Source organism: Cetorhinus maximus, chromosome 21 (genome assembly GCF_964194155.1).
Source record: "Cetorhinus maximus chromosome 21, sCetMax3.hap1.1, whole genome shotgun sequence".
In the NCBI taxonomy this organism is placed as follows: Eukaryota; Metazoa; Chordata; class Chondrichthyes; order Lamniformes; family Cetorhinidae; genus Cetorhinus; species Cetorhinus maximus.
In genome coordinates this window covers 33,190,321-33,262,409 of record NC_135899.1, presented here as the reverse complement: position 1 = coordinate 33,262,409, position 72,089 = coordinate 33,190,321, and the positions used below count along the sequence as shown (strand labels likewise).

At 45.2% G+C, this 72,089-nt stretch overlaps 1 protein-coding gene across 1 annotated transcript; it reads right to left on the bottom strand.

The window, feature by feature from the left end:
- Positions 1-12,846: 12,846 nt before the first annotated feature.
- LOC144695269 (H-2 class II histocompatibility antigen, A-U alpha chain-like) lies at positions 12,847-65,279 on the bottom strand. The gene is made up of 5 exons (XM_078566184.1): positions 65,107-65,279; positions 53,095-53,343; positions 28,710-28,991; positions 19,568-19,715; positions 12,847-13,177 (listed from the first exon to the last, which is right to left on the bottom strand). Exons 1-4 carry the CDS (start codon positions 65,171-65,173, stop codon positions 19,570-19,572), a joined length of 744 nt encoding a protein of 247 aa, XP_078422310.1. The 5' UTR covers positions 65,174-65,279; the 3' UTR covers positions 12,847-13,177; positions 19,568-19,569.
- Positions 65,280-72,089: the final 6,810 nt, after the last annotated feature.

Genomic DNA, 72,089 nt, shown 5'->3' with positions numbered 1-72,089 from the left:
TGTGTATATGTGTGTATGTTGGGATTTAAAGGGGTAGATAAATACACATCCAAATTACAAACTTAACCAGTTTTTGGCAACTTGCTTTCAAAAATAAGTTGTGTTTCATAATAAATCAATCATTCTGAGTTTATTGAAAGAAGCCTGTTAAAGTCTCTTTTATTCTGGTGCTAACAATAGCAAAAGTAAACAATTGACCATTTTGGTGAGTGAATTAAATATTTACGCTTATGGTGCGACCTGAGGAGTAGCGGGGCTAGAGAAACTGCACACTCCTCCCATCCCAGTTGTAACACATCTTTCACTCTCACTCCACCACCATCTACTCTCCCCCTGTCACCCACCAACTTCCTCCCATCATCACTGACCCACCCAATATCACCATTCTTCTCCCCTCTGTTGCCCTTGAACCTCCCCCCTAGTACCCATGCACCTATCACCACCCACCTCCACATGCATTCCCTCCCCACATAACTGACACTGGTTACAGTGCCCATGCCCACCCTGGCCCTGATCTCTCCCTTTATCTGAGCCATCTGTGTAGTCCGTTGCTGTGACCCCTTCTTCAGCTACCCGACTATCACCTTGGACCTGCGACCCCACCACATCCCACTCCCTACCCTGTGACAGGTTGCTCCTCTGCCCAGCACCCTCAGTTCAGACCCAGGACTCCACTATCAACAGCATCCACCCCACTCTCTAGGACACATTCTGTCCAACCATCATCAACTGTAAGCCCCCTTTCCCCCACCCAACCACAAGACTCACAGACCCAACAAGAAAGGTCCTTCCCTCCATCCAACGTTGCTGCACCCTCGCATTCCTTCACTGCCTGACTTCCTTTCCTGGACATTCTTCCCCCCTTCCCTGACTCTCCTCCCCTCCTTCTCAGGACAGTCTCCCCCCCTTCCCAGAACAGTCTCCCCCACTTTCCTCAACAGTCTTTCCACCCTTTTACTAATTGTCCCTGTCTGGGGAAGGGTGGGAGACTGTCTCATCCCCTTTCCCAGACAGTCTCCACCTCTTTCCTGGACAGTTTTCCAGCATTCCCCGGACAGGGACAGCCTCTCCACTTTCCCAGACGGTCTCCCACCCTTTCCCAGACATTCTTCCCCCCTTACCCAGTCTTCCACCCTTCTCTGGATATCTCCTGCCCTTTCCTTACATCCCTTCCCCTGGCCAGCATCCCACCCTTTGCATACCCAGCTTTTATTCCATCCTTCCACCCTACATCCCCACTTCTACCCTTCACCTGCTAACCCTGTCCAACCTTCACTCCACCCTTTCCTGCTGGCCCTGGCTCCCATTTCCAGCCTTGGCACAGCTTTTGTTACCGGAATGAGTGAAGTTATGAGCGTTCCCCAGGAAGGCAAAAGCAAAGTCGTGGAAAACATGAAACTTTCCTGGTGCACACCACTTATATAGTCATAAAATTTCTCACTGGCAGGGAACTTAGTTTGGAGGGGCAACTTAATTCTGGTGAGGTGGCCTTTTAATGAGCATGCATGACATGGTAAGGTATGCAAAAGGACTTCCTGACATTGTTTAACTGGAAGCTCGATCTGCCTTTAAGCTATCTTTAAAACCCCGGGAACAGAATTCCTGCAGTTCATCCCAACACCAGGAAACTGATTTTTGGGCTCATGGCAAATTAAGTTCCCTGTGTCAGCCACGCTTCCAGCTACTGTTGGGACTGGAAAATTCCAACCTATATCTCAGTGACTGAGTGGTTAACCTATGGAACAACAGGCCCCCTTGGGAGACAGTGGAAACAGCCAGCACTGGTTCATTAAAATGCAAATTAGGTAGGTTTCTTTCAGAAAGAATTTGGGGATCCAGTATATCAGCAATTTGAGACATGGCATATGGTAAATGTAGAATACTTGGAAGATGTGACTTTGTACCTATGAATCCCAAAGCTTCCACCACTGGGGTTTTCTTCATCGTATGCCCGAGTCTGGTGTTGACTACTTGATGGAGATTGATTGCTAATGTTAGGCAACAACTCCATTTTGTGGTATTATGTGACTAACAGTATGATAGGAGGTAAACTCCTAGCCCCACAAGCAAAGCTTAGGCCTCCACTGCCACAAACTCCATTTATTTTCTGATCACAAGACCCTTTAAAACCCATGCCTGACTGACTTACCTGAGTATCTGAGGATTTTTACCAACATTCATTCGGTTTCCCACTGGTTTTGGTGGATGCACAAATGAGGTCTCACAGTTAAAATCTGATGGGCTTCAAGTTACCAAGGTTAAGAGGTGAGAGGTTTTGGTACTTGTTGTGATATGATGTAACTCTTTCAGAGTCAAACAATTAAACTAAATTAACAAAGTGAGGGATAAAGTAAACACAGCCCCTAAGTTAGGTTAGCTGTAAAACCGAAGACAAAGTTTAAAGAAAACTTACAAACATCAAAGAAAATGTGATTAAGAGGGTCAATAAAACACCCCAGCCCCCGCGGTGCCCACCGAGCACGGAAGGCCTCATTGTGATATGATATACATGTACCTATAGGGGTGAGTATCTTAAACACCTGTTAATCATTGCCAACTTGACAAGATGTGACGCAATAGTCCCATCACTTGTATTCAGTTTACAAGCAACAGCAGTAGGGATCAGATGTATTTAGACTCCTAGTTAACACTCTCTCTCTCTCTCTCTTATATATATATATGGTATTATCTTCAAATGAAGAACTCACATTATTGTTCCACCAGTCCTTCTGTGTGATTGGTAAGTTTACTTTGAAGAAAAGAAACTATCATGGTTGCAGCATTATTTTGAAGATTGGATGAAGAAACATGCAAGGTTCAACCTTCCTACATCCAGCAGAAGGATTTGTGTGGAAGAGAAACAACTATCAAGATTCACCGTGTGTATATGGTTTTGCAGCTCTAGGAATCCTATACACTGTACATTCTCAAACATTGTCACACTCTGAGAGAGCAGGCACTAGGTTCTAGTAAGATTGGTTAAATTTTGGGGAGTTTAATCAGTATAATGTGAATTTGAAGCAGGAACGGAAATTAAATAACTCACTTTGGGAAGTCTAACTTTAAGCAGAACTGACAGACAGGAGAGAGACTCCATGACTGCTGCTGCTCTCTCTCCAGCAGATCAGGGTAAGTTAAAATACAGAAGACTGGGCTAGGAATAAGAATCTATCAACAGCTAACAACAGAATAAGCCTGTAAAAAGTCCTTTTTCACTGTTTTATTTTATTCTTGAAGTCTGCAGTCCTTATTCACGCCTAAATTACTTTTGTGGATGGAGCTTCAGCAAACCAGGAAAAATCAGAAAAGGCTCAACAGCATCACCATTGCATCAAGCAATAACCTATGACCAGCTAACATAGTGACCATCAAAGGTTCTGCAACTCAGTGTTTCATTCAGTTTAGAAGAGTTGTCAAATCAGCCTTAATCGCGGTCAACTGCTCCAGATAGCATTGATAACCCTGTAAAAAGATAAAAGATGACCACAAAATTTCAAGTCCAGACAAACAAGTCATTAAAATGGAAATTGCTACAAGCAATGAAAGCCTCCAGACAGACAACCTCAGGTCTGTCTGACGATCATCTCAAAAATCCACATAAAATATTGTCAGCACTTGAAGATCAATTATGCATGATGAACAACTTCAGAAATGACCTCAGAGTAAACTCACCCCTAGGCAGCAGCGACCACACTATGATTGAATTTTATATCCAGTTTGAAAGGGAGAAGAGTGGGTCTAAGGCTAGTATCTTAAACTTAAATAAGGGCAACTATGTGGGGGTGAAAGCTGAGCTAGCTGAAGTGAACTAGGAGACTGGGCTAGAGGATAGATCAATAGAGAAGCAGTGGCAGACATTTAAGGGGATATTTCAGAGTATTCAGAATAAGTGCATTCCTACTATAAAGAAAAATTCTAAGGGGAGGTCCCACCATCCGTGGTCAACTATAAATGTTAAGGAAAGCATCAAACTTTAAGAAAAAGCTTGCAGCTCCGCAAAGGAGTGGCAGGACAGATGATTGGACAGAATATAAAGAACAGCAGACATTGACTAAAAGGTTAATCAGGAAAAAGAAATTAGAGTGTGAGAGGAAGCTAGCTAGAAATGTAAAAACGCATAGCTAGTTTCTATAGGTACTTAAAAAGGAAAAGAGTAAGTGAGTGTTGGTCCTCTATAGAGTGATAGTGGGGAGTTAATAGTAGATAATAAGGAAATGGTGGAAGAAATGAACAAATATTTTGCTTCTATGTTCACTATAAAGGATACAAAAAACATTCCAGTAATAGCTGCAAATCAGGAGATGAAAGGGAGAAAGGGAGAGAGGAACTTGGTGAAATTGAAATCACTAGGGAAATGGTACTGAGGAAATTGATGGAGCTGTGGGCTGGCAAGTCTCCGGGTCCTGATAGACTACATCCTAGAGTCTTAAAAGAGTTGACTAATGAGGTAGTTGATGCGCTGGTGTTAATTTTCCAAAATTTGCTAGATTCTGGAAAGGTTGCATCAGTTGGAAAGTAGAAAATATAATCCCTCTATTCAAGAACGGTTGAGGCAGAAAACAGGGAACTACAGACCAGTCAGCTTGACGTCTGTCATGGGGAAGTTATCAGAATCAATCATTAAGGAGGTTATAGCTGGGCATTTAGAAGAGCTCAAGGCAATTGGGAAGAGTCAGCATAGTTTTGTAAAAGGAAAATCATGTTAAACCAATTTATTGGAGGTTTTTGAAGGACAGTGGATAAAGGGGAGCCTGTAGATGTACTGTACTTGGATTTCCAGAAGGCATTTGATAAGGTGCCACATTAAAGATTATTGTGGAAAATAGAAGTGCATGGTGTAGCGGGTAACATATTAGCGTGGATAGAAGATTGGATGGCTGGCAGAAAGCAGAGAGTCTGCATAAATGGATGTTTTTTGATTGGCAGGATGTTATGAGTGGCTTCCCACAGGGATCTGTACTGGGGCCTCAACTTTTTATGATTTACATCAATGACTTAGATGATGGGAGTGAAGACATAGCAGCTAAATTTGCAAATGACACAGAGATAGGTAGGAAAGTATGTTGTGAAGAGGACATGAGGAGGTTGCAAATGGATATAGATAGGTTGAATGAGTGGGCAAAGATCTGGCAAATGGGGTTTAATGTGGAAAATATGAAGTTGGTCACTTTGGCAGGAAGTCAAAAAAAGCAGAGTATTATTAGTTAATTGGAGAACAGCTGCAGTTTCTGAGGTGCAGAGGGATCTAGGTGTTCTAGTATGAGTCACAAAAAGTTAGTATGCAGTGGCCTATTAATACAGCAAGTAATTAAGAAGACTAATGCAATGCTATCCTTTATTATGAGGGGGATTGAACATAAAAGTAAGGATGTTATGCTTCAGTTATACAGGGCATTGGCGAGACCACACCTTGAATACTGTGTGCAGTTTTGGTCTCCTTATTTAAGGAAGGATGTAATTGGAGGCAGTTCAAAGGAGGTTTACTAGATTGATACCTGGAATGAGTGGGTTGTCTTATGAGGAAAGGCTGGACAGACTGGGCATGTTTCTTCTGGAGTTTAGAAGAGTGAGGGGTGATTTGACTGAAGTGTACAAGATCCTGAACGGCCTTGACAAGGTGGACGTCGAAAGGATGTTTTCTCTTGTAGGTGAGTCCAGGACTAGGAGGCACTGTTTTAAAATTAGGGGTCACCTTTTTAGGACAGAGATGAGGAAAATTTTTTTCTCTCAGAGGGTTGTGTAACTTTGGAACTCTCTGCCTCAGAAGATGGTGGAGGCAGGGTCACTGAGTATTTTTAAGGCAGAGGTAGATAGATTCTTGTTAGGCAAGGGAATTAAAGGTTATCAGGGTTAGATGGGAATGTGGAAATCGAAACACAAGAAGATTAGCCGTGATCTTATTGAATAGCGGAGCAGGTACGAGGGGCTGAATGGTCTACTCCTGTTCCTATTTCTTATGTTCTTAATACATCATCTGGAATTCATGGGCGGAATCATCCCAGATTTGCATTAAGTGTGGTAACGGGCAGGTAAAATGATGTTTTACCTGCCGGCCGCGATGGCGGGTTTTCACAAAGTATCGTCCCAAAACCGCCACATTATTTACTCACTCTCGGGAAACACGCCGTTTCCATGGTGGGTGGGTTCTCATTTGCCCACACGCCATCATCTCGCCGCTTCATCACAGGGCCCTCACTCACTGCCAGTTCAAGGGACATCACCATTCACTCTCTCACACACACCGTCATCGTCCCCATCCCGTCCATGGGACCACTCACCAACCACACAGGCCAGGCATGCTTATATCTGGCCTGCCAGGCATCCTGTTTACACTTTATCTCTATTTATGCAGGACAAGCTGGCCCACAACAACAACAGGGAGAGGTAGCAGACCAGTGGAGGAATGGCTGAAATTAAGGTTCTCATGGACTTTGAAACAAAGCCATTCAGCTGGACCGGTCCTGTGCTGAGCGGTGTTCTACCAAGTGAGGGTCCAGCATTGCAACATCCATCAGACAACCATGCTGTGAGTGATGTGTCCTGTTTCATAGGCCACTGCCAGGCACTAATTATCCCCCCTTGCTTCCGCAGGCACATCTGGGAAACAATCGATGGGGTCCATGACACAGGGCCTCCAATCAAGCCCCGAAGAAACCTCTGCTCATTAATAGGGGTATAGAGTACAAGAGTAGGGAGGTATGGTGAACTTAAAGAAGACACTGGTTAGACCTCAGCTGGAGCCTTGTGTACAGTTCTGGGCACCACACTACAGGAAGGATGTGAACGCATTGGAGAGAGTGCAGAAGAGGTTTATGAGAATGGCTCCAGGGATGAGACACTTCAGTTTTCCTTGGAGAGGAGAAGGCCAAGAGGAGACTTGATAGACGTTTTCAAAATCATGAGGGGTGTGGACAGAGTAGATAGGGAGAAATGGGTCCCGCTTGTACACGGATCGAGAACTAGAAGGCACAGTTTTAGAGTGTTTTGCAAAAGAAGCAATTGCGAGGTGAGAAAAAACTCTCTCACGCAGTGAGTAGTTAGGGTTTGGAATGCACTGCCTGTAAGTGTGGTGGAGGCAAGTTCAGTTGAGGCATTCAAGAGGGCATTGGATGGTTATTTAATGCGCAGGGTTATGGGGAAAAGGCAGGAGATTGGCACTAAGTTAAAATGCTCAGAGAGCTGGTGCAGACATGCTGGGCCGAATGGCCTCCTTCTACGCTGTAACAATTCTGAGATTCTGTGAAGAGGAATCTGGAAGAACCCTCCTTGAAGTCCTGTCACAGCGCTCATCCACACCCTCCACCAGCACAGAGATATACACATTGGTGGGATCTAGCTTTAGAATAGCCTTGGGATCACAATCTGGTGAGCACATCGCACTGCCTGATCCACAGCAGGTGCTATGGATCAAGTCCCAAGTCCCTTCCCTGATGTCCGGCACTTGGAGGACTGCTGGAGGCCAGAAATTTGCTGAGTCCGAGTCAGATGATGAGCATCTGGACTTGGTCATGTCACAGTTGCTGGAGCTGCAAAGGTAAGCTCGGGAACATCAGGAAGGGATGTCCGCTACACTCCTTAGATTGCAAGGCATGATGGAGGAGTCCGTCCGCCCTCAGGCTGAAGCATGCCAATGCACCAAGGTCAACACTGGTAGGATAGCGGCCACCATGGAGACCTTGATCCAGGACATTGGTCTGGGCTGCTCGATCTTACTCCAGCTTCCCCTTCTTCTCAAGGAGTCAGCATGAGGCTCTTGGGCGCCCATAGGGAGGAGGATCAGCAGGTGCACACCTCGGGGCCGTCCATCCAGGCGGCTCTGGGAGTGTCCGGCCTATCCAAATCACCTCTTCTTGTGACCTCAGTAGCTCCAGCTCCACAGGCCAAGGAGGGTGCCACTGCCACACCACAGGACACCGAAAGCAGGCCGGGGCCCTCTGAGTATCAGCCCTCCAGAGGATGCCCACCAAGGTCAACACAGGCAGGGCGTTGCAGTCAGCAGGCTGACTCCACCTCCACTGTGGATATCCAGGTAGCACCAAGATGTAGCGGCAGGGTTAGGAAGGTTAAGAAGAATTAGTTGCACAGCCTGGGTATGGGTGATAATCACTTGTACATACTGTTCACTTGTACATACTCTTCTCTGTGACCTGTGCAGTCTTCAGACCACAGTAATGGTCCAGCCTCACACTCCCTGGAAACATTACTGATGCCTGCACCTCGGCAGTGCTTGTTATTGCTGCCAGAATTTAGTGGGCAGGTGCAACAGATTTCTCTTATACTCTTTGTGCTCTCAGCACCTTTAAGGTGGGGCTGGCCCCCATCTCTTCAGTATCTGTGACAGTGATGCTGTGTTCCTGAAGGGCTCAGGTGCTGAAGACGGATGAAGGATCAGATGCTTCTAAAGTTTCATGGCTGCGTGTCTATGATATAACCCTGATCACAGAGTGCAAGTGAGCTGCCCTTGGCCAGGCAGGAGTCAGACATTCTCAGAGATTATGTGAAGACTAATGGAGTATCGTCACTGCATCCTCCTTCTACAATCGAATGACTATTTGGTCCTCCACTGCATCCCCATGGCAGGAACATTCTCACAGAGGGTATTCACTCTGCCATAAGCAGGACTGGAATCAAACATTCACAGATGCGATGTGAGGATCTATGGTGTCTCTTCACTGCATGTCGTCATCATCCTCCACAAATCTAGCAGCTATGAAGGCCTCCCGAGTGCACCTGCCGCATCTGGCAAGTGTGAGGGCCTCATGCCCGTCATCATCGCCTTTGAAGACCTCCTCACCCTCATCCCTGTCAGTGTCCTCCAGATCGGGTGAGTTTCTGGTGGTTGCACATCAGCTGCACATTCAGCGAGTGGAACCTCTTGTGGTTGATAGATTTCAGTTGCAACAAGTGGTGAACTATGAGCGTCACATGAGTGCAGTCGATCACACCCTGCACCTGTGGGAAACCTGAGCTCTGGGCAAACACAATCACTCTCACATCCTGGCTCCCCTGGTCCCAGGTGAAATGCACAAAGTTGTGTGCCCTCGAGAAGGTGGCATCCGTGACTTTCCCACCAAGGTCACCTGTGGAGCCCTGAAAGGAGCCACTGGTGTAGAAATTGAGTGCCACAGTCACTTTCACAGCCACTGGCAGGGGATGCCCTCCATGTCCCCATGACGCCAAGTCCTGCAGCAGCTGGCAGATGTGACCGACCAGTTCCCTAGACGTGTGCATTTTTTGTCGACACTGGTTCTCGGTCATCTGCTGGAATGAAAGGCAGCGTCTATAGACCCTGGGTGTTGCAAGGCGCCGACCAAGTACAGCTCGCTGTGGCTCTTCAGAGGCGTGTGCGGGAGCCCCAAGCTACCCCTTCTTCCTGAGGGTGCTTCTCCTCCTCCTGCGCAGCCAGGAGTCTCAAGTTGTTTTCTCTCCTCCTTCGTCTTTGTGCTCTGTAGGCCGTTAGGCTTACAACTATTTCTCCAGGGTCCATGATCCTGATATACTCCTTCTTCAGGATGAGAGAGACACATGGTTAGCATGGGTGTACTAAGAGCCTATCCTGGTTAAGTGTGAAGGTCCCTTAACACATCGGAGAGTGCTGGCCACCACTTGGATAGCCAGAGTTTATTGCGCTACATGGCTGCCCGAAACCCCACCCACCTCCGCCCCACTCCACCTGACCAATTGGCGGCAGCTTTGCCCATTGGACTGCATGCTGTGCTCTCAGCTCAGACACAGGCATTCTCCTAACCCGCACTGCAAGGCTGCACTGTTAGCTTGAACCATGGGGAGACTGGTCCAAACAGGGATGATGACATTGCAAGGAGCTGTGAGCACCTCCACCAGTGACTGCTCCATGGCCAGCTTTAGCAAGGAGATTGTATAACATGTGCAGTCATCCAACTATTCTGCAGTCCACTAAAACACTCATGACTTTGCAGCCTGTGCCTGGAGGGTGGTGGGGTGGGGGGGAGGGGGGGGGGGGGGGGGGGTTGTGGAGGAGGTGGTGAAAAGCTTTGGAGCGCTTGGTGGCACTTTGATGCCTCTCAATTGCTCGAGTGGGCAGATAAACTAGAAGCCCGGCTCCAATCATATGAATGTGGTTGCGCCAATCATATGAATGTGGTTGCAGAGGAAGAATGGTCACTTTATACAGGTTTCCATAATGCGTGGTTGCTTCCCTCGCCCACTCTACCACGCACCCCGAATGCTTGCGCGCTATATTCAAAGGCAGGGCAGCCCTTGCCCCCCCTCAAGTCACCTCAATGGCAGGGCTACCCTGCATCCTCCCCACAAGTTGCCTCAAACCTCAAGGCAGCCTTTCCCTCCCCCCCCCACAAGCTGCCTCAATGGCAGGGCTGCCCTTAACCACCCCCCCTCACAAGTCACCTCAACCGCAAGGCAACCCTTGTCCCACCCCACCACATCGCCCCAACAGCAGGGCTGCCCTTAACCCACCCTCCCCAATGCCCCTCAAACTTGAGGTTCATCAGGTGACCCTGGTGAGCGCTGCACATCATTGAGGGTAACTCGGAGGTGAGTACACAGCAAAGTGCAGCCCGCCAAGTGCACGCCTTTTATGTGCTGTTGTGAAACACGTGGCATGTTTTCCCGCTGATGTGGATGGACGATCCAGCAGGGAGGGATGATTCTGCCAGGCTGGCCTAATAATTATATGCAGATGAATTACAATGATATCCAATGGCAGAAACCGTCGATTGCGACCTGGTTTCAAGTCGCTGTGAAACCCACTGTCCGCTCACGCCACCAAACATGTCCGACGCTTGCAGCATGGAAAATCCCAGCCCTTGTCTTTCAGGCAACAACTGACAGAGACCACTGATCAGTTCATAAGTAGATGCAGAGACAAGGGGTGGGTTTGCAAATTTATGGTGGCAGATCTAGCCGACAGAATAATTGAGCTTGTGATAGCATCTCCCCCAAAAAAAAGAGTTCCAAAAAAACTTCTTAGGCCAACCCTGAAGTTGTAGTGATCACTACTGCAAAGCAGACTCAAGTACAAAGTCATACTACTGGGTGGACAGAGTCTACAGGCTATGCACAATTCATCCACATTGGCAGGATTGCTTACTAGGCTTGCCTGTATTGGCTATGTGGGCAGCATTGTCTCACACATGCACCCAGAAATTGCCCAGCTTTTAACACTGTATGCAAAGCACGTGGCACCAGAAGACATTGGAAGCGCCAATGTAGAAAGCAAAGACAAATAGTTTGGCACCAAGAGAATCTACACCAAAAGACAGACTGGTACAGCATTTCAACCAAGAGCCTATACCAATCAGTGCCAAGACAAGATCCATGCAATGTTTAGCCAAGCTGTACAGTCAGATGATGAGGATGACCAGACCATCGATACCCAAAGTGAGTCAACAATTAATAGTGTGATCAAAGAATGTATTGGCACAGTGGTACCAACAGAACCCTTTCCCACTGTGCAGATTATATGCCCATATAATCAAAACTGGATTGTGATGCAGGTGGAAACACCCTTTTACTTCACACACCTGAAATGTACATACTCAAGGACAAGTGATAATTCAGCCAACTACTGCCAAACTCACTGTCCACAATGACTCAGAGATTGCTTCCCTGGGATCGATTACACTCAAGTGTCTCTACAACAACTCACCCTGGTCACCCCAAAAATTTTATGTTGTGGACACTATGGGTCATCATCAAGATGACAGTGAAGATCACACAGCACAAGGAACACCATTGGAAACACTGTGCTTAAACTGGGAGAAGATCACCTAACTCTGCAATGCAGATCATCAGCCAACAGGCTGAGCGGCATAGTTTGAACCAAATACGTATATCCATTCTGAACACTTGATTGCACTACAGAACCAATGTGGAATTACTATTCAGCAGACAAGTGCGGACAAACCTCCCCATCATCATTCGTTGATACTCCCTGGAGTACGTGATGCATTGATTGAAAAACAGGGAAAGATGAAAGATGCTCATGACCGGCATGTGGGTAATGAGTTACCTAACCTGGGCATCAGAAAAGAATTTGAGTACAACACTCAACTGATGGCACCTGAAATCCAGCAGAAATCATCAGCGTATGTCCAGAACCAAGACTGTATCAAGTACTAGCGCCAAGTGGCATGACAGCGCAACAAAACAGATGCCAAATCAGAGCAATACCACAACCAGAAACACTGAGCAGTGGTATTACGAACAGAACACAGCCTAAGACGCAACACAAACAAAGTACCCCTAACCAGCATTCTGAAAACATACAGCAGTCTCCAGCAAAGATCCAACATATTTAAATCTGGTTGGTTAAGCAAACTGCTGGTATGTTTCAGACACAATGTTGTTTTATTTTGCTGTCATGTAAATAGTTTGATTCTTTAAGGATAAACCTTTAGTTCAGAAAAAAGGGAGATGTTGTGACATGATGTACTTGTACCTTTAAGACTGAGTATCTTAAACTGCTGTCAATATTACCACCTTGACAGATGTGATGTATTAGACCCATGACTTGTATTCAGTCTACAAGCAGCAACAGTAGAGATCAGATGTACCATACTTAGCCCCTAGCTAACTTTATCTGTGTATAGTCTCATCTTTAAATAAAGAACACACTTTATTGTTTCACTAATCTTTGTTGTGTGATTGGCATATCTATGCCAAATAGAATAACATAACAGCGCTCACCTTATCCCACCAGTCAGATTTCCCCTCTAGCGGAGTGACATCATTATCCAGCAGGGCTTTGCCATCCTGCTGAGCCCATTAAACAGAAATGTACAGAACATTGTGTTGGACAGATTATTGGGACAAGATGGTAAAATTAGAGCCATGATAAACTATTAATCTAGAGATTTGTACAAGTTTTAATCAAATCCGTGGCACCACAAATACCTTAATGATCTGACATTGTTCATGAAAAACAATACAAGAATAGGAGATGTTTCCAGCAAATTAGTCTATCTTCGAAAAAGATGGTTTAAAAAACATTTACAAATTCTGACATAATTGTATCAAAGTGAGAATAAATCAATGCTCCATTAGTTCAGGAATGCGTTTCAGTTCACTGCTGCTTCACACGAAGTGATGAGAGGATGCGATGCAGGGATGAGGAGATATGATGCAGTTAGAGGTCAGCAAGAGGATGTGATGTGGTTACATGTTTTTTGTCTTCCATCTAAATTGAAAAAAAAACATCAGAAACACATTAAAATCTGGGAACACTGATTTCTTACCTCATTACATGTGCATCAGCGATTTAGGCTTGTCTTAGTATAATTTGTAAGATATGAATGTAAATAAATAATCAGATTTTCTATCTGAACGATGTCACCATATACAATGGGCAACAATCACCATCTGCTGTAAGGTCAGGACAGATAGGGTTTGGATTTAAGACCCTCCACCTCTAGTATCTCACTACTGACTGTCATCTCTTTTGAATCAGATATTTGCTAGCCAAGGAGAGACAAGTCATGCATTAGACTTGAGATTAGACAACCACACCAATAAGTAGATTAGACATAGAAACAGAACATTTACAGCACCCAAGGAGATCAATCAACCCAATGCGCTGTCTAGAAAATAGCCATCCAGCTGAATCCCACTTTCCAACTCTTGGTCTGGATAAAAACAAAAAACTACTGTGGATGCTGGAAATCCAAAACAAAAACAGAATTACCTGGAAAAACTCAGCAGGTCTGGCAGCATCGGTGGAGAAGAAAAGAGTCGACGTTTTGAGTCCTCACGACCCTTCAACAGAACTGAGTATAGTTAGGAGAGGGGTGAAATATAAGTTGGTTTATGGTGGGTAGGGGGGAGAGAGAAGTTGAGGGTGGGGGGTGGTTGTAGGGTCAAGCAAGCAGTGATAGGAGTCTTGGTCTGGAGCCTAGTAGATTATACAGTTTCAAGTTCATATCCAAGTATCTTTTTTTAAATATGTTGAGAGTTTCTGCCTTTACCACCCTTTCCGATCGTGAGTTCCAGAGCCTCACCACCCTCTCAGTAAAAAGGTTTCTCCTCAACCCCCCTCTAATCCTTCCATCAATTACTTTAAATCTTTGCTGCCTAGCTATTGGCCTCTCTGCTAAGGAAAATAGTTCCTTCCAACCATTCTATCTAGGCCCCTCAATTTTATACACCTCCATTAAATCTCTCTTTTGCCTCTTTTGTACCAAAGCAAACAACCCAAGCCTATCCAATCTTTTCTCGTAGCTAAAATCTCCAGTTCTGGCCAATGTATACTCCCTGTCCCAGATTCTCTGGTGTCTGGATAGTCAGCGATCCGACGTACCCCCTAAGGTGTGCTAGAAACCCTCAGAAACCCCAACGCACTGACTCCGTGGAAATTGTCTGGGAAGTTGAACTTCTGATGAACAATTCCCCTGCTCCTCAGGGCCCTCCAAAAAAGTCTCCAACTCTGAGTCAGAGTCATAGACTTTGAATGGTCCGACTTACTTACCCGGATAGTTACCCAGGAAACGTTAGATGGAAAAATCCTAGTCTAACTCCTGAGTAACTATACATCTGACCCCATAAGACATGGGAGCAGAAGTAGGCCATTCTGCCCATTGAGTCTGCTCTGCCATTCAATGAGATCATGGCTAATCTGATAATCCTCAACTCCACTTTCCTGCCTTGTCCCCATAACCCTTGATTCCCTTACTGATTAAAAATCTGTCTATCTCAGCCTTGAATATAGTTAACGACCCAGCCTCTAGAGCCCTCTGCGGTAAAGAATTCCACAGATTGACTACTCTGAGAGCAGATTTTTCTCCTCATCTCTGTTTTAAATGGGTCCCCCTTACCCTGAGATTATGCCCTCTAGTCCTAGACTCTCCCACAAGGGGAAACAACCTCTCAGCATCTACCCTGTCCAGCCCCCTATGAATCTTATTTGTTTCAATAAGGTCGCCTTTCATTCTTCTAAACTCCAATGAGTACAGGCCCAACCTACTCAGCCTCTCCTCATAAGAAAATCTCTCCATACCCAGGATCAACCTAATGAACCTTCTCTGGGCTGCCCCCAATGTCAGTATATCTTCCCTTAGATAAGGGGACCAAAATTGTTCACAGTATTCTAGGTGTAACTAGTACCTTGTATAGTTTTAACAAGACTTCCCTATTTTTATACTCCATTCCCTTCGAAATAAAGGCCAACATTCCATTTGTCTTCCCTATTATCTGTTGAACTTGTATATTAGCTTTTTGGGATTCATGCACAAGGACCCCCAAATCCCTCTGTGCTGCAGCCTTCTGCAGTCTTTCTCCATTTAAATAATATTATTCCTGCCAAAGTGCAGAATCTCACATTTTCCCACATTATATTCTATCTGCCAAGTTTCTGCCCACTCACTTAACCTGTCTATATACCTCTGTAGACTCCTTGTGTCATCCTCACCACTTGCCTTCCCAATTATTTTTGTGTCGTCCGCAAACTTGGCGATAGTGTATTCGCTTCCCTCATCTAAGTCATTAATATATATTGTAAATAATTGTGGCCCCAGCACTGATCCCTGTGGCACTCCACTGCCATCTTGAAAATGCCCCCCTTATCCCAAATCTCTATTAGTTAGCCAATCCTCTGCCCTCGCTAATATACTATTCCCAACACCATAGGCTCTTATCTTATTAAATAGCCTTATGTGCCGCCCCCTTACCCCTATGATTCCCTCTTGACACTCCCCCTGACCTGACCTGATCCAACTTCACCACTTGAATCCCTGACATCTATTGCCCTGACCACCCGACACTAACCACCCGGCTTCCCTGCAGCCCAACCTGGCCTGATCCCACCACCAAACACCCGATTTCACCACTGACCCACCTACCACCTCACCCACCTGCCACTCCAGCCACCCACTTGCCTCACCCACCCTACCCCTTACCCACTTACTAGGCCCCACCACCCCACCCCCTTATCACATACACATACACCCACTCACTCAGACACTCATTGGAAAGCTGTTTAACTGTCCCAGCTTTGCAATGCGTGAACACCTACCAGAATATGGCAGCAAGTGGCTTGGCTTTTCCAAACGATCTGGCACCATGAAGAAAAGTTCCACGGTAGGTGCACTCTGCATTTCTGGAGAAGCTGGGATCAGAGGTCCTGGCTAGAAATGCGGAGGTCCGGTGTGGCGCAGAAAGGTAGGAGCCACCCAGAGTGACCATGAAACTATCATCGATTGTCATAAAAACCCATCTGGTTCACGAATGTCCTTTAGGGAAGGAAATCTTCTGTTCTTACCTGGTCTGGCCTACATGTGACTCCAGGGCCACAGCAATGTGGTTCACTCTTAAATGCCTCTGAAATAACTAAACAAGGTCAGTTCAAGGGCAACTAGGGATGGACAACAAATGCTGGCCTTGCCAACAATGCCCATGTTCCATGAAAAAGAATAATCCGAAGGTGATTGCCATTCTTCAGGAGATTTGGACCTTTTTTTGTTGGAGTGCATGGTGATTGGCTTAAGTGCACAAGCTTTTTAAATTATTTTGCACGATAACTTAAAGGGATGACTTATGCACGGCCTACATGGGAACATTTGGGTTGCAGATTGCCTGTTTAGAGGGAACATAATTGATTTTTTTTTTTTATTATTCACTTGTGGGACAAGCATTTGTTGTCCATTCCTCATTGTCCTCGAGTGCATTTAAGGATCACCCACATTGCTGTGAGTCTGGAGTCATATGTAGGCCAGACAGGTAAGGACAGCAGATTTCCTTCCCTAAAGGACATTAGTGTACCAGATGGATTTTTACAATAATCAGTGATAGTTTCATGGTCATTATTACTGAGGTAGTGTGTTACAGTTCGGTCACGGAGTCCAAGTTGCTGTGGCAACATCCACGTTTACATGCATGTTGTAATCTGAAGCTATGGGTAGTGATGGTAGAGGCTCCAACTTCCTTTTCAGAGGCAGGGATGCTACTGACTGTGCCTCAAGATCTGCTTATCACCACAGACTGGCTTTCAATTCCAGAATTTTAAAAATTAATTAAAAACTTATCAACTGAATTTAAATTCCAGCAACTGTCATGTTGGGATTTGAAGCTATGTCCCCAAGGTAAGCCTGGGCCTCTTGATTACTATTCCAGTATCATTACATCTACACTCCATCTCCTGGCAACATCTTTGTTAAACTCCTATGTACCCTTCTATTGAAATTACCTCCTCCCTTAAATGTGATGACCAGAGCTGTATGCAGCTATAGCTGTGGTCTAACTGGTACTTAAAAAAAAAATGGTACTAGCATAACCTCCCTCCTCTTATATTCTTTGCCTCAACTAATAAAGGAAAGTATCCCGTATGCCTTCTTAACCAATTCAACATATTATGCTACATTCAGTGATCTGTAGACAGGCACTTCATGGCCCTCTGTCCTCTTTGTCAGTAACCTACCATTTGTGTATGCCCTTGCCTTGGTCCCGAATCAACTACCTCACATTTTTCTGGATTGAATTTCTGCCTACCTGACCAATCCAACGATATCTTCCTGCAATGTGCAGATTTCTTCCTCATTGTCAACATGGCCAATTTTTGTATCATCCACAAACTTCCTTCTTGATCATGCTCCTTTAAATATTGATATGTACCATGAAAAAGAGGGACTCAGTATTGAGCCCTGCAGTATGCCACTGGAAACAATCTTCCAGCCACAAAGCACCTTTTGACCATTACCCTTTGCTTCCTGCCATTGAGGCAATTTTGGATCCAACTTGTCACTTTGCCTTGGGTCCCAATCTGTCATATGAGACCTTGACAAAGCCCTGGCTGAAATCCGTGCGAACATCAAATGCACTAGGCTCATTGACCATCCTTGTAACCTCCTCAAAAATGGTGATCAAGTCAGACACAATCTTCCTTTAACTATTGCATGCTGACTACTTTGATTAATTGCATGCTCCATTTTTATGTTGGAACATTTTTGTTCTGAACCTTCTCTATTTCCTCCTTGAGTGCCTCTCATGCTCTCACATTGATTTACCTTCCAGTCCAAATCACATCTCAGCTCAGCAAAATTGGCCTTTTTCCAATTGAGAACTTGTCCTTTTCCATAACTATGCAAAATTTAGTGAATTAGGATTACTACCCCAAAATGCTCTCTCATTGATACCCTCTACACTTGCCAAGTTTCATTCCCTAAAACCAAGTCCAAAATTGCCCCTTCTCTTGCTTGGTTTGTTATGTCTTGGTTAAAAAATTCTGAATGCATTTTAAGAATTTTGCTTCCTGTGTCTTTCACACATTCTATTTCAGTTCATATTAGGTTAGTTGAAATTTCCTGCTATTACTGCCATGTTCTTTCTGCACTTCTCAGAGACTTGCTGACACATTTGCTCTTCTATCTCCCTCTGACTGTTTGGGGATCTATAGTACTCTTTCAACAGCATGACTGTCACTTTTTTGTTCAATCTTGTAAATAGCACTGGTGGATATTCCTTTGTGCAGCTGAATGCATGTGTCTGCTTAGGAAAGTGCACCAATAGGAATGGAGAGGCCCAAATGGCAGATCAAGTGTCAATTCAGGATTACACACTGGCTGTTGTCATGATCTGACCACTTGTCATATTTCCGACAGATGCATGGGGCCTTATTGGCCCCCATGATATGATGATGAGCATGGATCATGCTGGAACTGGTGGGAACGGATGCCCCCCAGTTTTTTCCACCCAACCTGCTCCCACATCATGTTACAAGACAACAATGATGTAACCAAAGGTTAGAGGTTAAAGATGAAAGACTGGTTATTGATGAAATAAAAGCTTCACATGGCAGCAGTTTTGAACACTTGGATTTTATGGCACAGGAGACGGCTTCATCAATGCAGCTTTAGAGAAGGAGGAGGCAAGACTAAGGATGGTATTGATGAAAAAAAAGGGTGGAATCTTCAATGGAAGGAAGAGGAATCTGCTTGTTGGAGCTGTAAGAGCTAGAAAGAAACTGTGTTCTGGAGAATTGAAAATGAGATTTTTGCTGCCCCATCTAAAAGGCTTTGGAAGCTCATTAAGGATTAGAGTAGTCTAATGGAGATCAGGCTCATTCTTAAATATTTGTTGTTTCATTTAATTTGGGGTGTTCCTGAAATAGGGTTTCAATGGTCAGGAATTGATAAAGATTAGCAGTGACAGTTCAATATTATTGCAGTTAGAAGAGGAGATTGTTATTTCTCTTCTGAGGATCCTGTTCTAAGAAGATGCAGAGATTGTTAAGCTCTAAGTGTTAACAGCTTCCCAGTGATGGTGCCAATGGCGATCAATATGCTCAACAGAATGGCTGAAAGTAATTCAAAGATTAGATTAAATATTGGGACTTTATGATCCAGCTGCAATGTGACGTTGTATTGCAAAAGTATCCCACTCACCTGACAGTGCCAGCTAGCTCTTGCTGGGACCTCACTCAATTGCTGATTATTCATGTTTCAACAAGGCTATTATCCTGTCCACAAATGTGTACTTTGTTGCTAGGATCAGTAACTAACCAACAGGTGTAGTTCTCTGGTTGAGGATCTTGTCCATTAACAATGCATAAAGACTAAGAGGTGTTCCTGTTCCCTGTACTTACCCCTAGATGCCGTGCTGCTGAGCTTGCAGCCTCTGTCTCTCTTTGATCAGTAAGATGATCCCTACAACAGCACTGATGATTCCCAGAGTGAGTCCCAGAGCACAGATCACTGTCCCTGCACCAGACTTTTCCTCAGGCACTTCAGGTTCTGTATAGAGAGAGGCAAGAAAGGAATGAATGTCTCACAGTGAAACACATGGTGAACATAACACAGTGGATAGACTACTAAACAAATCCACACTCCTGGTGGAGTCTCACTCATTACTCGTACACATCAATTTGGATGTCTGCTGGTCACAAATGTCCATTACTCTATGAACTACACACTCAAGAGGTCCATAATCTGAGTGTTACTGCTGCTAAGGTTGTACACAATATTGGTTTGCCCACAGTAAGAGCCCAGTACGCAATATTGGGTGTCCCATTATAGAAAGGACATTAAACTCAGACAGAGCACACAGCGTAGATTCACCAGGATGCTACCAAGAATGGGGAATGAGTTATGAGCAGGGATTTGAGATACTCATAGAATCATGCAGCAAACAAGGAGGTCATTTGGCCCATTGTGCCTGTGCTAGCTCTTTGAAAGAGCTATTCAATTGGTCCCATTCCCCTTCATTTTCTTCATTGCTCTGTAAACATTTTCTGCTTTAAATATTTATCTAATGACCTTGTGAAAGTAAATGTTCAATCTGTTTCCAATAATCTTTCAGGCAAAGAGATATTAAGACCTGGAATACACTGTATTAAAAAAATTCTCCTCAGAGAATTGGCCTCTAGGTACTTTTCTTAATTATTTTAAATCTGTGTCCTCTGGTTACTGATCCTCCTGCTACTAGAAACGGTTCCTACCTATCTACTCTACCAAAACCCTTCATAATTGCGAACATCTCTAATAAATCTCCATTTAACCTTCTTTGCTCCAAGGAGAAAAACCCCAGCCTCTCCAGTCTCTCCACACAGTGGACATCCCTGGTGCCAACTTACACCCTCTCCAAGGCCTCTGAGACTGTTCCCACTGAAGAAGATAAGGCTTAGACAAATATTTATTTTTTGAATTATAAAGTGTTTTTATAGTGTTTTTTTTGTCTGGTTGGGGAATCAGAAACGAACAGTCGTTAGTTTAAAATGGTCAACTAGAGTGTGAGGAGGGGGTTTAGGAAGTTTATACAAGGAGGGCTGTTGCAGTGGAGAATACTTTGTCACATGGAATGGTTCAAGCAAAGCCCACTGTAACAATGAAGTGCAATTTGCAAAAATATTTAAAATAGAAGAATTTGACCAGAGTGGGGTCAGTGGGATTAGTTTAGGATTGAAACAGGTTATGGAGAGAGAGTGAGACAGTGAGACTGGTTTGGGTTTGACACAAGGATGCAGGGAGAGAATGGGGCAGTGGGATTAGTTTTGGATTGATGGAGGGGTATGTGCCGAGAGAGAGGCAGTGGGGTTAATTTGAGATTGAAACAGGGTTATGGAGATCGAACAGGGCAGTGACATTAGCTTTGGGTTGATGCAGGATTAAAAAGAGGGCAGAACGATGAATTAATTTAGAATACATAAAGGGCAATTGGGGGAGAATGTTTCAGTTGAGTTAGTTAGGTATTGATACAGGGCTATGGGGATAGCTCAGGTTTAGCTTTGTAGGGCTACGTTGTGGAGGGTAGTGTGATTAGTACAGCACCAGTAGGCTATGTTTAAGTAGACACAAATTAAATCACAATACCAATGTGATTAAATGAAAATGCTGAAATTTAACACAATCACATCTACATCGGTGAACAAAAAAGACAAGGTGGCCACGCCTGGCAGGAACTAAACCACAAGAGCATATTCTCTTCCCCATAAAATTGCCTCCTTACACCAACAATGCCATAAAAAGCTAATCAATTTGCATATAGCAAACAGCTTCTTCACATCAAAATAAAACCTCATGCAAATATATGTTTTCAAAGAATACAACATCATAAATGTTAAACTGTTTTTCTGAAAAACAATCTAAACACATACATAGGAATCGCAACAAATGGTATGAATATGGGCTTTTGAGCATATAAATGCAGTTCACATGGGTGGATAACAGTGGAATAGGAGGACAAACGTAAAATTATGTGGAAAATACACAGTTGGTGCAAATTTAAGATGCATAAAAAGGAGCCAAGCACCTGAAAGATATTGACTGAATACAACAAAACTCCCAGTGTAAACATAAAATACATGAAAAACCAAAAAATGTATATTTATAGGGGTAAACACTGGGTAGACCATAAACCCATGTGAGGGATAAAAAGTGAAATATTCCCAATAAGAGTAAGTTCACCTTGTACTAGGCATGGAATAATCCTAAAACTTGAAGGGCGGAATCATCTATTCCCGTTTGTGGCGGCATCATCATTTTCTGCAGTAGCAGAAAATATCGGGAGATCGCAAAATATCGGTTTACGTCATCATAAAGCCAGTTTGCGATCGTCTGCTTCACCCATCAATGGCGGGCTGTGATTCCTGCCACCACACATTGGGAACCTAATTTTAATACTTTAGCATCTCACTATAAACTCTCCTCGCCAGAATCATCTCCCCCACACTGGATCATCTGGGAAAGCTGGTCTGATTGCGCGCTGATGTGTTTCACAAATGTATATAAGCAGCGTGCACCTAGCACATCACTTTTAGGGGAGCTTACAGGTAGGTGTCTACCCAACAGACCAGCCATAATGCGGGGGTGACTTTTCAATGGTTGCAGAACGAGGCCTGTACTGGGGAAGGAGGGTATCCCAGGGTGTGTGGGGGGCACATGTTGATCTGTGCAAGTGGCCTCAAGATGGTGAGGGCTGAGGAGGCAGTCTCCAGAGGAGATGAGGCCAGATGGAGATGTGAGGGTGTGTGTGAGAGAGTGAGTGGTGATGTCCCTTGAGCTGGCAGTGAGTGAGATGCCAGTGAATGTGTGATGGGCTTGAGTGTGAGAGTTTAGAGTGAAGAGATGGTTACCTTATCCTGGTGGCACGGAGGAGATCATTCATCTTCTTTCTACACTGGATGGCCAACCTCTTCTGTGCAGCGTTGGCACTGATCATCACTGCCATCACCTACTAAGCTGGAGTGGTGAGATTGCTGGACCTCCTGTGGCCAGAGTGGGTTGGGGGCATCACGGCAGACTCCAAAAGGCATTCCAGTGATGGGTCACTGAACTGTTCTTAGCTTTCAGGGCCATGTCTTCACTGGAGCAGTCCCAGGCTGCAAGCATTGAGAACTGTGTGCATGGCTGCAGTTTAGATATGGCACCCAGAGTGAGGAAATGGTGAGGTAATGGTATGGCAGGCGATTCAGAGGCTGCCCGCCAGCGAGAGGTGTGTTTGCTGTGGCTGCATGATTAATGAGGCGGGAGGCAGATGATACAGCGCCAAAACCTGCCATTGCAGCCGGCGGGTAAAACGCCGTTTTTTTTTACACCCGCTACCAGAATTAGTGCAATTCTGGGACGATTCCAACCTAAATAGTCAGTAATCATTTATTGTTTTGAATGTCTTTGGGTCATGGGCTGAATAACATGGGGGCACAGATGGCTCGCCATATTGTGCTGCGGGCAGGTTTAACAGGGTCTGCGTGGGACTTCTGCCCCTCACTGGGAGTAAGGCAGCGGGGTCCTTAGCCTGCACTCTTCCCCCCAATCAATGGCCCCCCCACCACATCTGAACTCGCCTCCGGGGCGAGGGCATTAAATTCAACTCAATGTCATCAATGCATAGCTGGGGAACAATGGAAAGAAACAGACTTGGCATATGGGCTCCCCACACATTGTGGTTTGCAAATTGCAGTGGGATTTTCCCAGACCCAGCTAGGTGTCTGACAGAGGCATGGTAGCAACTGACTGTGGAAAGAATGGTAGTGACATGGGGACTGGCAGAAACTTCACCCCTGCACCAGTGGTCTGCACAGGAAGTTTGCTGTCTGAGAACACAAGGATGGTTTAGACTGCATACTAATGGGCCAAGGTGTTTGATAGATGGGCAGAACTTCAATTGCACAAGGCAACCAGATGATTTGACTACCATGCAGTGTAGCACTGAAAAAGCCAGCAAATTTGAGTTTGTTGCCAGGATCACATACAGAGTGGATGCAAAGCCATGCTTCTCAACAGCACTGTCTATGATAACTCAGATGAATGTCTAGTCGGGGAGAGCTCTGAAGAAGGGTCAAACGGACTTGAAATGTTAACTTTGTTTTTCTCTCTCCACAGATGCTGTCAGACCTGCTGAGTTTTCCAGCATTTTCTGTTTTTGTTTCAGATTTCCAGCATCTGCAGTATTTTGCTTTTAGATTGCAAAGTACCCAGAGATCAAATCCATCCCAGAATAGTCGTAGTCTTGGGGCCAGACAGTCGATATCACATCGTGACAGATCATGTAGCACGCATTGCCAGTTGTGAACAGTTGAGGTCATCTGCAAGTTTGATGACCATGTCCTCCAACAGAAGATCACATATCACACGGCATATCAATGCATCAAGAACAGTTGTAGATCCAGACATGTCCATGGCAGATTGAATGTATACACAAAGACCTTTATTAGGGCCTTACCACCCCACAGTACTTCATTCAATATCCAGTTAATGGAATCTGGTAAAAGGCATTGGTTAGATCTGTTACAATGATGATGTGTTTCCACTGGGCAATTTTGTGTAAGATTGAGTCAACATCTGACATGAGTGAATGATGTCGCTTACTGGAGCGGCCAACATCAGTGAATGCTGCGACAAGCTGAAAACCTCAATTTGATTTCTTTATGAGAAATGATGGGTGAAGGTATTCCACAGTGATCCCCACATCTTCAGGCTGGGCAAAGACTCCAAGGCTTTCAAGATCATCAATTTTTCATTGCAACTCAACAAGTTTGTCTCTGCAGAGGCTATGGGCCCTGATAATATTCCGGCAATAGTACTGAAAACTTGTTTTCCAGAACTTGACGTGCCCTTAGCCAAGCTGTTCCAGTACAGCTACAAAACTGGCATCTCCCCGGCTATGTGGAAAATTGCCCAGGTATGTCCTGTACACAAAATGCAGGTATACTGGGGGAGGCGACCCTTTCACTGTGGAGGTTGTATGGGTCCCATGTTGACAGTAGTCTTGAGGAGGTTATACAGGTCTCATGTTGATAGTAGCCTTCAGGTGGTTGTATGAGTCCCATATTGACACTAACCTTGAGGAGGATGTATGGGTCTCATGTTGACAGTAGCCTTGAGGAGGCTGAATGGATCCTATGATGAAACTAGCCTCAAAGGGTCCAGCCTTGCCATTGTAACCTGGGAATGCTGGATTGAAGACGTCATCATAATCCTGAAGGAGTGCGTAGAACTTAGGAAGATGGTTGTGGCTGTTCGAGGTCAATCATCTCAGTTCCACGACACCACTACAGGAGTTCCTCAGGGTAGTGTCCTCCGCCCAACCATCTTCAGCTGCTTCAATGACCTTCCTTCCATCATAAGGTCAGAAGTGGGGATGTTTGCTGATGATTGCACAATGTTCAGCACCGTTCGTGATTCCTCAGATACTGAAGCAGCCCATGCGCAAATGCAGCAAGACCTGGACAATATCCAGGCTTGGACTGATAAGTAGCAAGTAACATTTGGAGTGAACCAAATTGGCTGACAACTGGCATCTGTGATGCTGGGGTCCTCCGGAGGAGGCCGAGGTAGATCATCTGCTCGGTGGCATTTCTGGCTGAAGATTGTAGCAAATGCTTCAGCCTTATCTTTTGCACTGCTGTGCTGGTCTCCCCCATCATTGAGGATGGAGATATTTACGCAGCCTCCTCCTCCAATGAGTTGTTTAATTGTACACCATCATTCACGACTGGCTGTGGCAGGACTGCAAAACTTAGATCTGATCCACTGGTTGTGGGGAATGTATTAAGTTTACAAGAGTATTGAGAGCAAGAGAATGGAAGGGGTGAGAGAGTGAGAGAAGAAAGAGGAAAGAGAAAGGAAGGGAAAGAGTGAGAAATGGGGAGAGTAAAAGGGCAAGGAGCAAAGAGAAAGTGTGAAATGAAGGAAGGGAGAGTGAAAAGAAAGAGTAATTGAAAGAGAGAAAGAGAAACATTTTCTTTCCTCATTTGACTTATTGAAAAATTAAATATTGAAAACAAGCAAAGCCTCTTGGTGGGGAAAACTGGTTGAGGGTGAGGAGCTTTCTGACCTTTCACCATTCAGTGAGTGGAAGTGGCTGGAGTATTAAGGGGAGGTGAGTGAGCAAGGGGGAAGAAGAGAATACAGAGATTAAATGAGCAGCTCAAAGGGGAAGATTGGAGTGAGGGGATGGGAGATGTAGTTGGAGTGAGGGGAGAAGATGACTGATTGGGGAGGGAGTGGAAAGGAAACCAAAGAGGACCAATGTTATCTGTATAATATCCAACCTAAATGCAATATGCAGTCCTCAGTGTATAGAGATAGAGAGAGAAGCAAAGGTTAGAGAGCATTAGCAATAAAATCAAGGATAGAGTAAGACAAAGAAAGGTAAAGCAGGAAAAACAGAGAAGGAACATCATAAAGACATCAGAAGCAAATAAGATCATATTCACTGACTAGATGTTGAGAGCTATTCATATATAGTCTCTAGATTGGTTTACAATTCCTATTCCCTATTCAAACTCACTTAACTGCCAGCCACACTAATTACAGGAATTAAATACATCTAAATCACATTTTATTACAAGGGATTTTGTCTATTTTTTGGTGAAAAACATAAACTGGAAGACAAATAAAGAACAGGAAGTGAAGTTTAAGGTGTTGATAGGAGCCTTTCATACATCAATGCTGATATCAACTCTTAGATAATCAAACAAAAACAAAAATACCTGGAAAAACTCAGCAGGTCTGACAGCATCTGCGAAGAGGGATACAGCTGATGTTTCGAGTCCGTATGACCCTTCATTAGAACTAAGACATATAGAAATGAGATGAAATATAAGCTGGTAGAAGAGGGTGGGACAGGAGAGCTCAATAGGGGGCCAGTGATAGGTGGAGGCCAAGAAGAGACTGCCAAAGATGTCATAGACAAAAGGACAAAGGGGTGTTGATGGTGGTGATATTATCTAAAGGATGTGCTAATGGGAACATTAAGGGAAGCAAGCTAGTGGCAGATGGCCCTTGTGCGGGAGGGGTGGGGGGAAGGGATCAAAATGGGCTAAAAGGTGGAGATGAAACAATAGATCAAAATAAATTTAAAAATAGGAGGGAAAAGGAAAAAATATAGTTGTAAAAAAAATTTATAAATTATTGGAAAAAGGGGGATCGGAAAGGGGGTGGGGATGGAGGAGAGAGTTCATGTTCTGAAATTGTTGAACTCAATATTCAGTCTGGAAGGCTGTAAAGTGCCTAGTTGGAAGATGAGGTGCTGTTCCTCCAGTTTGCGTTGAGCTTCACTGGAACATTGCAGCAGGCCAAGGTCGGACATGTGGGCATGAGTGCAGGGTGGTGTGTTGAAATGGCAAGCGACAGGGACGTCTGAGTCATGCTTGCGGACAGACTGAAGGTGTTCCGCAAAGTGGTCACCCAGCCTAGTTTGGTCTCTCCAATGTAGAGGAGACCACATTGGGAGCAACGAATGCAGTAGACTAAATTGAGGGAAGTGCAAGTGAAATGCTGCTTCACTTGAAAGGAGTGTTTGGGCCCTTGGACGGTGAGAAGAGGGGAAGTAAAGGGGCAGGTGTTGCACTTTCCGCGGTTGCATGGGAAGGTGCCGTGGGAGGGGGTTGAGGTGTAGGGGGGTGATGGAGGAGTGGACCAGGGTGTCCCGCTGGGAGCGATCCCTGCGGAAAGCTGCCGGGGGGGTGAAAGGAAGATGTATTTGGTAGTGGCATCATGCTGGAGTTGGCGGAGAATGATCCTTTGAATGTGGAGGCTGGCATGGTGATAAGTGAGGACAAGGGGGACCCTATCATGGTTCTGGGAGGGAGAGGAAGGTGTTAGGGCGGATCGCGGGAGATGGGCTGGACACGGTTGAGGGCTCTGTCAACCACCGTGGGTGGAAAACATCCTCATCCTCCGCCATTTCCGCCAACTCCAGCATGATGCTACTACTAAACACATCTTCCCTTCACCCCCCCGGCGGCTTTCCGCAGGGATCGTTCCCTCTGGGACGCCCTGGTCCACTCCTCCATCACCCCCTACACCTCAACCCCCTCCCACGGCACCTTCCTATGCAACCGTAGAAGGTGCGACTCCTGCTCCTTTACTTCCCCCCTCCTCACCGTCCAAGGGCCCAAACACTCCTTTCAAGTGAAGCAGCATTTCACTTGTACTTCCCTTAATTTAGTCTACTGCATTCGCTGCTCCCAATGTGGTTTCCTATACATTGGAGAGACCAAACGCAGACTGGGAGGCCGCTTTGCGGAACACCTTCGGTCTGTCCGCAAGCATGACTCAGACATCCCTGTCGCTTGCCATTTCAACACTCCACCTTGCTCTCATGCCCACATGTCCGTCCTTGGCCTGCTGCAATGTTCCAGTGAAGCTCAACGCAAACTGGAGGAACAGCACCTCATCTTCCGACTAGGCACTTTACAGTCTTCTGGACTGAATATTGAGTTCAACAATTTCAGATCATAAGCTCTCTCCTCCATCCCCACCCTCTTTCCGATCCCCCTTTTTCCAATAATTTTATAATTTTTTTTTACAACTATTTTTTTCTTTTCCCTCCTATTTTTAAATTTATTTTGATCTATTGTTTCATCTCCACCTTTTAGCCCATTTCGAACCCTTCCCCCCACCCCACCCACACTAGGGCCATCTGCCACTAGCTTGCTTCCCTTAATGTTCCCATTAGCACATCCTTTAGATAATATCACCACCGTCAACACCCCTTTGTCCTTTTGTCTATGACATCTTTGGCAGTCTCTTCTTGGCCTCCACCTATCACTGGCCCCCTATTGAGCTCTCCTGTCCCACCCCCTTCTACCAGCTTATATTTCATCTCATTTCTATATGTCTTAGTTCTGATGATGGGTCATACGGACTCGAAACGTTAACTGTATCCCTCTCTGCAGATGCTGTCAGACCTGCTGAGTTTTTCCAGGTATTTTTGTTTTTGTTTTGGATTTCCAGCATCCGCAGTTTTTTGCTTTTATCTTAGATAATCAAATCTGTACTCACCCCAGAATACAGTCGCAGATTCCTCCAGGGCTTCATGATTCACATGGCAGGAATACATGTCTCCTGGACTCGGGTTGAAATTCAAATATGTGAATCTCTGGAAGGAATAATCCTCTTTTATATAGTACTCTGTGATGAAGTTGCCATCAGTCATTGGTTCATTGTTCTTTTTCCACTTCATGGTGATGTGTGGAGGGTGGAATCCATCGGCATGACATATCAATGTGTTGGACTGACCCCATTCTACAGAGTTTTCAGAGTACATGGCAATATGAGGAGGAACTGTGGGACGAGACAGGGCACAGCATGGGTACAATTAACCAATGTGATGTAGCAGGATCAACAAAACATAATGGTCTACAGGGTGTAGAAAGTGAGCGACTATGACCAATTCACAAATTAATAGTAGATCACCAGGTCAGGTCTGAAATGAGACTACTTTAACATCAATCTAAATAAAGTAAGAGCTTACATTTGAATAGTACCTTATCATATGACCAAGTACCTTACATTCAATGATTTCCACCAGTTATATGTACAGCAAGATGCTGAAAATAGCAAGTCAGATGAAAGACAAATTCATTTGTATCTGGTGGTGTTGGCTGCGGGATAAACCTTGGTCAGGGAGCTGGGAAACTCTTTGCCCTTCTTTCAAAAATGCCGTGAGGTCTTTTGTGTCAAACTCTGAGGGCAAATTGGACCTCAGTTTATCATTACAGCCAAAAATTCAATCAATGATCTCCCAATGCTTCAGTTTTGTTTTGAGACAATCAAGGTTGTATTTCTTAGTCACCCTGAAAAGGTGATGCTGGGCCCTACTGAGGGACTAACTAAGGAACAGTCTATTTTAAATATAGTATTGTGCACTGAGACAGGGTTAATCGGTAATCTTATAGTAAGGAAGAATCTGGGGAAGAGTAATCATAATGGGCTAGAATGTTAAATTAATTTTGACAATGATATGGTTAAGTCTAAAATAGAAGTATTAAATTTAGATAAAGCTAATTAGAGAGGTATTTGCAGACGAGTTGGCTGACATAAAATTGGGAAATTACATTAAAAGATAAGATGCCAGGTAAATGGAAAACATTTAAAAATTAATTCCTAACAAATACACATTCCCTTGAGGAATAAAAAATTAATTGGAAAAGTGGTATAGCCATGGCTAACTACAGAAGTTAAAGATAGTACAAAACAGAATACTGCAGACGTTGGAATTTAGAAAACAGAAAATGGTGGGAAAACTCATCAGGTTAGGCAACGTCTGTCGAGAGGTAAACAGAGCTCATGTTTCAATCAGAGACCTTTCATCAGAAGTTAAAGATAGTATTGGATTAAAAGAAGCAGTTTACATTGTTTCTAAAAAGTGTAGTAAGCCAGAGTATTAGGGGGATTTTAAAAATCAGCAAAGCATGCTCTCGAACTTGATAAGAGAGAAATAGAATGAAACTAAACTAGCAAGAAATATAAAAACAGATTGTAAGACCTTCAAGAATAAGAGAATAATGACATCTTAGGCAGATGGGCAGAATTATACAAAAGAATTATTCTCTAATGAGAGAGGGAAAGAAACAGCCATTACAAAGAAAGTAGAAAGACTGCCAATTGTGAAAACAGAAGTAATACAAGTGATCAAGGAAATGAAGAAGGGTAAAGCTATGGGACCATATAACATATGCATAGAAATGATATTGGCATTAGAAGAATTTTGATTCCAAGAGATCTTTGTAAGCCACTATTTATAGCACTATCTAAAAGACCAGGTGCAACAGAATGTAATCTGCTTCATGAGTCACATATCAAAATCATTCTAAGAATTACCATGAGAACACGAAGCAGAATTAGACCAGAGATATCAGAAGAACAAAATGAGGAACTCTTAAAGTTAGCATGTTTCTTTTGGTAACAAGGGCAGTGGCAGGTACATTTTAAAATGGTTTGATTGAAATGTTTACTAAGGAACTCACTGCTGTATATCAATATAACCAGAAAATAGGTTTGTGAATTTTCTTAAAAGTTTTTAAAAATAGGCTCACTCACAGGCAGTGAATTAACTCTGATTTGAAAAGATGATTAGGAACATAGAAACAGGAATAGGTGATTTAGCTTCCTGAGCTTGTTCCACCATTGAACCAAGATCATGGCTGATCTACGATCTAACACCACAGGCAGAATTTTACGTTCCCCAGCCAGCAGGTTTGTAGGTGGGGAGTGAGCTTAAAATTTCTTGGATGAGCTTGCTGCTGGGCTCCCCCCTCCCCCACCTCTCTGCAATTTTATGCTGGGACATGTCTTGCCCCTGCCCCAACTGAGGCCCTTAAGTAGCCAATTATTGATCACCCAAGGGCCATTTCCCAACCAGCCTCAATTTTCAGGCTGGTGGGAGGAGTTCAGGGGTGGGGGGAATGAAGCCTGAAAATAAACCAGGTTCAGGTCTCATGCGGAGGGACGAGGGGCACCTCCATCAGCTGCCTCCTTTTAGCATCGCCTCCGCACCCCCCCCACCCCACCCCTTATGGTCCGATCACCGCAGAGCCTCCCTCACCACCCGTCCCTCCCCACCAGCCTCTCTGACACCCCAATCCCCCTCTGCCCACCCCCCCCAGGCCTCACCATCCCTATCCTCCCTGAGACCCCCAAAACTTAGCATGTCCTGGACTCCCAGGACTTAGGCTCCGTGGACTGTTTGCAGTCCCATTCCTGTCCACTGTAGCTTCTGGCACTGCAGGGACTAGAACGCTGCCAAACAATCAGATTGACTGGCAGCTCTCTAAGGCGGGACTTCCTCCTAACATTTGGAGTGTTAAATGGCTGCAGGGCAGGCAGTGCCCAGGCACGGATGCATTCACCACCGACTCTTCGGATGGCAGGAAGGGAAATACCGCCATTTGAAAAATCCTGGCCCACATTCCTTAATATCAGTTATTGTCAGATTTACGAATCTCAGATTTAAACTTAACAATTGATCTAGCACCAATTGCCCTTTGTGGAAGACAGCACCAAACCATTTTGTATGCAGAAGTATTCCCAACTTTACTCGAGAAAGGTCTGGCTCTAATTTTTAGACTATGGTCCCTGGTTTTAGATTCCTTAACTAGCAGAAGTTTCTATCTACCCTGTTCCTCTTAATAACTTGAAAACTTCAATCAGATCACCCTTAACCTTCTAAAGTTCTGGGAATATAACCCTAGTTTGTTTAATCTCTTGCAGTCCAGTTATCATTCTCGTCAATCTACACTGTCTGCCCTCCAAGGTCAATACATCCTTCCTATGGTGCAGAGCCCAGGACAGCTCCCAGTATTCCAGGTGAGGTCAAACATGACTTTGTAAAGCTGAAACATGACTTCTATTCCAGTGGGTGATCTGGTGACACAGTGGTAGCAACCCTGCCTCTGAGCCAGAAGCTGCCAGGACTTGTCGGCCACAGAAGCAGCATTAATAATGCGATTCAATGGGCTGGTTATCAGTCTGGGAATTCTTCCACTATTCCCCAAATGGAAAAGTGTGAAAATATGCTAAAAGAAACTTCTGCCCCCTTGTATTCGAGGCATGAAAGCCAGCATTCCATTTGCCTTAAGATAAAAGCAAAATACTGCAGATGCTGGAAATCTGAAACAAAAATAAAAATAGCTGGAAAAACTCAGCAGGGCTAACAGCATCTGCTGAGAGGAATACAGTTAACATTTCAAGTCCATATGACTCTTCATCAGAACTGGTGAATTTTTCCTGAGTTCTGATGAAGAGTCATACGGACTCAAAACGCTAACTCTGTTTCTCTCTGCAGATGCTGTCAGGCCTGCTGAGTTTTTCCAGCTATTTTTATTTTTGTTCCATTAGCCTTTTTGACTATTTTCTGTAGCTGTTAATAACATTTAATCATCTATGTATCTCAACCCCCAAGGCTATTTGGATCTCCACTGTTTCTAGTTTTTCACCATTTATAAGTTCTATCGTTTTTAGGTCCAAAATGGATGACCTCACATTTGCCTATGTTAAAGTCTATTTGTTTCCCCATTTTTCAAAAAAAAATATTGCTGGTCTACTTTTTCTCTTCTTGAGCTAAATTTAAAAAAAGTCAAATTTAGTAACTAGTTTATGAAGTTTTCATGATCTCCTTTTGGTGTAGAGTCAAGTTTTGGATGGTTTGGTTTCAGTTCAATACTCACCGAATAGCTTGCTTTTTCTCAGAAATTGAAGGGTACAGTACATCAGACGATGAAGTCTGAATTGGTTCACACTCTTTCCTGAGCTCATGATTAATAGATTCTGCTCATCTTTTGGTTCATCCTGTGCTGGGATCATGTGATCTGTGAACATTTCTTACCTTTCCATCAACTTAAATTGTTCCCTACTACATTTCCCACATCCTATTTGTGGGGCTTGTGAGAGGGGCTCAATCATAAGCATGCTCATTTTGCCTGAAACTGCATTCTCTTCTGACCTTACAGTTTGTATTCAGCTTTTGTAGAACCAGACTCAAATGTGTCCTTAACCTTCTTTTCATCTAAAGGTCAGCAAGTGTATACACGGTAGTAGAGTGTGGAATTGTTCTATACTTCAGCAAGAAATTAGTCAATCGCTGTCTCATAGTGAGTTTTGAACACCAATGGAGAATTTGTTTTTTGAATGCTTCTTTGACTGTCCTGACATATCTTCCAGCTGCTCCATTTGATGCCAGGTAATAAAGAGGAGAGATGCTTATAATATTTTGCGAAATTAAATTTTGGAATGGAGAGAACAAAATTGAGGGATAAGCTCCTCTAGTAAACCATGACAAGAAAAATAGACAGTAACTTGTCTATTGTTTGTTCAGTATTAATATTTTGACGTGTTACTTTGATCCACTTGAGTGACTATCTATGAGCACCAAGAAATCATTTTCCTTCTCACAAAAATCTACATGGATGCTTTGAAATGGCAAATAGGCCATGACCATGACTGAGTATTCCTGTGTTCAGAAACCTGCCAGAAACCTCTCTCTAAAGAACTAGGTCCCTCCACTCTACGACTCCACTTGATGCAGCCTTGTTCACATGATAACTCATTCAATGATTGTGGAACAGTTTCATTTGCTCACCTGTACACTGGTCAAACTCTGTTAATCCATTCAATGTCTGTAGATGATTTTTAACACTAATTTTTGGAGTTTCAGCTACAATTTCAGTTGCAGTGTTTGGAAAGTCCTCACCTACTACCCCTGTTGTGAATTTAGCACCTTTGCAGCCTATCTCTGAGTCCTTATATATCAAACATGACAGTTTCAGCGACAGGATTCTTTTTCAAGCTGCAATATTTGATGTTGTACTTGTACGCTGTCATCATTGGTATTGCAGATTAGCTACAGTTAGCCCAGAATAGCTAGAGGTTTATGATCTATTAATGGTGAAGTTTCTGCCTAACAAAAACTGGTGAAACCTTTTGATTCTGAAGATGATTTCAAATACTTCCTTTTCTATCTGTTCCTTGTTGTGTTCACTCTTGGTCAGTGTACACAAAATAATTGCTATGGACTTCTCTTGTCCATCATCCATCACATGACTGATCACTGCTCCAACTCCAGAGTTTGAAGCATCACATGCTAGCTTCAGGTCACAATTTGTATCATAATGAACAATAGGTGCATCACCAGTCAAGCTTCTTGTTGTGCTTTAAACCATTCCCATTTCCCATCTTCAATAATTCATATAATGGAGCTAACACTGTTGTAAGCTCAGGCAGGAACTGTGATTAATATTGGGCCATGCTGAGTAAAGGAAGCTCAGACACATCTTTTGGCTTCAGAGCATCCCTATCTTTTCTTTCACTGGCTGCAACCCCTTTCCATTGATTTTCAGGCCAAAGTACACGACCTTGGATTGCACAAAAGCGGATTGCTCATTTCAACATATGATCATTGAACCTTTTTAACACTTCATCCCATACATGAAGGTTGTGTCGCAATCAACACAATATTCCTATTGCACAAATACTGCAGCACTCCTTGCAAAATCCTATCATTTGTAATTTGGAGCATTTTTAGAGAAGAATTCACACCATCAAGCAGCTTCATGTAGGAGTATAAGGCCATCAGTGTGTTTATCGTGAGATACTGCTAACTCTCTCGATCCACCTGGAGCTGTGCATAAGTGTAAAGCAAATTCAACTTATCAAAAGCTTGGAGCCCACTAACTCCACGTACAAATCTTGGGAGGTTGGTAATGGATCTTGCTAATCACCATTGCCTGGCTGAATGTGACTTTGTAGTTCCCACATCTCTGATTTGGGCACAACAGTGCTACAATTGGGGTTGCCCAATCACTGTAGTCAGTTTTCACTTGCACACCATTTTGCTCCAGCTTCTTTAGCTCTTCTTCAACCTGGATTTTGAAAGCATAAGGAACTGGCCTAGCTTGAAATAGGCTTGATTTAGATGTGCACTTCCACATTGATTATGCTTTTATAGCTGTCCTCAAAAATGTTGCTGTAGCTATTCAATAGCTAATCCAGCTTCTTGGTCATCTCAATTTTGAAGTCTACTATGAAGTCAGTCTTTACCCATTAACATTGATTTGTTGTCATATCTTGCAACAATAGTGGGCAACTTGAGGAACCTGCCTTTATACTGAACACTGCACTCCATTTGTTCACATGTTTCTCACACCTAATCAGAGGACATAACATAAGAAATAGGAGGAGTAGGCCATTCAGCCCCTCAAGCCTGCCCTGCCATTCAATAAGATCATGGTTGATCTGCCCCAGGCCTCAACTCCTCTCACTGCCAGCTCCTCATAACCCTCAACTTCCCGATATTTCAAAATTCTATCTACCTCCTCTTTAAATATTTTTAGTGATCTAGCCTCCACAACTCTCTGGGGTAGAGAATTCTAGACATTCACTACCCTCTGAATGAAGAAATTCCTTCTCATCTGTTTTAAATGATTGTCCCCTTATTTTGCAACTATGTCCCCTATTTCAAGATTCCCCCCACTAGTGGAAACACCTTCTCAACATCTAGCCTGTCAAGCCCCCTCAGAATCTAGTATGTTTCAATAGATCACCCCTCATTCTTCTAAACTCTAATGATCAAAGGCCTAACCTAATTAGCTGTTCTTGATAAGTCAACCCCTTCATCCCAGGAAATCAGCCTAATGAATCTCTTTTGAACTGCCTCCAATGCCAGTATATTCTTTCTTAAATACGTGGACCAAAACTGTACACAGTACTCCAGGTGCAGTCTTACCATCACCCTGTACAGCTGTAACAAAACTTCCCTATTTCTAAACTCCAACCCCCTAGCAATATAGGCCAAAATTCCATTTGCCTTCTGAACTACTTGCTGCACCTGCATGTTAACTTTTTGTGTTTCATGCACAAGAACACCCAGATCCCTCTGTGCTGCACATTTTTGGAGTCTCTCTCCATTTAGATAATAGTCTGCCTTTTGATTCTTCCTACCAAAGTGCATGACCCCTCACGCTTTCATACATTAAACTCCATCTGCCAAGTTTTTGCCCAATCACTCAACCTGTCTCTATTCCCTTGCAGATTCCTTATGTTCTCATCACGACATGCCCTCACACCTACTTTTGTATCATCAGCAAATTTGGATACATTACACTCTGCCCCCTCCTCCAAGTCATTAATATAGTAAATAATTGAGGCTCTAGGACTGATCCCTGTGGCACTCCACTAGTTATGTCTTTCCAAACTGAAAAAAACCCATTAATCCTGACTCTGTCTTCTGTATGTTAACCAATCCTCAATCCATGCCAATACATTACCCCTAATACTGTGAGCTCTTATCTTGTGCAATAACCTTTTATGTGGCACCTTATCGAATGCCTTCTGGAAATCCAAATACACTACATCTACCGGTTCCCCTTTATCAATTCTGCTTGTTATATCGTCAAAGAACTCTAGCAAATTTGTCAAACATGATTTTCCTTTCACAAAACCATGTTTACTCTGTTTGATTGCGTTAAGCTTTTCTAAATGTCCTATTTCTTCCTTAATAATGGAGTCTAGCATTTTCCCAACGACAGATGTTAGCCTGACTGGCCTATAGTTTCCAGCTTTTTGTCTCCCTCCCTTCATGAACAGGGGCATCACATTATTGGTTTTCCAATCTGCTTGTACCCTCCCAGAATCCAGTGAGTTCTGGAATATTTCGACCAATACGTCCACTATCTCTGCAGCCACTTCCTTTAAAACGCTTGGATGCAGACCATCAGATCCTGGTGACTTGTCTGCCTTTAGTCCCATTAGTTTGTCAAATACTATGTCCCTCGTGATAGAGACTGTTACAAAATATTTCCTCCCATTAGCTCCTTGCTTATCTGATATCTTTGGAATGTTTATAGCGTCCTCCACCGTGAAGACCGATGCAAAATATTGGTTTAAATTATGTGCCATTTCCCTGTTCCCCGTTATCAATTCTCCAGTTGCATCCTCCAAGGGTCCAACACTCACTTTAGGCACTCTCTTATATACCCGTAGAAGCTCTTGCTGTTTGTTTTTATATTTCTTGCCAATTTGCTTTCATAATCAATTTTCTCCCATTTTATTAGCTTTTTAGTCATCCACTGCTGAAGTGTGGTGGCCTAGACAATTATAGAGAAGCCATTTAGTGATAAAAGGGTTAATGGAGAAGTTAGAAGTTGAATTATATGCCTAGGCCTAAGAGAAAAACACTGCAACCTTGAGAAACAATACCATCTTGTCTGACCACAGTTGTAGGATGAGCCCTGAGACATTCCATTTTGTTCTTTCTCAGGCCGAATGTAATCGGAATCTTGGTAAGCATTTACGTAAGCGCAACATCTCTTGTGCTGGGAACGAATATTTACTACTATATAGATTGGTCAGTTAACTTATGCAAATAAGTGGATAGGTTTGTGCAAAATTTACTGATTGGCTGTAAAAATGCTTTTAACAGGTCTGTGTGTATTCTGCTATAAGATGGTACAATAGCTCTCGTTGTATTATTCTCCCTTGTGCACAAGTAATAAATGGGGTTTCTATGTATTAACGATGCCTTGGTGTGATTAATCTCTGACAGTTTCTTGGAGGTTCCACCGAGATGACTAACCCCTAGGGTTAGGTCACGGAGCGCCAGTGTTAGGACCTCATGGTTCAAGGACTCCTCAGTCCGCAGCAGCCCCATTTGGACTTCTGGTGTTCGTTGACCCGCGATTTGCTTTCGCCTGCCTGTGGCTGACTCTTAGGGTAAGTCATCTATTTAAGTGTTTAGGAGATTAGTTGTTGCGGTCCAGGACCGCTTTGGCCAGAATATACTCAGGGTTGGAGCCCTGGTGTTTAGATTTAGTTTAAGAGTGTACTCGGGGTTGGAGCCCCTGGAGTTTAGATTTAGTTTAAGAGTGTACTCGGGGTTGGAGCCCCTGGAGTTTAGATTTAGTTTAAGAGTGTACTCGGGGTTGGAGCCCCTGGAGTTTAGATTTAGTTTAAGAGTGTACTCGGGGTTGGAGCCCCTGGAGTTTAGATTTAGTTTAAGAGTGTACTCGGGGTTGGAGCCCCTGGAGTTTAGATTTAGTTTAAGAGTGTACTTGGGGTTGGAGCCCCTGGAGTTTAGATTTAGTTTAAGAGTGTACTCGGGGTTGGAGCCCCTGGAGTTTAGATTTAGTTTAAGAGTGTACTCGGGGTTGGAGCCCCTGGAGTTTAGTTTTAGTATATACTCGGGATTGGAGCCCCTCGAGTTTAGTTTTAGTTTTGGTGTATACTCGGGGTTGGAGCCCCTGGAGTTGGTACTGAGTGTGTGGGTGCGTGTTAGCGGTTCGGGGCCTGGGACCCCTTAAGCGTGTGAGTGGACTGATTGGTGAAAGGTACCTTAGTAGTTAATTAGGGGTCAAGGACCCGCCAAGGACTGGCCTTTTGTTTTTTTATTAGATGAAAAAAAATGGGTAATATGGCATCAAAGAAACCCCAGGTTCCCCCTCCAAGGGGAACCCCAAATGCTTATATGTATGTCCATCATGGACCTGAAAGTGTCCAACATGCTTCTGAATGGGTTAAGTGGACCCAAGGTAAGGGAGAGAGCTTCCCACCAGATGGAACTTTTAATCGGAATAGAATTGAGCGCTTAGCATGTGTTTTAAGGGAGGTAAAGAAGTCGGGTAAGAAGAAGGTTAGTTGGCCTGCATATGACCAGTGGAAGGACGAAATGCAGAGGCAGGCAGAAGAGTCGAGGCAAAGGAGTCAAGAATGTGAGAAAAGGCGGAAGCAGGTCGATAACAAAGAGAAGTCCAGGATCCTGGTCACGCAGTGAACCGCGCAGCCCCCAGCACCTCTGTCGTCTGATGATGAGCTCAGCGATCGGGACTGGCCTGTCTACCAGTCCCCTCCTCCTTATGATGATCATGAACAGGTTCCACCCCCGGCTGCGGCTGCCCCGCCGGCTCTGCCGCCTTCTGGGGGCACGTCAGAACCTGATAGTACTACTGGTGTACGAACCCGCTCCCGCTCCCAACGGAGACGGAACTCGGATCCAGCCCTCCCAACCGACCCTTCGTTCTCCGGCGCCCCGTTGCAGCTGCCATGGCCAATGAGAGCACACCCTAATCCTACAGGGGGTCAGATGCAAGTCTACCATCCATGGACACCTTCCGAATTACGGGCGATTGTTGAATCCACCCCCGACCCTAAAGAGGGAGTTGAGAAGTTTATACAGAAACTCGAAATTCTCCGTAACTGTCATAACCCCAATTGTGATGATATAGATATGGTTCTTGATACTTGTCTGGGTACCCAGCGTTGGCGATTAATTCGGGAAAACTGTGAGTGGCCGCTGCCTGGCCCTGGCCCCCTTACCGCGGATCAGGAGACACAACTCTGGCAGCGCATTTGTGCGGCCTTGCGGAAGGCTTTCCCTGACATAGTTGATTGGCACAAAATCCACAGTACAGTGCAAAAACCCGACAAGGATGTTTGTGATTAGAACCATAGAACACTACAGCACAGAAAACAGGCTATTCGGCCCTTCTAGTCTGTGCCGAAATATTATTCCGCTAGTCCCATTGACCTGCACCTAGTCCATAACCCTCCAGACCTCTCCCATCCATGTATCTATCTAATTTATTCTTAAAATTTAAGAGTGAGCCCGCATTTACCACGTCAGATGGTAGCTCGTTCCATACTCTCACTACTCTCTGAGTGAAGAATTTCCCCCTAATGTTCCCCCTAAACCTTTCCTCTTTCACCCTAAAGTCATGTCCTCTCGTGTTTATCTCTCCTAATCTAAGTGGAAAGAGCCTACTCTCATTTACTCTGTCTATACCCCTCAAAATTTTGTAAACTTCTATCAAATCTCCCCTCATTCTTCTACGCTCCAAGGAATAAAGTCCTAACCTGTTTAATCTTTCCCTGTAACTCAACTCCTTAAGACCCGGCAACATCCTAGTAAATCTTCTCTGCACTCTCTCAATCTTATTGATATCCTTCCTGTAGTTAGGCGACCAGAACTGCACACAATACTCCAAAGTTGGCCTCACCAATGTCTTATACAACCTCACCATAACATCCCAACTCCTATACTCAATACTTTGATTTATGAAGGCCTATTTATGAAGCACTCCTCAATGCCCTACCATTTACTGTGTATGTCCTACCTTGGTTTGTCCTTCCAAAATGCAACACCTCACACTTTTCTGCATTAAATTCCATCTGCCATTTTCTGGCCCATTTTTCCAGTTGGTCCAGATCCCTCTGCAAGCTTTGAAAGCCTTCCTCGCTGTCCACAACACCTCCAATCTTAGTGTCATCAGCAAACTTGCTGATCCAATTCACCACATTATCATCCAAATCATTGATATAGACAACAGACAACAATGGTCCCAGTACAGATCCCTGAGGCACACCACTAGTCACAGACCTCCAGTCTGAGCAGCAATCATCCACTACCATTCTCTGTCTTCTCCCACACAGCCAATTTCAAATCCAGTTTACAACCTCTCTGTGTCTGAACCTTCTGAACTAACCTCCCATGTGGGACCTTGTCAAAGGCCTTACTAAAGTCCATGTAGACAACATCCACAGCCTTTCCTTCATCTACTTTCTTGGTAACCTCCTCGAAAAACTCTACAAGGTTCGTTAAACATGACCTACCATGCACAAAGCCATGCTGACTATCCTTAATCAGCCCTTGGCTGTCCAAATAATTGTATATCCGATCTCTTAGAACACCTTCCAATAATTTACCTACTACTGACGTCAGGCTCACTGGCCTGTAATTACCTGGTTTACTTTTGGAGCCTTTTTTAAACAACGGAGCAACATGAGCTACCCTCCAATCCTCTGGCACCTCACCCGTGGCTAAGGACATTTTAAATATTTCTGCCAGGGCCCCTGCAATTTCTACTCTAGTCTCCCTCAAGGTCCGAGGGAATATCATGTCAGGCCCGGGGGATTTATCTACCTTTATTCGCTGTAAGGCAGCAAGCAGCTCCACCTCTTTAATCTCTATATGTTCCATGACACTACTGCTTGTTTCCCTTCCTTCCTTATACACTATGCCAGTTTCCTGAGTAAATACTGATGCAAAAAAACTGTTTAAGATCTCCCTCATCTCGTGAGGCTCCACACATAGACGACCACTCTGATCTTCAAGGGGACCAATTGTGTCCCTTATTATCCTTTTACTCTTAATATACTTGTAGAAACCCTTTGGGTTTACCTTCACATTATCTGCCAAAGCAACCTCATGTCTTCTTTTTGCCTTCCTGATTTCCTTCTTTAGTATTTTCTTACATTTTCTCTACAAGTACCTCATTTGCTTCTTGTTGCCTATACCTGCTATACACCTCTCTCTTCTTCTTAACCAGATCGCCAATATCCCTTGAAAACCAAGGATTATGTTGAACGATTCCGCAACATCATTTTAAAATGTTCTGGTGTTAATCCTCAGGATTCTGTTCCGGCCCTTGTTAATGCTCTTGTACAGGGATTACAGCCTGATCTTAAGAAAGCCTTTACTTTTACTTGTATTGGGTGGGAGGGTAAGGACAATCTTCAAGAAATTATTAGCACCCTCCAACATTGTGAGCGCCAATTGAATCGATGTCAAAAACCCCCAAAGAAAGGAATAGTGGGACCGGTGTTAGATGATCCAACAGCACCAGCAGCAAACCCTCCACCCATCGCACCTCCACCCGCAGCTCCACTCGCAGTGCCTGCATCGGCCGCTGTATTTTACACTGCCCCTCAATTAGCCGCTCGGTTGCCCAACTTTATAATTACCAAAACAAAAACAGAATTACCTGGAAAAACTCAGCAGGTCTGGCAGCATCGGCGGAGAAGAAATCAGTTAACGTTTCGAGCCTTCATGGCCCTTCGGCAGAACTGGAGCACAGTTAGAAGAAGGGAGAAATATAAATTGGTTTAAGGTGGGTGGGGTGGGGGGGGGGTGGGGGAGGGAGAGACACATTGAGGGTGTGGTGTGGTGATTGTGGAGATGAGCAGATAATCAAAAGATGTCACAGACAAAAGGGTCAAAGAGGTGTTGAAGGTGGTGGTATTTGTCTGAGAAAAGTGCTAATTAAGAATGGAAGACAGGATATTCAAAGTACAGCTCTAGTGGGGGTGGGGTGGAAAGACTAAAGGTTTTAGTTTTAGATTTAAAAATAATGGAAATAGGTGGGGAAAGAAGAATCTATATAAATTATTGAAAACAAAAAGGAAAAGCGGGGGGGGTGGAAAGAAACGGGGTGGGGATGGGGGGAGGGGGAGTTTAAGATCTAAAGTTGTTGAATTCAATATTCAGCCCAGAGGGCTGTAAAGTGCCTAGTCAGAAGATGAGGTGCTGTTCCTCCAGTTTGCGTTGGGCTTCACTGAAACAATGCAGCAAGCCAAGGACAGACATGTTGGCAAGAGAACAGGGTGGAGTGTTAAAATGGCAAGCGACAGGGAGGTTTGGGTCTTTCTTGCGGACAGACCGCAGGTGTTCCGCAAAACGGTCGCCCAGTTTGCGTTTGGTCTCTCCAATGTAGAGGAGACCGCATTGGGAGCAACGAATGCAGTAGACTAAGTTAGGGGAAATGCAAGTGAAATGCTGCTTCACTTGAAAGGAGTGTTTGGGCCCTTGGACGGTGAGGAGAGAGGAAGTGAAGGGGCAGGTTCTGCGTGGGCATGGGGAGGTGCCATAAGTGGGGGTTGAGGAGTAGGGGGTGATGGAGGAGTGGACCAGGGTGTCCCGGAGGGAACGATCCCTACGGAATGCCGTCAGGGGGGGTGAAGGGAAGATGTGTTTGGTGGTGGCATCATGCTGGAGTTGGCGGAAATGGCGGAGGATGATCCTTTGAATGCGGAGGCTGGTGGGGTGATAAGTGAGGACAAGGGGGACCCTATCATGTTTCTGGGAAGGAGGAGAAGGCGTGAGGGAGGATGCGCGGGATATGGGCCGGACACGGTTGAGGGCCCTGTCAACGACCGTGGATGGAAAACCTCGGTTAAGGAAGAAGGAGGACATGTCAGAGGAGCTGTTTTTGAAGGTAGCGTCATCAGAACAGATGCGACGGAGGCGAAGGAACTGAGAGAATGGGATGGAGTCTTTACAAGAAGCTGGGTGTGAGGAGCTGTAGTCGAGGTAGCTGTGGGAGTCGGTAGGCTTGTAATGGATATTGGTGGACAGTCTATCATCAGAAATTGAGACAGAGAGGTCAAGGAAGGGAAGAGAAGTGTCAGAGATGGACCATGTGAAGATGATGGAGGGGTGGAGATTGGAAGCAAAATTAATAAATTTTTCCAGGTCCCGACGAGAGCATGAAGCAGCACCGAAGTAATCATCGATGTACCGGAGAAAGAGTTGTGGGAGGGGGCCGGAGTCGGACTGGAACAAGGAATGTTCCACATACCCCATAAAGAGACAGGCATAGCTGGGGCCCATGCGGGTACCCATAGCCACACCTTTTATTTGGAGGAAGTGAGAGGAGTTAAAGGAGAAATTGTTCAGTGTGAGAACAAGTTCAGCCAGACGGAGGAGAGTAGTGGTGGATGGGGATTGTTGGGGCCTCTGTTCAAGGAAGAAGCTAAGGGCCCTCAGACCATCCTGGTGGGGGATGGAGGTGTAGAGGGATTGGACATCCATGGTGAAGAGGAAGCGGTTGGGGCCAGGGAAATGGAAATTGTTGATGTAATTAATCAATAATTTATATAGATTCTTCTTTCCCCACCTATTTCCATTATTTTTAAACCTAAAACTAAAACCTTTAGTCTTTCCACCCCACCCCCACTAGAGCTGTACTTTGAATATCCTGTCTTCCATTCTTAATTAGCACTTTTCTCAGACAAATACCACCACCTTCAACACCTCTTTGACCCTTTTGTCTGTGACATCTTTTGATTATCTGCTCATCTCCACAATCACCACACCACACCCTCAATGTGTCTCTCCCCACCTCCCCCCACCACCGCCCCCCCACCCACCTTAAACCAATTTATATTTCTCCCTTCTTCTAACTATGCTCCAGTTCTGCCGAAGGGCCATGAAGGCTCGAAACGTTAACTGATTTCTTCTCTGCCGATGCTGCCAGACCTGCTGAGTTTTTCCAGGTAATTCTGTTTTTGTTTTGGATTTCCAGCATCCGCAGTAGCTTTTAGCTTTATAATTACCAACCCTAACCTGTTATGTGGCCTCGGAATACGTGGCAGCCGAATTGGCACCAGGGCGCCCAGGGGAATCGACGGCCAGGAAGAGGGAGATGCCGCCAGGTGGGACCAAGAGGGGGCGGCCGCTGGACTTGTTAGAACTGTGGTCAGGAGGGTCATTAGGCCCGTACCTGCCCTCGGCCACCTGCAGTTCCACCGCAGGCAGCACCTCAGCAGATGCTGGCCCCGGCCCCTCAACCGATCCCTACTCTGCCCCTCAAACAATCCCCTACTCGGTAGCTAACCCATTTGGGGGTTCAACACAATAGGGTTGCCACACCCTTTTACCTCTCATTACCGTTGAGGAACCCACTATCCCTTTGTCTTTTAATGGCCGTCTCTTGAATTTCCTTATTGATACTGAAGCGACTTATTCTACCCTTCAGCCTGTCGAGGCTCCTTACGTCATCCCCTCTAGGGATTCGATTTCCGTCGCTGGGGTCTTGGGACAACCGCTTTCGCTGCCAGTTTCTGAAGAAGTGCCCTTTGACCTGAACGGAAGAAAAGGATCCCATCGATTCCTCCTTGGGGCTGACGTCACGGTCAATGTTTTGGGTCGTGATCTCCTCTGCAAACTCGGTTGCACTTTAGACTGTTCTAATAATTCTTTCACCCTTCAAGTTCCCGAGTCTACTTACTCCACAGTCATTGGCCTTCTACAAGAAGAAACTTTGCGTCATCTTCACGTTTGCTGGTGGAATTTCGGACACTGTGATTTAACCGATAAACTCAAGACTGCGCTACTCTGGCTTCTGACCGACCGCCGTGTTTCCACCACGATAGCCATCCATCCGGCCCTGCAACACTGGCATTGGGATCTTCACTGTACAGCGCACTACTCTGCCTGCTCGGATCATCAGTATGCCCGTGAGGTAACAGGCCATCTGGGTGAGTGCTATGTTCTTTCTTTACCGTCCCTTTGCGTCGGACCTGAAGGAGTTGCTGGTTCATGTCCCTTCCTCCAGCTGTCCAACCACTTTTTCATTCCCGGGATGTTGCGCCTCATGTTACCCTCTGTGTTTCCGCTGGGTATCAGGCCAGGGACCTTGGTCCTATGGTGTACCGCCTTCAGTGCACGGATCCCCAATCATCTGTGGAATTGATGGACAGTTCCCTGAATATCTATGATCAGGCTATCCAATTTTTTCCTTCTATGCCCCGTGAGTACCCTGCCTATTTTCAGCACCATGCTCTAGGCAGTGTAACCACTTGATGCCTCAGTAACTATCCCCGATACCTTGTGGGCAAAGGGTCCTAATGATGTTGGTCAGGTATTATCAGCAGAACCTTTTCGGGTGCATTTGGATCCCTCTAAACCCCTCCCTCGGAAGGCTCAATACCCTTTTAATCCCGAAGCAATGGAAGGCATAAAGCCTGTCCTCCAAGACCTTTTAAACCCTGATGTTGTTATTCCCACTGTTAGCCCCTGCAACACTCCTATACTCCCTGTGCGGAAGCCAGGCAAGAATACCTGGTGTTTTGTCCAGGACTTGCGGGCGGTAAATGCTTGTGTGATCCCGGCCTATCCAGTGGTGGCCAACCCGGCTACCATACTTACCTGTGTTCCCCTTAACTCCACTTGTTATACTGTTGTTGACCTCTGTGGAGCCTTTTTCTCCATACCCATACACCCTGACTCTCAGTTTCTCTTCGCCTTCACCTTTTACGGTACTCAGTATACATGGACCTGGTTGTCCCAGGGGTATACAGAGAGCCCGACCATTTTCTCCCGTGCCCTGCAGGCTGATCTTGCTGATGTCCCCTTTCCTGGGGGTTCTACTCTCCTTCAGTATGTCGATGACTTGCTTCTTTGTTCTCCGTCTGAGCAGACTTGTCTCGACAACTCCCTCACCCTTCTGAAAGCTTTAGCCTGTAAGGGCCATAAGGCCTCCCGTGAAAAGTTGCAGTTTTGCCGATCCCTTGTTGAATATTTGGGCCATGTTCTTGATGGCCCCGCTCGCCTCCTATCCAAACGCCGTGTCGACAGCATTATCTCCCTTCCCCTTCCCTGCGCTAAAAAGGATCTGACTCATTTTCTTGGCATGACAGGGTATTGTCGGTAGTGGATCCCTAATTATGCGGAGCTCACTAGGCCCTTGCAGGATCTCGCCCTCCCTTCAGCCCCTGAGGACCTCGCTTGGGAGTCGGACTCCCAAGCCGCTTTTGTGGCTCTCAAGACAGCCCTTATTTCTGTCCCCGCCATGGGCCTTCCAGATTATACTAAACCTTTTCACCTTTATGTTCACAAGCGTTGCGGCTTTTCACAGGGGGTACTTACCCAGTCCCATGGAGATGCCCAGCGATCGGTTGCTTACTACAGTATTCGCTTAGATCCTGTTGCGCAGTTATCCCTCCTGCATCCGATCCATTGCGGCAGCCTACCTCACTGTCGTCACTGCCCAGTCCCTTACCCTTGGGTATCCTGTTGTTCTACATGTTCCCCACGCAGTCGCGGTTCTCCTTAACCATTCGGCTACCCAACACCTTACCGCTGCCCGCATCACCTGCTATGAGACAGCCCTTTTAAGGGATCCCTCATTGACTATTGTATGATGCACCACTCAACCCCGCTACCCTGTTACCCACAGAGGGAGACGGCGAGCCTCATGATTGCTCCACTATTGTCCAGCACTCCACCCTACCTCACCCAGATCTGCAGGATCATCCTCTGTTAAATCCCGACCTCATCCTTTTTGTCAATGGATCCTCTACTCGATCACCAGGTGGCGATTTACTTACTGGCTATGCTATTTGTGACTCTTGCTCTGTTATTGAAGCATCTCGTCTCCCGCCGCACTGCTCTGCCCAGGCCGCTGAACTTTTCGCCCTTACACGAGTCTGCATATTTGCTGCCAAACAATCGGCCAATATCTATGCCGATTCTCGATACGCTTTCGGCGTGACACATGATTTTGGACAGCTTTGGAAACTCCGGGGATTCTTCACATCAGCAGGAACCCCCGTCCGCCATGGGCAGCTCATTGCTAATCTTTTAACGGCTATCCAGCTCCCCTCCTCCCTTGCTGTTATTAAATGCTCTGCCCATACACAGGGCAATGATTTTGTTTCTCACGCTAATGATAGAGCTGACCGTGCCACCTGTGCGGCCACGGCCGGTCTCACTGGGTCTGTGGTTCCCCTTTGTTATCAGGCCGCAACCCCTTCTCCTGTAGCTAGTCTAACTGATCTTATTCACTTGCAGTCACAGGCATCTACCCGTGAACAAAACAGTTGGACTCAAGCATCGTGCGCACAACGCTCTGATGGCCTCTGGATTTCTTATGATGGCCGTGCCTTTGCCCCTGCTTCACTCCTGCCCTGGATTTCCCACATGTTACATTCATTTTCCCATGCAGCAAAGGGGGGATGAACAGAATGGTACAGCAGATGTGGTTTGTGCCTGGGTTTTTTGCCATGGCAGCTAAAATAGCTTCACAATGTCTGCTTTGCCAACGACATAACCCAGGCAAGACGCCCACAGTGACTGCTGGTACGGGACCCCAGCCATGAGGCCCTTTTGTACACCTACAAATGGACTTTATACAAATGCCTAAATGTATGGGATATAATTATGTTTTAATTCTAGTATGTTTGTTCTTGCGATGGGTGGAGGCGTATCTCACCCGACGAAATGATGCTGTTGTTGTTGTAAAATTGTTGTTACATGAATACATACCCAGTTTTTGGATACCAGAGATTTTATCAAGTGATAATGGGCCTCATTTTATTGCTAAAGTGATAAAATAACTGTTGAAGGCCTTACAATGCAACCATCACCTTTCCTGCCCATACCACCCCCAGTCTACTGGGTCAGTGGAAAGACAAAATGGTATTCTGAAAAACAAACTAGCTAAATTATGTGAAGAAACTGGTTTGAAATGAAGCTCTACCCCTGGCGCTCATGACTATGCACTCTCACCCTAACCGTACCACCTCCCTTTCCCCTTATAAAGTTGTAATGGGATGTCCCATGCACCTCCCGGTGGCACCAACCTTGTCAGCCAGGGAAATGGACATCCACGCTATGGATGAGGGAATTATACCTACTGTATAGCGCTTACTAATTCTCTCAAAAGCTTGCATACACAGGTAGTAGAAGCTCAGAAAAAGCCCACCATTGAAGACAGTCATCAATACCAGCCCGGGGACCTAGTCCTGGTAAAGAGCTTCAGGAGAAAGAACTGTTTGGAATCTCGATGGGAGGGGCCTTTCCAAGTCCTGCTCACCACCCATACGGCCGTGAAGGTTGAAGGACGACCTTTGTGGATCCACACATCACACGTCAAGCGGACGCTGACCTCGGACGGAAGTGTTTGTGCAGAAACTTTAACCAAGACGCCAGAATGCTGACTTTGATCTGGATCCTGTCCTGCGTGGTCCTTGCAGGGGCATGGAATACCAATTCTGCGGTTCAACGAATGCAGGTCGTAGCCTCGCAAGTTAATTGGACTAAATGTTGGATATTTACTCATTTTCCTGTTAACCCTTCGTCCTCCGAGATGCATTTTCTGGCTTTCCCCTCAGACTCCACATGGTCCTTAGGCAGTACAGGGGCCCTCATCCATCAACCGCCCGTTTGGAGACGGGAGCCCACCTTTGTGGTTGTTAAGGGGCCGGCCTGGCTATGCGTCAGGAGAAATTATACCAAGGGTAGTACTCAGGTGGGCGAGCTGCCATTGGGGTCCTGTGCCTACCTTGCTGATTATAATTACCGGGAAGGCCGATTCCGGTACATCCACCTGGACTTCTACTGACAACTACGCTGAAGGATTTGGGCCTTGCAGCTACAAAAATCTGTCTGGTTGCCCCGACTTGTTGGCCCTGCGAGCATTGCAGCTCAGTCAGACCTGCCGTATCTGCTGGTATGACCAGACGAACTCCTCTTTTGTCTGGGACCGGCTCAGCTTTTGCCAAAATTCCACTTATTGGTACCCTACCCTTGTTCGCAATGGCTCATTCTGGCTTTGTGGAGACAGGGTGTACAAAACCCTCTCTGTCAATTGGACAGGCACCTGCACCATTGGCTATATTGTCCTTGAGGCCTTTGCGGTCAAGAGCCTTACTATTCACTTTCTCCACAATCATTTAGGGCCTGTGAAGCGTCATAAACGATCAACCTGGAACCCGCTTGTCACCTGCAACACTGGATTCCACAAGTTTGTCCGGACCTTCATCTCAGGTCTGGTGGTCTCAGAGCTGGAAAAGGCCATTATTAATATTTCCGCTACAATGGAACTTATTGAGAATAAGACTGTTGACACCACCCAGAGTCTCCAGTTGGAAACTAAGTCCCTTTCCAAGGTTGTCCTCCAGAACCATATGGCCCTGGATTTCCTGCTAGCAGCGCAGGGGGGAGTCTGTGCAACTATTAATGAAACATGTTGTTTCTACGTTAACAAGGGCCAGAGGATTAAGACTGATGTACATTTCATTCAGGACCAGGTGCGCCTCCTCCATGCAGTTGCCCAGGAGAAATCCTTTGACTGGTGGGGGTGGTTCCCTAATATCGGTGGGTGGTTTGGGGGCCTTTTCAAAACTCTTCTCAAATACCTTGTCATAGGCCTTGCCCTACTCATTGTTCTGTATATTGTTATCCAGCTCGTCCTCTGTTGAATCTGCTCTGTCTGCCGACCACAGAACCTTCAGAGATCTGGTGGCAAGCCAGCTATCTATTCCCTCCCTCTCTTCAGGAATCAGGACCCCATTGAGGATGAAGCCCGGCGACTAGGGTAAATAGAACTTGGCTAAGGGCGATGGATTGTCCTTGTAAAACAAAAGCGGGGGGAAAGTGTGGTGGCCTAGACAACTATAGGGAAGCCATTTAGTGCTAAAAGGGTTAATGGAGAAGTTAGAAGTTGAATTATATGCCTAGGCCTAAGAGAAAAATACTGCAACCTTGAGAAATAATACCATCTTGTCTGACCACAGTTGTAGGATGAGCCCTAAGACATTCCATTTTGTTCTTTCTCAGGCCGAATGTAATCGGAATCATGGTAAGCATTTACGTAAGCGCAACATCTATTGTGCTGGGAATGAATATTTACTACTACGTGGATTGGTCAGTTAACTTATGCAAATAAGCAGATAGGTTTGTGCAAAATTTACTGATTGGCTGTAAAAATGCTTTTAACAGGTCTGTGTGTATTCTGCTATGAGACGGTACAATAGCTCTCGTATTGTTTTCCCTTGTGCACAAGTATAAATGGGGTTTCTATGTATTAATGATGCCTTGGTGTGATTAATCTCCAACACTCTGATACTTTTTACCATTATTACTCATTCTGGTTCTAATGTCTGCACTCTTTTACTTATATTTTCTGCCCCTTCTTGTCACACTTTGATTATCATTCGTCTCTTCACTATCCTGCACCTCTTCTCTCTCATTTCTTTTTGATTTTTTAAACTACCCTTTAAATGAACCCTCCCCCCTACTAATTAGTTTAAAGTCCTATCTATAACCCTAGTTATACAATTCACCAGGGCACTGGTCCCAATATGGTTCACATGAAGCCTGTCCCAACAGAACAGCTCGCTCCTTCCCCAGTACTGGTGCCAGTGCCCCATGAATTGGAACCCATTTCTCCCACACCAGTCTTTGATCCACGCATTTACCTCTCTAATCTTATTTACCCTATGCCAATTTGCACATGGCTTAAGTAGTAATCCGGAGATTATTACCTTGTGGTTCTGCTTTTTAATTTAGCCCAGAGCTGCTGGTAGTCCCTCAGCAGACTAGGTCTTCAGTTGAACTGTGCTCTCAGTTAGAGGTACTTCAATGAGTTCTCTCTCATTATGTGTCTTTACTCATAATGGAACAATCTGCAGCCATTCAATGCACATCTGGATGTACTGTTGAGCTATCAACACCTGTGGTCAAAACTCTGTCATTTGATTGATTGCTGGTGGCATAAATATTGTACAATCATAACTCCTCTTCCCTTAAGCATCCCGGACTCACTTCAAGATTGTGAATTCCAGCTTTGTGACTTTGCTGCTCTTTTCCATGACTATCAGAATGAGTTCTTTTTCCTGCTTGGGCCTTTGGTCGGCAAGCAGTTGCAATATGGCCTTTCAGCAACAAAATAATTTGGCATTTCTGTACTGATATGCCTGTGCCATGCAGTTGCCATTACAACAATAACAAGACAATAAATCGCAATCAACAGCATTTGCTGAGACATTGTTTCCACTGGTTGTGGAATCTAAAACTCGGGGGTGAGCACAGTCTCAGGATAAGGGGCCGATCATTTAGGACTGAGATGAGGAGAAATTTCTTCACTCAAAGGGTTGTGAATCTTTGGAATTCTTTAACCCTAAGGGTTCTGGATGCTCCACCACTGAATGCATTTAAGGCTGGGATAGACAGATTTTTGGTCTTTCAGGGAATTAAGGGATATGGGGAGCAGGCAGGAAAATGGAGGTGAAGCCAAAGATCAGCCATGGCCATGCTGAATGGCAGAGCAGGCACAATGGGCTGTGTTCTCCTCCTGCTCCTATTTCCTATGTTATCCAGAGGCCCAAGCTAATGCTCTGCAGAAATGAATTCAAATCCCACCACGGCAGCTGGTGGAATTTAAATTCAATTAATAAATCTGGAATTGACAGCCTGTCTCTGTAATGGTGACCATGAAACTATTGATTGCTGTAAAAACCCATCTGTTTCACTAAGGACCTTATGCAAGGAAATCTGCCATTCTTACCTGGTCTGTCCCATGTGTGACTCTAGATTCACAGCTGTGTGGTTGACTCTCAACTTCCCAGCAAGCCATTCAGTTCAAGGGATGGGCAACAACTGCTGGCATTGCCAACAATGCCCAGATTCCATGAAAGGATATATTTTTTAAAAATCTTGATATCTCCAATGCACATTGTTCTTGAAGTGTCTTACTCAATTTGGCAGAGGGCAATAATGCAGGTAGTTCTCCCGCAGCCTTATTGATATGATATTAGTTATGTGTTATTAAAAGAGAGGGAGAAATGAAGAGCTGTATTTAACTTTGCTGCTCTTGTCAGGTCATTGAAACATTTCCTGCGTTTGATCTAGGTTCTGAGTGTCAAGTCCCTGCACCTGACCATCCCTGCCACCTCCATCTCAGAACACAGGTACAGGAGTAGGTCTTTTAGCTCCTCGGACCCGTCCCATGTCTAATTAGGTCTGGTCCATATATCTTGGCAATCTTATGCCTATTAGTGGGAAACAGAAAGTTGTTCCTTTCCCTCACCTTTTCAATTAAGACTCCAGGGAAATGTGAACCTGGGGATAGGCCTTGTGATTAATTTCTTTATTCACAAACAAATCTTCCCGAAGTGAATGTAACCTCCCTTTAGACTTTAACTGGGTCCTGAAGGTCAAACAGATATCCCAGTCGGGGAGTGGGCAGACTGCCTGCTCCAGTCTGATCAGGTAGGCAGCCATCGAATCAATACCACTGTCTGTGTCAGTTTGATCTTCACTGTCCCCATTCACCTGAAACGTGCTCCCAGTTACAATCTTCCCAAGGGCTTGAACTATAATCTCTTCCCTCCGAAACCCAAACTTCTTTGGCTTAAATCACCAAGGTGAGGTATTGGGGAGCAAGGATATAAACTCAGCAAGTTGGGCAGTGGGCAAGAAGCCATAGGACAGGAAAACAGAGCTGCACCAGGTACCATGGTGGGGTTAGCGAGATTACCAGACCCAGGTCAAGTTACCCACAGTACTGACCACAGTACTGACCCACTCCAGGCCCGCGGGGTGAACCCGGTCACTTACATGTCGGATCCGGGGTCCCGTGCGACAGGTTCTTATAAACATTTAGATTCTGTTTCAGGATGGCGACTTGACCCGAGATCCCCGCCTCTCCTCCTTGCATTGTGAGGTGCTGGAACTCGGGGATCCGCCCCACCTCCTTCTTCAGGTTGAAATCCATGTAGAGAACTTCATCACCGTCCACCTCCAGATCAAACTGTTTATCCGGACTCTGCTCCTGAATCACGTAGACCTGGACCTCTTCGTGCTGGTCTGTGTGAGAGAGAGAGAGAGAGAGAGAGTCAGGGCAAAATATAACTCACTGAATATCAATAGGAGCAATTACTCAGAGAGAAAACATCATTAAATCAAAAGAAACCTGGCCCAGCTGGTATGTAAAACAGTTGCTGCCCTAAAACCTTATTTAAAAATCAAAGGTCTACGTATCAGAGGTCACATGGCTATGGAAAGCCACAGTGTACATCGGTTTTTATCAAAACTAAACTCAGGTATTAAACAGAAGTAAACTAGATGGTAAACGGGAATAAATGGAATGAAATATTCAGAAGATGGCTGAGGTGTATAACAAATAAAAATAATCTGTCTCCACCACACTGTCAGGCAGTGTATTTCCAGATCCTAACTACCCACTGAGTAAACAAATTTTTCCTCATGCCTTTGTTGCTTTTTTGCCAATCACTTTAAATTGATGAACTCTGGTTCTCAATCCTTCCTCCAAAGGAACATTTTCTACCTACTCTGTCCAGACCCCTCATGATCACTTAAATCTCCTCTTCTCTAACAAGAACAGCCCCAGCTCCATCAATCTACTGAAGCTCCTCACCCTTGGAATCTTTCTCATAAATCTGCACCTTCTATAATGCCTTTACATCATTCCGAATGTGTGGTGTCACTAACTGGACACAATACTCCAGTCAGGAAGGATGTGGAAAAAGCAGAGTTGAAAAGAAATGACCAGGTAGCAGAAGAGAGAGCCTTCCAGAAGGAAAAAACATCAGTTGACCTCAGGCCAACACTATTCATCTGTGCCAACTACAGAAGGGATTGCTGCTCATGAGTTGGTCTCTACAGCACAACAATATTCAGCACAGAAGTGACAGACATCCTGGACGCAGTCCATCATCTCCCGAGACAGACGGCTACCATCAAATTCCTCTATTTATAAAGCTTCGGATCCCGTATCCCTTATTAACCTTTCTTAATCTGTCCTGCTACCTTTAATAATTTATGCACATATAACCCCAGGTCCTTCTACTCTTGCAACCCCCTTTAAAATTGTGCCCTTTGTTTTATATTGCCTCTCCCCATTCTTCCTACCAGAATTAAACACATCACACTTCTCAGCATTAAATTTCATCTGGCATGTGCCTGACCATTCCACCAGCTTGTCTATGTCCTCTCTCTTCACAGTTCACAATATTTCCAAGTTTTATATCATCTGCAAATTTTGAAATTGTGCCCTGCACACTAAACTCTGGATCATTTAAAAAAATTCTTTGATGGGCTTTGCACTTTTCTAGCAAGGCCAGCATTTGCTGCCCATCCCTGACTGTCCTTGGACTGAGTGGCTTGCTAGGCCATTTCAGAGTCAACCACATTGCTCTGGATCTGAAGTCACACGTAGGCCAGAACAGGCAAGGATGGCAGATTTCCCTCCCTAAAGGGCAATAGTGAACCAGATTTTTTTTATGACAATTAATGATTGTTTCATAGTCATTATTACTGATGCTCGCTTTCAATTTCAGATTTTATTAATTGAATTTAAATTCTGGATTACTTCAGTGACATTACCATTACGTCATAATCTCCCCTTATTATGGACCAGAAAAGAAGTGGTCCTAATACTGACCCCTGGGGAACATTCTGTCAGTCCGAATAAAAACAACCTGTTCACCACAACTCTCTGTTTCCTATCACTCAGCCAATTTCATACCCATGCCGATACTCTCCCTTTTATTCCATGGGGTCCAATGAGATAATCATAGACAGGAATGATTACTCCTTGAATATTGCTGAAAAGAGAGACATGTTACCAAAACTTTTCATCTTGCACTCATCAGGGCAAGTGCAAGAATGCCAAATTTAAAAAAATCACAGCAATTTATACTACAGGAGAGAAGACTGCCTGGCAAGTTGACTCTGATTGGCTGAGGCGTTGCCATGGAAAAAGCAACTGGGAACTATTGACTCCTCAAGCTCCTGGGTAATTTAAAAAAGGTGCAAGGCTTGAACATATTCCTTTTGTTTTCAGAGAATGCATTCCTCTGTATGTATATATGTCACTTTTAGTAAGTGCAAATGAGCCAAGTTACAAATTTGACTGATTAGCTTAAACTGGTTGTTCATGTAGCTATGAACACACTCAGCAAGTGCTGCTCAATCCTTGAATCGCATCTAACAGTAGATGTTTTATTTGGGTTTTGCAAGTGATATTTTTTGCATTTATCCCATTGAGTACAAGACGAAAAGCTTCAGCAACGTATCTCCCTTTTCAGCAATGTTCAAGTTCTGCACTACCAAGCGACTGTTTGAATACCCCTTCTTAAAAATTCTGGGCTGGACTTTCCATTTGAGGGACCCCAAGATCAAATGCTTATCCTAACCTCACACTGCCCATGTTGAAAAGATTCACTCAACAGGACATTTGTAGGATAGGCCAATTAGTGGCCAGAGGATGTGCTCACTGTCCAATTAAAAATGCTTTGGTGCTGGGGGATGAATAAGAAACCGTCCAGCACTAAGAGCTCGGCAGCCTAATGTTACAGGTAAGGGAGAGAGAGGATGTCTCATGGAGCCCTCACAGCACGTTTAAAATGTATAACAGTAAAAACACCACAGCTGCCAGACTGGTTGGTTTAAAAGCAATCTGGAACTTGCGGGAGAGCACATACTCGGGACCCAGCAAGGCCTGCAAAATTGCCAGGAGGCTGGATTGTGTCAACTAGCCGGGCCCGACTGCTTCCTTCCCACACCCATTCTGCCCTCTATTTTTGTCCCATTCAATCTGAATACATGGTTAATCGATGATCAGGGCAATAGTCATTTTTAATAATATATTTACATCCTGCACTGATATAGCATCTTTAATCTGATGAAACATATCAAAGTACAGCCTAGAGGTGAAAGTAGGTGCATCTCCCATGCACCAAGTAGGCGGATCTCTTATGAAGCCATTGAATGCACCATTTAATAAGAACAAGAGTTTATACCAAAGATTATATTATGCTGCTGCTGAGGAGGATCTGTGTCCCTTTAAGATCACAATGTCTAATTGTTGTTAATAAACATTCTAAGGTCAATTGGTTATATTGATGTTTGATTAGGGAACCTTGTAAGTGAGAAGAACACAAAAATCAGGAGTTTCCTTTAACGATGCAATATCTAGTCATATAATGATAGGAGCCACGGCTGTGACAATAAAACCCCTTGTTGATTGGATACAGTGATCCTGACCATACCCATGGGCATTTCTCCTATGTTCTGGAAGTAGACTATAGTGAGATGAGGCAAAATAAATCAACAAACTGACTTATTTTACAAGTCCTACATGACTGAGCAACAGTTCTCAGTGAGAATCAAATTGTTGCTCAAATTCAAGCCTTTGATAAAGACCTAGATCTTTTCAGGATGGCGGGGGCTCGGCACCTGCCATCCAAAGAGTTGGCGAGGAACCCAACCCTGCCGACTCCAACATGCCCAACGCCATTTCACACTCTAACGAGCGTTAAGTGGCAGCCGGTGGGACTTCTGCCCATCAATGGGAGGAAGTCCCGCTTTGGAAAGCTGCTGGCCTTGCCGGGGGGGGTGGGGGGGTGCGCGTGATCAGGGCCTCAGGGTATGGGTTGGGGGAGAAGGGAGGTCCGGAGGTGACCCCTCCAGTCAGAAGGGGGCTTCTGATGGAGCCGCCTTCCCCCACTTCCCACCCAAGATTGAACTTTGTTCAATTTTGGGTATTCCTCCCTGACCTATGATGTACCATCCAGCCTAAAAATTGAGGCTGGGTGAGAAAAGGCCCTTAAATGACCATTAAGAGGCCATTTAAGAGCCTTAATTGGGGCAAGGGTGGGCTTCCCGTTTGAGGCCCTGCCTGTCCCAGAGTAAAATCATGAGCAGGTCAGGGCAGTCAGGAACTCAGAGGGAATCCCGTCCATGCAATTTCACATTACCCCTTGCCTCATAACCCGCTGGAGGTGGGGCAGGAGGAGTGTAAAATTCTGGCCCTAGTTCCACTTTGTAATGACTCGACGGAGCAGGCAGGTTTCAACAAGAAACAGCTAAACTTCATTACTGAGAGCTTTTCCGGTGCTACATGCTTGACCTTGATAACTTCAGGAAACCTGCACTTGTCTGCACTTAGGGTTCACTGGTCGGAGCCTCCACAGAACACCACATGACCCTTGATGGACAGCAGGAAGGGCTATACCCTCAGTTACCACAGTTATTCTTATTGTTTGAAGGTACCCATTGTGTATGGTCTGTTTGGATCAGTGCACAGCTCTTTGTAATTCCATAAGTCTTTGCTCTAGCGCACTGCCACTGCCAGTGGCCCTTTCTGCCAAATGCCTTGTAGTATTGATGGAAAGCTGAGCATCTCCTTGGTGCATGCACAAAGCCTTTCACATGTCTTGCTAGGTTCGGGTACTTTAGTAAATGCTTCAACAGTTGGGTTGTGCTTAGGACCTGTAAACTTCACCATCCTGCGAGGGTCTCTTCCTACTTTTTTGGGCTTTTTTAGCAGATTTTTCTGGAATTCTTCCAAGGGAATGGAAGCGATTGCCAGCTCAACAATTCTGACTGCTAGCTCTGCGTCTCAAAAATCACAGTGTATAGCCTTTTCTCTGCATCTACTGATGAAGTGGTCTGTGGATTCTGTAGGCTTTTGTTGACATGCCATGAACTCTAGCCAATGAATGCAGAAATTTAACCTGATTCTGGACCAGGTTTCCAATGTAGTCCATAGATCGTAATTCTCACATATTCAATCTGTATAGACCTTGGTTCCCAATTGCTAGGTGAGTTATTATGGCTTGCTTTTCTGGATCAGACACACCTGAATCAAAAAAAACATTGCTCTGTACACTGTTTAAACATTCTGAATGAGGATAGTAGGTCAGCTGGATCCCAATTCAAACTGAGGGACTTTGTGGATATTTTGACAATATCCCTTTGACCTTCCTTCTCCTATAGTACCTGAGACAAGTGTCGCTGTAGCCACTTTCACGTATTTTTCTGAAGATCTGCCCGTTATAATGTCAACTTTCCCTGGCCTGATTTTTAGAACGTTTATTCTTTGTTTGGATGACTCTCCCTTTCTCGCTATCGATCTGGTCCACACCCCTGGTCACTCACCTTTCCTGACTGAGCTAACCCGGTGCTGGTCCTCTCGACACGCTGTCCCACTCACTGAACTGTACGTGCTGCAACCTCACAAGGGATCTGTCTGCTTACCAGCTCTTTATTTGAGCACTATCCCAGCACTGCGTCTTCAAAGCTTTTCTGTGCAGCAGAATGTTGTGTTTTCAACACTCTCCAATGCTGTAACTCTGTTGCGGATGACCAGAATGTCAAGGGCCACCTCATGCCATGTAGTACCATCTGAAACTGTTCACCATATCATACCTGTACTTAATCTTGCTGCAAGGCTGAGCATTATGTCGTTTAGAGGGAACCACTGCTGTACAACATGCTGTGCATGTTATAATGATTTAAAGGCACCAATCACTAATAGGGAATTGTGCAAATACACTCTGGGTTCATTTATTAATTCCAGGCACATGTGAACAGATATCCATGGACAGAAAGCTTGACGACATAAGCAACAGGGCTACGTGTCTGTGTTCTGCTTTGGGCCGATGTGAAACTGAGGCTGGATCACATGATACACTTCCTTTAAAGTGATAGCATGTTGCTATCCCTCAAAGGCATATTACAGGGCATGGACAGGGTGGATAGGGAGCAGCTGTTCCCCTTAGTTGAAGGGTCAGTCACAAGGGGGCATAAGTTCAAGGTGAGGGGCAGGAGGTTTAGTGAGGAAAAAGTTTTTTACCCAGAGGGTTGTGACGGTCTAGAATGCACTGCCCGGGAGGGTGGTGGAGGCGGGTTGCCTCACATCCTTTAAAAAGTACTTGGATGAGCACTTGGCACGTCATAACATTCAAGGCTATGGGCCAAGTGCTGGTAAATGGGATTAGGTAGGTCAGGTGTTTCTCACGTGTCGGTGCAGACTTGATGGGCCGAAGGGCCTCTTCTGCTCTGTGATTCTGTGACAGCAGATGGTACACACTGCTGCCTCTGTGCATCGGTGGTGGAGAGAGTGCATGTTTAAGGTGGTGGATGGGGTGCCAATCAAGCAGGCTGTTTTGTCCTGGATGGTGTTGAGCCTCTTGAGTGTTGTTAGAGCTGTACTCATCCAGGCAAGTGGAGAGTATTCCATCACACTCCTGACTTGTGTCTTGTAAAGAGTGGACAGGCTTTGAGGAGTCAGAATTTGAGCTACTCACTGTAGAATTCCCAGCCTCTGACCTGCCCTTGTAGCCACAGTATTTATATGGCTAGTCCAGTTCAGTTTCCGATCAATGGTAACCCCCAGGATGTTGATAGTGGGGGATTCAGCAACGGTAATGGCATTGAATGTCAAGGGCGATGGTTACAGTCTCTCATGTTTGAGATGGTCATTGCCTGGCACTTGTGTGGCGCAAGTGTTATTTGCCACTTATCAGCCCAAGCCTGGATATTGTCCAGGTTTTGCTGCATTTGGACATGGACTGTTTCAGTATCTGAGGAGTCACGAATGGTGCTGAACATTGTGCAATCATCAGCAAACATCCTGACTTCTGATCTAATGATGGAAGGAAGGTCATTGATGAAGCAGCTGAAGATGGTTGGGCCGAGGACACTACCCTAAGGAACTCCTGCAGTGATGTCCTGGAGCTGAGATGATTGACCTCCAACCAACACAACCATCTTCCTTCGTGCTAGGTATGACTCCAACCAGCAGAGAGTTTTTCCACTGATTCCCTAGTTTTTCTGGGGTTCCTTGATGCCACATTCAGTCAAATGCTGCCTTGATGTCAAGGGCAGTCACTCTCACCTCACTTCTGGAGTTCAGCTTTTATGTCCATGTTTGAACCAAAGCTGTAACGAGGTCAGAAGCTGAGTGGCTCAGGCAGAATCCAAACTGGGCATCAAGTGAGCAGGTTATGGTTAACAAGTGCCACTTGATAGCACTGTTGATGAACCCTCCGATCACTACTGATGATCAAGAGTAGACTGATGGGGCGGTAATTGGCTGGGTTGGATTTGTCCTGCTTTTTGCGTACAGGACATACCTGGGCAATTTTCCACATTACCGGGTAGAAGCCAGTGTTGTAGCTGTGCTGGAACAGCTTGGCTAGGGGTGTAGCTGGTTCTGGAGCATAAGTCTTCATTACTATTGCCGGAACGTTGTCAGGGCCCATAGCCTTTGCACTATCCAATGCCTTCAGCCGTTTTTTTAAATCACGTGGAGTGAATAGAATTGGCTGAAGACTGGTATCTGTGATGCCGGGGAACTGCGGAGGAGGCTGAGATGGATCATCCACTCGGCACTTCTGGCTGAAGATGGTTGAAATGTTTCGGCCTTATCTTTTGCACTGATGTTTTGGGCTCCCCCATCACTGAGGATGGGATATTTGTGGATCCTCCTCCTCCAGTGAGTTATTTAATTGTTCACCACCATTCATGACTGGATGTGGCAGGACTGCAGAACTTAGATCTGATCCATTTGGTTGTGGATCACTTAGCCCTGTCTATCATTTGCTGCTTCTGCTGTTTGGCACGCAGGTAGTCCTGTGTTGTAGCTTCACCAGGCTGACATCTCATTTTTAGGTCTGCCTGGTGCTGCTCCTGGCATGCCCTCCTGAACCAGGGTTGACCCCTTTGTTTGATGGTAATAGTAGAGTAGGGGATATGCTGTGCCATAAGGTTACAGATTGTGTTCTTTTTTATTCTTTTAAGGGACAAAGGCTTTGCTGGCTAGGCCAACAATTTTGTTGCCCATCCCTAATGAATGCAATTCTGCTGCTGCTGATGGCCCACAGCACCTCATGGATGTTCCAGTTTTGAGTTACTAGATCTGTTCCAAAACTATCCCATTTAGCCCAGTGGGTGTGCCACACAACACGATGGAGGGTATCCTCAATGTGATGATGGGACTTTGTGTCAACAAGGACTGTCAGTGGTCACTCCTACCGATACTGTCATGGACAGATACACCTGAGATAGGTAGATTGGTGAGGATGAGGTCATATAGGTTTTTCCCTCTTGTTGGTTCCCTCACTACCTGCCGCAGACCCAGTCTAGCAGTAATGTATTTTAGGACTCAGCCAGCTCAGTCAGTAGTGGGGCTTCTGAGCCACTCTTGGTGATAGACATTGAAGTTCCCCACCCAAAGTACATTCTGTGCCCTTTCCATCCTCAGTACTTCCTCCAAGTGGTGTTCAACATGGAGGGGTACTGATTCATCAGCTGAATAGCCAGAGCGTGTGGGGGCGGGGGGGGGGGGGGGGGGGGGGTGTGGTGGGAGGGTGCGGCAGGTGTGGTATGGTGCAGCACATGGTAATCAGCAGGAGATTTCCTTGCCCATGTTTCACATCATGCCATGAGACTTCATGGGGTCCAGGGTTGATGTTGAGAACTCCCAGGGTAACTCTCTTCCGACTGTATACCACAGTGCCGCCACCTCTGGTGGGTCTGTCCTGCCAGTGGGACAAGACATACCCCAGCGATGGTGCTGTCTGGGACATTGTCTGTAAGGCATGATTCTGTGAGGATGACTATGTCAGGTTGTTGCTTGACTAGTCTGTGAGACAACTCTCCCAATTTTGGCAGAAGCTCCCAGATGTTAGTAAGGAGAAGTTTGCGGGGTCGACAGGGCTGAGTTTGCTATTGTCGTTTCCAGTGCCTAGGTTGATGCCAGGAAGTCCATCTGATTTTGTCCTTTTTATAAATTTCATAGTGGTTTGGTGCAACTGAGTGGCTTGCTAGGCCATTTCAAAGTCAGCCACCTTGCTGTGGGTCTGGAGTCACATGTAGGCCAGGCCAGGTGAGGATGGCAGATTTCCTTCCCTTAAAGGGCACCAGGTGGGTTTTTAGGACCATCAGCAATAGTTTTATGGTCACTATAGTCAAGACTAGCTTTTAATTCCAGATTTTAAATTCCTCCAACTGCCATGGTGAGATTTGAACCCATATCCTCCACAGCATTAACTTAGGCTCTGGATTACTGGTCTGGTGAAAATACCACTAGGCCACCACCTCCCCAAGTCCCAATTTCCCAAGTTTCTCCTCCTCCCTCACTTCCAACAACTGTGAGGAGCTCATGGATGTCTTTGTCATTAAAACTGTGATCATTAATTCAGCTGCCTCTACAGCTTTCCTCGTTCCCTTTTGTCCACCCAGCAAGGCTCCCCCTGCCCTAACCTTGACCCCACATCTTACACTAGTTTCTCTCCTATCTCCGCTCATCCCTTTTCTGAGCTCACCTTGTCCATGAGACCCAGCTCCTGTTCCCTTGATCATTTTCTCAATAAATTTCCTCTTCTGGTCCCCATGTTAGCAGATATCGATAACAATTACCTCTCCTAAAGTACTGTTCCCGACCATTTCAAATATGCTGTCACCAATCCCCACCGATAAATAACAGACCACTGAGCCTTTTTAAATCAGGATTCAGTACCGAAACAGCTCTTCTTAAAGTCACTAATGACATCCTATGTGACTGTGACAAGGGTAAAATTTCACTCCTCATCTTTCTCGACCTATCTGACACAACTGACCACACCATCTATCTCCAATGCCTCTCCACTGTCATCCAGTGGGTGGCACTGCTCTTGCCTGGTTCCATCCTTATCAATCTAATTATAGCCAGAAAAATAATTGCAATGCCTTCTCTTCCTACTCCTGCACTGTTACCTCTGGTGTTTACCAAGTATTCATTCTTGGCCTCCTTCTATTTCAGATCAACCGAGGCCCCTTAGTGAGCACCTTCCCAACCTGCAACCACTGCCATCTAGAAGGACAAGGACAGCAGATACACGGGAACATCGCCACTTGGAAGTTCCCCTCAAAGCCACTCACCATCCTGACTTGGAAATATGTCGCCATTCCCTCACTGTCGCTGGATCAAAATCCTGGAACTCCCTCCCTAATAGCATTGTGGGCGTACCTACACCACATGAACTGCAGCGGTTCAAGAAGGCAGCTCAACACCACCTTCTCAAGGGCAATTAGGGATGAGCAATAAATGCTGGTCCAGCCAGCGACATCCACATCCCATGAATGAATAGAAAAAAGCAATGCTGCCTCTCAGCAACATCACCTGAAAGCACAGCGTTAGTTTTTACATGCAGGCTATGCCACCCAGCTCTCTGAACACCTTGATTGTCTCTGATTTGTCACACTGCTTGTCTGATACAGTACTGAATGAGTAAAAATTTCCTCTAAATTAATCTTCGGAAAATCAAATCCATTGTTTTCAGACCACACGTGAAACTCTGTTCCATAGCCATTGAATCCATTCCTCTCCCTGGCCGTTGTCTGAGGCTGAATCAGACAGTTCACAATTTCAGCCTCTTATTTGACCCAGAGCTGAGCTCCTGACTCTCCATTACTGAGGCCGTCTTCAAGCCTGTCTCAGCCCCTGAGCCAGCTCAGCGGCTACCCTCATTCATGCCTTTATACCTCTAATCCCTACTTTTCCAATGTTATCCTAACCTTTCATCCTCTGTAAATGTGAGCTCATTCAAAACTCTGCTGCCCAAATCTTAATTTACACCAGCGGCTTTCATCCGTCACCTCTATGCTCACTGATCTGTAATGGCTCCCTGTCCAGTAATACCTTAAATTTTAAATTCTCATTCTCATGTTCAAATTTATTCATTCCCTCACCCTTCCCTATCTCTAGAGTCTCCTTCAGCCGAACAACTCCGAGCTCGATGCTCCAACAACACGTCCTAGAACTCCTTCATTCCCTCTATTAGTAGAAATGCTTTCAGCAGCCTAGGTCTGAGGCACTCAGATAGCTCCCATGAGCTCTCTACCTCGCTCTCCTGCATTAAGGAACCTCTTAAGATCAATACTTTGACCAAACCTTTAGTAACCCCGTATGGCTCGATGTCAATTCTTGTCCGACTACACTCCAGTGAAGTGCCTTGTAATGTTGCACCCAAAGCAGAAACACTACCTGAATATCATACAGTCTGCACTCCCTGTAATAACATCACACTGATCCCAGTCAGATCAGGATTATTAATAAAATAACTCACAGCCTGCACTCCCTGTAATAACACCACATTGATCCCAGTCAGATCAGGATTATTAATATAATAACTCACAGCCTGAACTCCCTGTAATAACACCACATTGATCCCAGTCAGATCAGGATTATTAATAAAATAACTCACAGCCTGCACTCCCTGTAATAACACCACATTGATCCCAGTCAGATCAGGACTATTAATATAATAACTCACAGCCTGCACTCCCTGTAATAACACCACATTGATCCCAGTCAGATCAGGATTATTAATATAATAACTCACAGCCTGCACTCCCTGTAATAACACCACATTGATCCCAGTCAGATCAGGATTATTAATATAATAACTCACAGCCTGCACTCCCTGTAATAACACCACACTGATCCCAGTCAGATCAGGATTATTAATATAATAACTCACAGTCTGCACTCCCTGTAATAACACCACACTGATCCCAGTCAGATCAGGATTATTAATATAATAACTCACAGTCTGCACTCCCTGTAATAACACCACACTGATCCCAGTCAGATCAGGATTATTAATATAATAACTCACAGTCTGCACTCCCTGTAATAACACCACACTGATCCCAGTCAGATCAGGATTATTAATAAAATAACTCACAGTCTGAACGTATAATAACGCCATATTGACTCCAGGGAGATTGGATATTAATATCTTAATCTATGTAGACTTTTATTACTTAACAACTCACATTCTCCAGCCCTGGCTCCATGAATTAAAACGAGCGCCAACACAGTAAAGTATCTCCCAGCTTCCATTCTAACCCTCTTGTTTTTCCCAATTGAGATCAGATATCCTCCAGTGCCGGCTCCTTTTCGTCTGCTGTCAGTTTCTCCCTCTGAAGTTAAGTTTCTATCTCACTCACTTTACTGAAGTATCACTCTGTAATTGACATGTGCTTTAGCATTAATAAGCCAATCACAAATTGAGATCTCCTCCATCAGCTGTTTCCAGGTGAAATTCAAGCCTGTTCTGAATTTCTTCAAATGAGCCTTGAGTTTGTTTTATTTGAGAAAGAATAGCAGTGAGATGAAGTTTTTTTATTAACAGAATAAATCTCCCTCTATATTGTCCCATCAAACACTTCCAGGGCAGGTACAGCACAGGCTAGATACATAGTAACGTTCCCGCTAGATTGTCCCATCAAACACTCTCAAGGCAGGTACAGCACAGGGTTAGAAACAGGGTAAAGCTCCCTCTACACTGTCCCCATCAAACACTCCCAGGACAGGTACAGCACGGGGTTAGATACAGAGTAAAACTCCCTCTACACTATCCCATCAAACACTCCCAGGACAGGTACAGCACGGGGTTAGATACAGAGTAAAATTCCCTCTACGCTATCCCCATCAAACACTCCCAGGACAGGTACAGCACAGGGTTAGATACAGAGTAAAGCTCCCTCTACACTGTCCCCATAAAACACTCCCAGGGCAGGTACAGCACGGAGTTAGATACAGAGTTAAGCTCCCTTTACACTGTCCCCATCAAGCACTCCCAGGGCAGGTACAGTATGGAGTTAGATACAGGGTAAAACTCCCTCTACACTGACCCATCAAACACTCCCAGGACAGATACAGCATGGGGTTAGATTTTGAGTAAAGCTCCCTCTACACTGTCCCCATCTAACACTCCCAGGGCAGGTACAGCATGGAGTTAGATACAGAGTTAAGCTCCCTTTACACTGTCCCCATCAAGCACTCCCAGGGCAGGTACAGTATGGAGTTAGATACAGGGTAAAACTCCCTCTACACTGACCCATCAAACACTCCCAGGACAGATACAGCATGGGGTTAGATTTTGAGTAAAGCTTCCTCTACACTGTCCCCATCTAACACTCCCAGGGCAGGTACAGCACGGGGTTAGATACAGGGTAAAGCTCCCTCTACACTGTCCCCATCAAACACTCCCAGGGCAGGTACAGCATGGGGTTAGATACAGGGTAAAGCTCCCTCTACACTGTCCCCATCAAACACTCCCAGGACAAGTACAGCACGGGGTTAGATACAAATTAAATCTGTGCTCTGTTGCCTAAAATCAGAAGATTATGCTGACTGCACAAATATGATGCTTTCTTCTCAAACCAGAAATCATGGTCTAGATTTTCATCCTGTGCATTTTACATACATCCTATTATTTGTTAAATGTTGATGGGAAATCATGAGCAACTTGTGCCCAAAATTCTGATAGGCTGTCCGAAAAGGAAAATGTGTTATTGATATGCATTTCAGATAATAATCCAGTCCCCTTCAATATGAAATCAAAACAAAAAATGCTGACAGCACTCAGCAGGCCAGGCAGCATCTGTGGAGAGAAAACAAAGTTAACGTTCCAGCCCAAGATGTCTTTCCATGACTGTCTTCAATCTGTTTGAATTGAGTTGATATTGTCACTAACACTGAATTAGAACATTTTTATGTTGTGAGAGCTGGGTTAAGAATGTTCGTACTCATTTGGAATAGACTATTACAGCCAACAGACTGAACAAACCTGCCTGTTCAACAGGGATGGACCTGAATCCCCATCCAAGATATGAATGTCTATGAGGTGTCTGTCTAACACACTCCAACCTGTGTACATCCAACAACTGACTGAGAAATTATAAGACCTGCTTGTATCCTGACTCTGCCTGTACAAGTGATGGGTTGGGAGAATCAGAATGAATTAATGGATACCACTTTGATTCTCATTACTGGCAGTGAGATGCCATTAAATCAGCTTCATCTGACCAACTGGGGTAGATTTGGGGTAGTGAATATGTAGAAAACCATCTAAGATGGGAGTGCAAATGAGTCAAAGTGAATCAGTAGCCTGTTTTACACACCATCTCATCTCCTTTCCCATTGAGCTGAATATATCAGCAATTGAGTGAGTGATGAAATAAACAAACCATTGTCCACTTTGCACAACATCTGAAGACCAATTTGTATCCCAGTGAATGCTGAGAGTGTTAGAGACTCAGACACAATTTCCATCTCAATATGCTGTGTGTTTCTGTAGCTTGTGACTGGGGGAGTTGAGTTTCTCCATATATGTTACAGAATGAGAATCTGTCTGAGTAACTGGTGCCACTTAAACAAGCCTTGAATTACTGTATAAGTATTTAGTTCAGATTACTCCAATAGCCATTCTGAACACAGGCTGGCTGAGGATCAGCTGTCACTGGGACAAGTGTTTAATCCTAACCCGTGTGGAATGTTTGAAGTTGAATTTCAGCCTGTGATAAACTTTACAGTGTCTCCCCCTGCAGGAGGAGATTTACATTCTCACATTAATCCAGTTACAAACGCTGGGGTGAGATTGGTTCACCCCAGGCTGAGTAGTGAGGGAGCAGCCTGCTTTACACCGCATTACATTTCCCTTCTGTTAGTTTAATTGGAGATGAAAATGGCTGCAAAATTCAGCTCTGTTTTTTGGTGGCTCTATTGCTACAGGATCTGGTTGCTGTGAAGGTGACAGGGGGCAGGGGAGTTGCTCCCAGTTACTTATGACATAGCCTGCACTGATATCCATACCATGGAGGATGAGTGTCCTGTGAGTATGCCAGAGGTGTGCACAGTGGCAGGTCATGATGTTAGTGTGTAACACTCATTTATTGCCCAACCTGCCATTCTGGACCTGGCCGCTCGTGTTATCACCCTCTGATAAACACATAAGGTAGAATTTTACAGCCTTGTCCTGGCGGGGGAGGGGCTGGAAAATGTGGCAAACTGTTCAAAAATCCATTGGCTTTGGTGGGACCGGAAAATGCCACCGGCGGAGGGGGCCATAAAATTCCGCCCATAATGTTGTTTAAAAACAGAAGGGAGTGGTACTGGATGTTTGGAGTGAGTTCTGTGCATCTACAAGGCCTCTGAGGTCACCACTTGCTCCCAGTCATTGGGGCCATGGTTTCAACTCTGGTTAGGCTGCAGGATCAGAGGGAGATGGGGCACGGGCAGCAGAGGAGACATTTGCTCTCAGAGGGAGGAGGAGAAGGCCTCTAACCCTGCAGGAGGCTCTACCCACCGAAGGTCTTCAGGAAGCAATTCTCCCACTTACACCTCAGCCAGGAGCAATGTGTTTGGTAGCGGCACTTCACAGGGAACTTACTGAACTGTCCTGCTCTCTGCTAGACTTGTGGACTCAGAGCAGGTTGAGGATGGGGCTGACAAGTGGTTGCTAAGGTGACTGTGACTGAATTTTTGGGCAAGCAGATCCTTCCAGAATACTATAGGCGATAGCACCAACACCTTGTGTTTGACCATCCATGCTACATCCAGGAGGTCACAGAGGCCCTGTACACCAGTAGAGGAGACTTCATTGCCTTCTCTCTAAGCAGAGGGAAGCAGGAGAAGTGGGTGCGTAGCTTTGCCAGGATAGTGGGCTTCTTCATGGGCCATCAACTGAGTACAGTGGCTTTGTGGGTGGTACTTCTCAATGGGGAATTGTACTGAAATTACAATGAGTACCACTTACTAAACGTGGAGATGGTATGTGACCATACCCAGAACATCATGTGGTGAATACCTTCTATCCTGGAAACAGTCATTTTTCCCTCATCTGCACCAGTCAGCAGCTGCTGTCGTATTTGAGCCACCTTTGTAAAAACACTGGGTGGCTGCTTGGCAACAAGGCACAGCCATTGGACACATGACTAATGATTCCCTTCCACAGCCCAACCACATGTGGACAGTCCTCCAACAATGACAGCCATAATGTAATGAGGAATGTCATAGAGCAGACCATTGGCATTCTGAAACAATGATATTGTTGCCTGTAATGTTCAGTTGGAGCCCTCCAGTATCAGACAAATAAGTGATGGTCCCCTGCATCCTCTATGGCCATCATGAGGAATCAGTCCTCACCACCAGGTCTTCAGCGACCACCTTAGGAGGAGGAAGCAGCTCACACATCGGAGGTCCAGACAGGCTGTCTGTGAGCACATACTCAGATTCGCTTCCCTTGAAAGATTCTGCAGATTATTGTTAATTCACACTTTTACCGTTCCTCTGCTATGGACCATCATGGTTTCCTCTTGGCCACAACCCTGAAATTAAAGCTATTGTACCAACAAAGAACCATTCCATATCAAATTTATCCAATAGCACATCCAATATTCCTTGCAATACTCAACTCATTGTCATTCGTACCTGTCTTGAGTGTGTCTTTTCCTGTCCGAGTGATCTTAAACAATCCTACCCCAGTGGATGCAAGTGGAAAGATGCTGAATTTCAGTGGAGGGGATTGCAGGTGGCTTGCAGGATGACTTTAAGCAGCTGTGAGCCTTGAGGGCCTGAGTTTGGACTGTGCCATCTCAGTATGGGTGACAGCAGTCTGGGCTGGCTGTCTAAGAGGCAACAGCATGGGCATTGGCAATGGTGGGAGCATGAATGCTGTCACCCTGAGAGGGGACAGCAGGTTTGTGCTCCATGGAGCCATTACACTGCTCTGGGGTGGTGCCTCAGCAACTCTAGTCTACCGTTGTAGGGGAGTTTGCTGGACTGCTATCGGACCCTGCATGACTGCTTGAGCACTGGTATCCATGGCCATGATGGCAGCGGTCTGAGCCTGCACAGCACCAAGTTGAGGTTGCATGGCAACAAACAGAGATGTCATGACTTCAGTCTGAGCTTCCATGGCAAAATTCAAACATTGGATGGTTGCTTTATGTGCTGCAATGGAAGGTCAGGTACCAGCCATCTGATGCTACATCGCGATTGGATCTTCAAGTGTTCTCATGGGATTGGCCACCACTTCCTTGCTGGAAACGATGAGCTTTAAGTTCTGCACAAAGTTTTGTACCAAGCTGGAGCCAATTCCTCCATGTTCGTTGGCAGTGACTGGAAGCTCTGTGGCAGTCTTCAGAGGATATGGGGAGATGGTGGTGTAGTGGTAATGTCATTGGACTTATAATCTAGAGACTCAGGCTAATGGGTTCACATCCCACAATGGTAGTTGGTGGGATTTAAATTCAATTAATAAACGTGGAATTGAAGTTCCAGTAATAATGGTGACCATGAAACTATCATTGATTCAAAACCTATCTGGTTACTCATGTATTTTAGGGAAGGAAATCTGGCATCCTTACTCAGTCTGGCTTACATGTGACTCTGAACCCACAGCAATGTGGCTGACCCTTAGATGCCCTTTGAAATGGCCTAGCAAGCTTCTCAGTCCTCAAGGGCAGTAATGCTGGCCTTGCCAGCAATGTCCACAATAAAAAGCCCTGCCAATGCACCAAGCATCTCAACATGCTCACCCATCAGCCTTTTCCTGTACACTGGCCCATCAGAGCCCTCATCCATGTTCTCTGCAGCAGAACTTGTCTGTGACCTGGCTGTCCAGTGAGCTGGCACACATGCTTTCCCTTTCCCCTAGGATGCAATCCACTTGTGCCCAATGACTCACTGCGTGTGGATCCCACCTCTATACTCCCCTGTAATGTATGTGCAGTGCCAGTATCTGACACATGAGGTGGCCATAACTGACACCTCAAAGTGATGGTGTTTTGACCTCATGGCATTCTCCTCCCCTGGGCCTACAGCTTCAGGCTTCACTGCTTGGTCAGGTGGCAGTTCTTGGGTGTCCAAACAGAAATGGACAAGGTATGGTTTGTGGGCGAGGGAAGGGGATTTGGGGAAGAAAGAAAGAAGAGCATTGTTACACCACCTACAGCTGGCACATCATAACAGATTGTAGGACGAGGGTCAAGTGGATTTTGAGAAGTGCATTATGCAGGAACATACCATCATCTCAATGGTTTCAATGATGGTGAGGGCCACTGTGTCAATTATACCCAGCACTTTCTCCTCCATGGGGGTCAGTGGCGCCACCTGTTCCCACCATCACCACCACCCCCACCCCCTCCCTCTCCACCGCCCCGGACTTGTTTGTTGTTACTACCTTCCATTGTGGGTTGACTTTTCATATAAAAGAAAGTGAATGTGACAGAGAGTCGTTACAATGTGTCTGGGTAATCTGCCTGCCATAGTTAAATAGCTGGCTGTGGGCAAGTTGTGAGATGTGAGTTAAAGGCCTGCAGTAATGTTAAGTGTGTCAGGGTGAGGTGCAGATTATGAATGTGAGGTTTGGGTTTAGGTTGATATAGATTATTGACTGAAGGGGATGTGGTAAATGGAGCAGTGAGTGTGAGGCTGGTGGTGCAATTGAAGGATATGGCATGTAAAGATACATTCACTGACCTTGACCACTCATGTAAGGTCATTAAGCTTCTTGCTACACTGCATCTAGGTCTTCAGCACCAGCTGCTACCATTGTCTTCTAAGCACTTGTCTTGAAGGCCTCCTGAGGGAAGAGAACCACTATTCTCTGGGTCCATATCCTGCACCAGCGACTCCAGTGTGGTATCCAAAAACCTGGCGGCATGTTCTCTTACGTGATGTGCCATTTTGGGTCCTTCCTGAAGCTCTTCAAATGTTGTCCAAACAGTTTTAGCCCTTACTACTGCATCTCACCTTTCAGCAGTGCAATTTGGCTTTAAGTACTGCAGGCTAGCTTTAAATGTTGCTTGTATCACAACTCACTGGGGATAGTGCACTGTAATATCAAGCCCCACTGCTCCCCGAGCCAGGACAAATGTTTGATCAGACCACCAAATTTCCCCAATTCTACCTCACTGTTTAATTTAGATTAACATTACGAGCACCAGGTTTGTAAAGTAACGAGTAAATA

Coding starts and splice junctions, on each gene's coding strand:
- LOC144695269 (XM_078566184.1), bottom strand. CDS start 65,173: ATGGAAGCTGGGAGATACTTTACTGTGTTGGCGCTCGTTTTAATTCAT. Junction 53,344..65,106: donor TGGAGCCAGGGCTGGAGAAT/GTGAGTTGTTAA, acceptor TCTCTCACACAG/ACCAGCACGAAGAGGTCCAG. Junction 19,716..28,709: donor ATCTGCGACTGTATTCTGGG/GTGAGTACAGAT, acceptor CTCTCTATACAG/AACCTGAAGTGCCTGAGGAA.